At 43.8% G+C, this 72,089-nt stretch overlaps 1 protein-coding gene across 4 annotated transcripts; it reads left to right on the top strand.

Annotated features, from left to right (window-relative positions):
* Positions 1–30,572: 30,572 nt before the first annotated feature.
* MPP2 (MAGUK p55 scaffold protein 2) lies at positions 30,573–66,427 on the top strand. Of its 4 annotated transcripts, XR_013263583.1 has the most exons (13): positions 37,692–37,995; positions 39,392–39,483; positions 47,003–47,158; positions 50,192–50,341; positions 50,440–50,667; positions 50,893–51,024; positions 54,078–54,183; positions 55,630–55,698; positions 56,170–56,331; positions 56,808–57,010; positions 58,443–58,571; positions 60,138–63,897; positions 64,359–66,427. XR_013263583.1 is itself a non-coding variant. In XM_077460012.1 (12 exons), the coding sequence occupies exons 1-12, from the start codon at positions 30,644–30,646 to the stop codon at positions 60,312–60,314; spliced, it is 1,641 nt and encodes a 546-aa protein (XP_077316138.1). In that variant the 5' UTR covers positions 30,573–30,643; the 3' UTR covers positions 60,315–66,427. The 4 variants fall into 4 exon arrangements, 3 of the variants coding, with proteins under 3 accessions (XP_077316138.1, XP_077316135.1, XP_077316136.1); XM_077460012.1 differs by lacking the exon at positions 37,692–37,995 and adding an exon at positions 30,573–30,680 and having other exon boundaries at positions 60,138–66,427; XM_077460009.1 differs by having other exon boundaries at positions 60,138–66,427.
* Positions 66,428–72,089: the final 5,662 nt, after the last annotated feature.

Here is a 72,089-nt window from a genome sequence, read left to right as displayed (position 1 = left end):
GCCCAAAACCTTCTATTACATTTTGGGTGGAGTACCCCTGATGAGCACTCCTGGGTCAAAGTGGGGACTCAGATGGGCACTCCTGGACATAAGAGGAGAAGCTGATGGGCTCTCCTGGATATACAGTAAAAGGAAGACTCTTTATACAACTGATTTTTTGTTTTTAGCCCTCGAACATTTACACAATCCACAATGTGGTCCTGGTACTAAAGAGTTTGGAGATCCTGATTTATAACATTTGTGCAGTTAACCTTAAGGCTGGTTCACACTTTTAAAAAAAGGCGTTCTGTGCAAGTTTAGTGCGGCTTTGGTGCAAATTTTATCTCCAGCTAGGCCAAATCCCCTCTGAAATCGCAATAATTCACATTAGAATCACACCTGTAGCAACAGAAATTGCACTGTGAATTTGCATCAGATTCTCACAGCATGAGTGCGAATCTAGCCTGAGAGCTCAAAACAAGCAACTGTGACAGTTGGCATTTATGGTTTGCCTTCAATTTAACTGTTTTGAAATACAGTGAAGTCGGTGGGTTTAGTACCACTTTCAGACCAGCCACTTATACTAAAGACTGAGGGGTCTATTGAGGTTGTCCTTGAAAAGCGGACACAGTTGGCAAGTTGGTGACTGATTATGGAATCAGCCAGTCTGACCTTTCAGCCGTGTTTGTTTATCAGAGCGTGGGGGGTGCTCTGGATGAAAGGCCACAGCTGTGTCTGCAAAGTAGATTTGGGTATGATAATATTGTAAAAGTTGGAGTGGCGCTTTCTCAGTAGACCCGTATTATATGGAGTAGTCCCTGTATTATATGGAATGGATTTTAAGATAACACAGATGTATTTGTTCACAGAGGCCTTTTGAGTTCTCCACCTGAACCAAGGTTAGGAGCAATTTAAAAATCTTAAAGTATATTATACTTTGTAATTCCCATGGGAATATACCTACAGACATGGTGTAATTACCATCAGAGTGCCTTGGTGGATGAAGAATCATCACCAACCCACAATCCCAGCACACGGAGGCCCATCACCAACCCACAATCCCAACACAAGGGACCATCACCAACCCACAATCCCAGCACACGGAGGCCCATCACCAACCCACAATACCAACACAAGGGACCATCACCAACCCACAATCCCAACCCCAATCACAATCCCAACACAAGGAGGGCTATCACCAACTCACAATCCCAACACAAGAAGGACCATCACCAACCCACAATCTCAACACAAGGGGGGGCCATCACCAACCCACAATCTCAACACAAGGGGGACCATAACCAACCCACAATCTCAACACAAGGGGGACCATCACCAACCCACAATCTCAACACAAGGGGGACCATAACCAACCCACAATCTCAACACAAGGGGGGCCATCACCAACCCACAATCTCAACACAAGGGGGACCATAACCAACCCACAATCTCAACACAAGGGGGACCATCACCAACCCACAATCACAACACAAGGGGGACCATCACTAACCCACACTCTCTATACAAAGACCATCACCAACCCACAATCTCAACACAAGGGGGGGCATCACCAACCCACAATCTCAACACAAAGGGAACCATCACCAACCCACAATCTCAACACAAGGGGGACCATCCCTAACCCACAATCCCAACACAAGTAAGACCATCACCAACCCACAACCCCAACACAAGTAAGACCATCACCAACCCACAATCCCAACACAAGGAAGACCATCACCAACATACAATCCCAATGCAAATAGGACCATCACCAACTCACAATTTCAACACAAGGAGGACTATCACCAACCCACAATTTCAACACAAGGAGGATCACCACCAACCCACAATGCCAACACACTAGATAGAAGACTTGATAGAAAAAAATTTTCACTTTAACTGCTTGCCGGCCAGCCGCCACAGTTTTACTGCGGTAGAATGGCACGGCTTGGCAAAACTACGTTACCCTATGTCGTTTCGCCTTTTGACCACTAGGGGCACGCGCCGACCCCTATCCTATACAAGTGCCCGGCAGGCGCGATGACCATGACTCCTGCGATCGCTCGTGACAGAGCGAGAACCAGTTCTTTCAGGGGAGAGGAGACAGATCGTGTGTTCATACTGTGTATGAACACCGATCTCTCTCTCTCTCCTCCTAGACAGTCCAATCCCACCTACAGTTATAAACACACATAGGGAACACAGTTATCCCCTTGATCGCCCCCTAGTGTTAACCCCTTCACTACCAGAGACATTTACACAGTAATCAGTGCATTTTTATAGCACTGATCGATGTATAATTGTCAATAGTTTGAAAAATGTGTCAAAAGTGTCCGATGTGTCTGCCATAATGTTACAGTCCTGATAAAAATCTCAGATTGCTGCCATTACTAGTACATTTTTCCATACATGTCCCCCTCAGATTTACAACGACTGCACTTTCAGTGCAATTTCAAGTGCACTTTGCACTTGTAGTTTGCACTTGTAGTGCAAAGTGCATTTTCCTTTTCATAAATAACCCCCATTGTGTTTTTTTCAAAATTGTCGCTCTTCTTTTGTTTATAGTGCAAAAAATAAAAAATGCAAAGGCAATCAAATACCACCAAAAGAAAGCTCTATTTGTGCGGAAAAAAGGACGTCTATTTTGTTTGGGTACAGTGTCACGCAAACCACGCAATTTTCAGTAAAACGACGAAGTGCCGTATCGCAAAAAATGGCCTGGTCATTGAGAAGCCAAATCTTCCGGGGCTGAATTGGTTAAAGTTGTTACAAAAGACAAAGGGGCCCTCTTGCATCTAGAGAAAAGAGGTTTGCCCTGCACATGCGGGAAGGCTTCTTTACAGTAAGAGCTGTAAATGTGTAAAATGAAATTTCCCTGGAGCCGATTCTGGCCAACTCAGTGGATTCCTTCAAAAAAAGCTGGATGTGTTCCTAAAGGTGCAAGGTATTGCTGGCCAGTAATATGTATACTAACACACAGAGAAACATTGTAGATCAAACATGGTTAGTTGTAATGGGGTTTAACAAAGTGCTTTCTTTAGGTGGCATTTAATCACTAGTGTTTTTTTTTTTGTGCTATAAATAAAAAAATCTTAAATTTTGTGAAAAAAATTGAAAATTTATATCAAATACTTACCGTAATTTTCCTTTCCTGACGGGCTCCATGGCAGCATACGTGTGGGGTTAGCCCCGCCTCCATAATTACCCAATAGGACCTCTACTCCCATAAATCTTTGCTCCAAGCTGCTATCCGTGTTCCGTAACTAGCCTACTCCAACATTTGGGAGGGAACTCCTGCTGCCATGGAGCCCATCAGGAAAGGAAAATTACGGTAAGTATTTGATATAAATTTTCCATTTTCCTGACAGGCTCCATGGCAGCATATGTGTGGGAAATAACTCGCCAAACACACCCGGGTGGGCTAAAAATGTTGAGCAAAGAAACTAGAATTTTATTTTTCATTGTCCACTGACAATACTTGTAAACCAAAATTAACAGAAGAAAGCGCAGCTGGCTCTACACAATAATGGGAAACAAAGGTATTAATTGAAGACCAGGAAGCTGCTCTACAGATAACTTGCGACATGTCGAACTGCTGCCCAAGAGGTCGAGATGCCCCGAGTTGAATGAGCCGTCACTGCCTCAGGAGGAACCATGCCCTTTGCCTTGTATGCCCTTTGAATCGTTTGGACCACCCAAGATGAGATTGATCTTACTGATGCTCGCATCCCTTTATTTTTGCCATGAAGAAGGACAAAAAGAAAGTCTGTTCGTCTGAACGAGGCTGTAGCGTCCAGATATTGTTTCAAGGTGCGACCAACATCCAGGGGATGAATCTCTTGGTTGTCTGACATTCTAAATGTAGGTAGCACGATCTCCTGATTTTCGTGAAATACTGATGTGACTTTTGGATTTGACCCAAGCATAGGGATCAGGACCACTCTGTCCGGAAAGAAAGTTAGAAGTGGTTCAACTGACCCAAGATTCCTAATTTCCGACACTCTTTTGGCTGAAGTTATTGTCACCAGAAACACCGTCTTGATAGTGAGATCTCCTAAAGACAGGGGAGCATCCAAACCTTTCCCAAGATCAGAAAGAAAGTCCAATACTAACGGAAGGTCCCATTTGGGAAACCTGGGCCTCTTTTGAGGCCTAAGCCTGATGGCTCCTTTAAAGAATTGTTGAATTAAGGTGTGATTCGCCCACGAAACTCCTGTAAAGGCTGAAATGGCTGAAACTTGTACTCTAAGAGAACTAACTGCCAGAGACAAGTCTAACCCTGACTGAAGGAAAGACAAGATATCTTGAACTGCCGGAGAATTATATGAATTTGACCTAGAAGACATGTGGCCCATAAACCTGGCCCATATACGTTCGTACACTTTATTGGTACTCTTCCGTCTGGCACTAAGAAGGGTTGGAATCGCTTCTTCTGGGCAACCTAGAGCTTCTAGCCTTCCCCTCTCAAGAACCATGCCCTGAGGTGTAGACAGGATGGGCACGGGTGTAACAGTGTGCCTTGAGACAGTAGATCTGGCCTGAGAGGCAGGGGAACTGGGTCCTGATAGCAGAGGAGCAACAGCAGAGGAAACCAAGGCCTGTTGGGCCAGAATGGTATTATCGCAATGATTTCCACCTTCTCCCCTCTGAGCCTCCGAAGGAACTGTAGGATTACAGGAACTGGAGGGAAGGCGTAGGCTCTCTGGAACTTCCAACAATCCGTGAGAGCATCTATCCCGAACGCCTGAGGATCCCCGAACCTCGAGTAGTATCTGTGCATCTTGCGATTGTACGGCGAAGCGAACAGATCGACCTCTGGAGATACTCCCAGAGTCAGAAGCCACTCGAAGACATCCCTGTGAAGGCACCACTCGTTGTTGTCTATTTTGACCCTTGACAGAAAATCTGCTTGAACATTCTGGACCCCTGGGATGTATACAGCAGAAATGTTGACCACATTCTTCTGAGCCCAGTTCATTATCGGTTCTACTTCTCGTAATAGAGACCAACTGCGAGTCCCTCCTTGTTTCTTTATATAGGCCACCGCAGTTGTGTTGTCCAGTCTTAACATTACTGACGACCCTGCCACCAGATGGCGAAATGCTATGAGTGCTTGAAAGGCTGCTCTCAACTCCAGGATGTTGGAGACCACACACAGTGACGGGAACGACCACCTTCCTTGAGCTACTTCCGTAAGGCAATGAGCGCCCCAACCTTTGTTGCTGGCATCTGAGGTTACTATTACCCAGGAAATGGGGACTATCGAATGATGGTTGCGTAGATTCTTCCCTTGAAGCCACCAGAGGAGAGACATCCTCATCGCTGGTGTAAGGAGTATGCGCTGTGTTTGATTGGACGAGTCCCACTGTTGCAGAAACCCTTTCTGGAAGGGACGAGTGTGCCACTGGGCCCACTTCACGATAGGGATGGTGGCCGTCATTGTGCCGATCACTTTCAAGCATTGTAGAGCCGAAAGATGAGATGATTCCCAAGCCTTGTGAATCCTGTCCCGGATCACACTGATTTTTTCCTCCGGCAGAGAGAGTGTGCCTTTTAATGTGTCGAACTGAGCCCCTAGAAACACGATCACTTGAGTTGGAACCAGGTGGCTCTTCTCTAGGTTCAGGAGCCAACCAAACGTCTGTAGAGTGGAGATGACTAAACTCTTGTGTTCCAGAATTTGATCTCTGTCCTGAGATAATAGGAGCAAATCGTCCAGATAATGATGGAGACGAACTCCTTTGACTCGTAAAAGAGCTACTATCGCTAGAAGTACCTTGGAGAAGACCCGAGGAGGTGTTGTCAACCCGAATGGGAGACAGGTAAACTGGAGGTGTTGATCGCCAACTGCGAAACTGAGAAATTGCTGGAAATCCCTTGCTACTGGCACGTGAAAGTATGCGTCCTTCAAATCGATTGAGATTAACCAATCCCCTAGCTGCACCGACTGTTGGATTGTAAGAAGAGACTCCATTTTGAACTTTTCCTTGCGAATGAAGGAATTGAGGAAGGTCAAATCTATCACCGGCCTCCATGCTTCATTTCTTTTCTGAACCATAAACAGAGGAGAATACATGCCTTCGCCACGTTCGTCTTCTGGCACGGGCACGGCTGCGCCTTGATCCAGCAAACAACTTACGTAGGTCAATAGGACCTGTTTCTTTTCCTCTGAGCCTGGAATTGTTGTGGGAATGAACCTTAATCTCGGAGTGTTGATGAAAGTCCACTTGTGACCCGAGGAAACCGTCTTGACGGTCCAATAATCTTGAATTGAGGCCGCCCAAACATGTCGGTAGTGAAGAAGGCGAGCCCCCACCTGACATGTTTGAGCGGGCCCAATTTCAAAAAGATTTGGTAGAATCTTGATTACCTGCGGAAGCCCCCTTTGAGGTTTTCTTAAGGGAGGATTGTCTGGACCTCCAAGATCTAGAGAACTCCCTGCCGGGTCTATAACTGCGCGCTTCTCTAGCACGATCCGAGGTCTGCCTTCTTGGAAAAATACGTTTTTGGTTTTGAAGGCGTCTGTCTTGAGGGAGGAACCCAGACCTCCCACCTGTGGCCCGGGATATGGCGCTATCTAGTTTATTACCAAACAAGGAGGTTCCCTCAAATGGTATACGACACCATGCCCTCTTAGATGTTGGATCCGCCAACCAGGGATGGAGCCACAAAGCACGGCATGCCGAGACTGCTGCCAACATAGCCCGAGACAGAAGGCGGGTAATGTCAATAGATGCCTCCCCCAAAAAGGCTGATGCCATTCTGATCTCCTGAATGGGAGAGTCTTTAGCCGTATTCACTGAGATACCTCTCAAGAACTCTTCAACATTGTCGATCCATGTTTCAATAGCCTTTGAGACTGCGGCTAAAGCCAAAGTTGGTTTACAAGCCATCCCTGAAGTTAGATAAATTCTTTTCAGATCTGAGTCAATTCTTCTCTCTAACGGATCTTTGAAAGATACTGTGTCTTCCAAAGGGAGAGTCACGTATTTGACTAAACGCATAAGTGCTGCGTCTACCAGAGGAGCTGATTCAAGGTGCTTCACATCATCCTCCTTAAAGGGGTACAATTTAGACACCTTTGATTGCATGGAGCTCTTCCTATCAATCTTGCTCCACTCTTCAGTAATGATTTCTCCCAATTCAGATAGGAAAGGAAAATGTTGCCGTTCCTTTTTGAGTTGTTTGAAAAACTTTCTTTGTTTGGGGAGGGGAGAAGTAGTGGGTTCTTCCCATTTTAAAGCTTCTTTCACTGCCTTGACAAGAGCAGGTACTAAAGCATAATCAAATCCTACTCCTGGATCCTCTGGATCCGATTCGCTGTCAGACAAGAGCACAGAGTGGTGGCTTGGTTGAGAAGATTCCCCAGTCTCTTGTAAGAGCCCTTCACCTCCTGAAGGACATAATGGGTCTGAGGGGGATTCCATAGCGTGATGAGCTTCCCTCTGCTGCAGGGATTCCTTTACCACTCTTCTCACCATAGATTCCAAGCGTTGATCCGCACCATCTCTTTCATCTGCGACTTTAGAGAAGCAATGATCACAGAGCGATTTGTCTGATGGAATGGGCATCTTACAGCCCCAACATGAATTATCTGGTCCTCTGCTTGAGTGCAAGTGACCACTGCGTTGTTCAGATCTGGAAGACCTGCGGTAACCAGACTTTGACGATGATTTGCGGTGGTACGATTTTGACGATCCACTGCGACTATGCGCACTGTAATGCGGTTCAGACCTAGAAGGGCTATAAGGAAATATACAAGAAAGAGAGAGAGATACAGACCAGGCTGGTATCAAATGCTAAGGAATACTCCACAAATACACAGCAATCCAGCCATGCACATACCTGTTACAAGCGGGCAGGTCACTAGTAGGCAGTGAGGCATCCATGACTAAGAACGCTGACTGTAACAACAATAGACCCTCATAAGCAGCCATACAAAACACAGGAGCAACAATACATCAGAGCAGACCATAACCTACCTTACACCAACCAGAGAATGGCCCCGGGAAGTCGCTGAATTTCCTGCAATCATTCCCAAATTCTGACATCTCTCACTGTGTTTTAAATATGGCGCCCATGACGTCATCAGCGGCGTCAGACGCGAGATGCCCGCGCGCATGCGCGGGAACCAAGCCTCGCTTTGGATTTGGGTCCGCGCATGCGCAGAACGCAGCGCTGGACCCGGAAACAGGGGGAGAAAGGCTGCTGGAACGCGGAAGCGTCAGCGCCTATACACAAGAACCAGCTGGCATATGAAAAGACACAGGTAGAAAAAAGAAAACACATGAACACTGCTGCCATGAAAAACTGAATTTTTACAGCTCACCACTCCACCAACGATCATCTGGCCGAACAGGTTCAAGCACACACCACCGATCCACCGGGCAGATAATGGCCACCTTACATAGCAGGTAATAAGCCGTGCGCACTTATCTTCGGACAAACCAAGCCTTCAGCGCTACTCTGCCATACACTCCATACCCATGCTTAACAGACAGGGCCTATCGGAGGAACAAAAGCTTGATAGTCGGCCGACTTGATCGTAGTGAAGATCTCTTCAGGTAGGAAACACCTGTCCTATGGAGGAGGACAAAAAAGGAACACGGATAGCAGCTTGGAGCAAAGATTTATGGGAGTAGAGGTCCTATTGGGTAATTATGGAGGCGGGGCTAACCCCACACGTATGCTGCCATGGAGCCTGTCAGGAAAATGCCTTTTTCTTTGTTTCTGTCATAAAATTTTGCTAATTAGTAATTTTTCTTCATAAATTTTGCCCAAAATTTATACTGCTACATCTTTTGTAAAAATAACCCAAATTAGTTTATATTATTTGGTCTTTGTGAAAGTTATAGAGTCTACAAACTGTGGTGCCAATCACTGAAAATTGATCACATCTGATCAGGCCTTCAGTACATCAGGTGTATCTCATTTCTTGAGACACTAACAAGTGAGGAAAGTACAAATACCCCCCAAATGGCCCATTTTTAGAAAGTAGAAATTCCAAGGTATTCTTTGCAAAATGAAGATTTGTTTTGTTTTTGTTTTTTACAAAATTGTCATATTATCGGGTTATTTCTCAAACACAGCATATGCATACAACAAATTACAGCCCAAAATACATTCTGCTACTCTTCCTGAGTATGGCGATACCACATGTGTGAGACTTTTACACAGCCTGGCCACATACAGAGGCCCAACATTGAAGTAGTACCTTCAGGTGTTCTAAAGCCCCGTACACACGAGCGGACTTTTCAACATCCAAAGTCCGTCAGACCGAGTCCGTCAGACTATCCGATCGTGTGTGGGCTGCAACGGACTTTAGCTTCGCAAAAGTCTGACGGACTTTAGAAATGAAGCATGCTTCAAATTTTCCCGACGGAACTCCGCCGGACCCGGTCCCCTTCAAAAAATCCGCTCGTGTGTATGCTACTCCGACGGACTAAAACCGACGCTAGGGCAGCTATTGGCTACTGGCTATGAACTTCCTTATTCGAGTCGGGTCGTACGTCATCACGTTCGAATCCGTCGGAGTTTAGTGTGATCGTGTGTGGCCAAGTCCGTTCGGCCGAAAAGTCTGTCAGAACTCCGGCGGAATTCCGGCGGAACTCCTTTGGAAGTCTGTCGGACATAAGTCCTCTCGTGTGTACGGGGCTTAAGAGCATAAATTACACATCTCATTTCATTCCTACCTATCACACTTTTGAAGGCCCTGGAGCACCAGGACAGTGGAATTACCCACAAAATGACCCCATTTTGGAAATAAAACACCCCAACCTATATTCTATGAGGCATGGGCTGCAAATAGGTACTCGGGTACACTGATGGGCTGGTGACAGGTACTCAGGTACTCTGATGGCCTGGTGACAGGTAGTTACTCGGGTACTCTGAGGGCCTGGTGACAGGTACTCAGGTACTCTGATGGCCTGGTGACAGGTACTCCGATGGCCTGGTGACAGGTACTCAGGTACACTTAGGGTTGCCACCTTTTCTTCAAGCCAAACCCGAACACTTTAGCAGTACACGGCAATTTTTTTTAAGGGTGAATGCTGTGGCCTCTGGTGCAAGAGTGTTTCTGCTCACCAAAGCACTTACTTTAGAGTTCCCAGCATTAACCCTTAAGCAGTGTTCCCAAAGCCCCCCTTATATCAGAGTCCACAGAGTACCCCTTACATCTGAGTCCCCCTTACCTTATTGTAGTTACTCACTCAGAGGCAGGAGAGAGAAGAGAAGGGGGGGGGGGGAGATTTCAGTCACAGACATTGTTTGTTGAGCTCAATCGCCTGTATGTATCTGCCGGCTACTGACCTTCAAATTTCTAGCTCACCCATCCCTTTCCTGAGGCACAGAACATCGGGGATTGGAGTGTGGGTGGGCAGACAGAGCGGTAAGGGTGGGAGGAGGAGGAGCAGATTGAGCCATCTTTCCTCTCCCGTCCATTTATGGGGGTGGGGCTCATGCACACACCTATGTACTTGGTTGTGGTACTCAGTTACCATTCTGTATAATGTGTTCAGGTTTCAGGAGGTCTGAAACCTGGACACACAATTCAAAACCTAAACTGTCCGGGTCAATCCCGGACAGGTGCCAATCCTAGGTACACTGATGGCCTGGTGACAGGTACTCAGGTAGTCTGATGGCCTAGTGACAGATACTCAGGTACTCAGATGGACTGTGACAGGTACTCAGGTACTCTGGTACTCTGATGGACTGTGACAGGTACTCAAGTACCCGGGTACTCATATGGACTGTGACAGGTACTCAGGTATTCAGATTGACTGTGACAGGTACTTGAGTACTCTGATGGACTGTTATAGGTACTCGGGTACTCAGATGAACTGTGACAGGTACTTTGATGGGTGGTGACAGGTCCTCTTTAATGGGGGGGGGGGGCAATCAGTGTGATTGGTGTACACTGTAAGCGGTAACCAGATGTTACCGCAATCTCCTTCTCACGCACGATTGGTGTGTGAGGAGGAGAACCCTATAACATCTCGATACTGCTGTTTGTTGACATTTAGTGATCGGCTGTGAAAGGATCACAGCCGATCATGGGGTAAATGGCTGTTTACCAGCGTCGGTGATGATCAGTGTTCCCGTGAACACGCCGCCACCAACGTGCACGCGCAGCGCGCTCCTGAGCGCGGACCATGCACATTGGGGTGGAACCATCTGTGATTGCCCGTGACTTCATCACGGCCGATCATGTGGTAAACAGCCATGCCCAATGGCTGTTCACCCCCCTCGGTGGCGAGCGGTGTCTCCGTTACACACCGCCACCGAAGGAACAGGGATGCGCACGCATTCCCTGTTTAAATGGGAGGACGCCATATGACAGCCGACAGTCGGCAAGCAGTTAATGGATTCCTTAAAAAAAAGCCAGATAGGTGTCAAAAGGCCCACAATATAGTTGGCTACTAATATTTATACAATACACAGAGAAACATTGTAGAGCAAGGAATGGGACTCAGTAATGGGGTTTAACCCACACATACAGAAAGGCTTCTTTACATTAAAAGCTGCAAATGTATGAAGTATTCTTTGCCAGGAGCTGGTTCTAGCCAATTTAGTGGATTCCTTAAAAAAAGGCAGGATAGGTTCCTAAAGGCACACAATATACAATAGTTGGCTTTTATATTAATACACATATAAACAGTGCAGAGGAAAGCATGGGCATCAATAATGGGGTTTAACTCACACACACAGAAAGGCTTCTTTACAGTGAAAGCTGCAAATGTGTGAAATGGTCTTTCCCAGGAGCTGGTTCCTTAAAAAAGGCTGACTAAGTTCCTGATAGCACAAAACATAGCTGGCTATTCATTTGTATACTAATGCAGAGAGACACAGAGCAGAAGAAGGTGCAGTAAGTCAATAATGGAGAAAAAAACAGCTGTAGTAGCAGCACAGGCAATACTGGTTACTGGTCATTTACCCGCTGTTTTTTAGCACAGTTCATCTTTTATTCCTAAAAACAACACACAAATATCAACAAATCTGAGCTTAAAGGGGGTGTATTTATAACAAATTTGCATAGCTGTTTGTCCATTGAAACTGCATGTAAATTTGTTCTGTACAAATGGGGGAAAATCGAATGTTCATAGTCTATATTTTCTGCAGATCAAATGTTATTCATTGAAAAAAAAAAAACACTGTGAATGGGAAAAATTTCAAATTAGGGCCACTAGATGGCTCTGAGCATCATAGCAAATAAGTATGCTCTTTAGCTCCATCTAGTGGCCAATGTTTGCAGAGACTAAAGCCCAAAAACATTTGTTTTCGCATATTATTATACAGGTTTTATATAGCGCCATCAGTTTGCACAGCGCTTTACAACATGAGGGCAGACATTACAGTTACATTACAATTTGGTACAAGAGGAATCAGAGGGCCCTGCTCGTTAGAGCTTACAATCTAAAAAGGAGGGGGCAATTGATACAAAAGGTAATAGAATGATATTACTGTACATGCAGTTTTGATGGATGAAAAACTATGCAAAGAGTATATAAATGCTCCTAAAAAAGCAACACCAGGCAATAGTAACGCATGCATTGTCCTAAAAATAAAAATAAATGACTGCAAAAAAAAAGTATTTTTTTTTGTATTTTCAACACAGCCTTCTGGACTAAAACTTTGAAGAACTTTATTACTAAATTTAGTAGATCAAAATGTATGTTGGGAACCAAGGACACTCATTCTGCTACTCCTTGTGGCATGCTGCTTTTCCAATTGGAGGTGGCTCAGGAAGCTGCATTGCCCCATGGCCATAAGTGTGCGCAGCCCATTGCATCAGAGTGTGCACCCCGAAGCTCAAAGCACACACATTTAATGAGATTTTTATATCTAAAAAAAATTAAATAAAAATAAAATTATATATACATATATGTGTATATACATTATATATATATACAGTGGTGTGAAAAAGTGTTTGCCCCCTTCCTCATTTCCTGTTCCTTTGCATGTTTGTCACACTTAAGTGTTTCGGAACATCAAACCAATTTAAACAATAGTCAAGGACAACACAAGTAAACACAAAATGCAATTTGTAAATGAAGGTGTTTATTATTAAAGGTGAAAAAAAATCCAAACCATCATGGCCCTGTGTGAAAAAGTGATTGCCCCCCTTGTTAAAACATACTATAACTGTGGTTGTCCACACCTGAGTTCAATTTCTCTAGCCACACCCAGGCCTGATTATTGCCACACCTGTTCACAATCAAGGCATCACTTAACCACTTCAATACAGGGCACTTAAACACCTTCCTGCCCAGACCAATTTTGAGCTTTCAGCGCTGTCGCATTTTGAATGACAATTGTGCGGTCATGCTACACTGTACCCAAATGAAATTTTTATCATTTTTTTCTCACAAATAGAGCTTTCTTTTGGTGGTATTTGATCACCTCTACGGTTTTTAGTTTTTGCGCTACAAATAAAAAAATACCGAAAATTTTGAAAAAAAAAATTTTTTTTTGTTTCAGTTTCAAAACTTTGTAAATAAGTACGTTTTCTCCTTCACTGATGGGCACTGATGGGGCTACACTGATGGGCACTGATAAGGTGGCACTGATGGGCACCAATGTGGCACCAATGAAGTGGCACTGATAGGCGGCACTGATGGGCGACACGGATGGGCGACACGGATGGGCGACACGGACGGACACTGATAGGTGGCACAAATTGGCACTGATAGCTGGCACGGATGGGCGGCACGGATGGGCGGCACGGATGGGCATGGATAGGCGGCACATGTGGGCATGGATAGGTGGCACAGGTGGGCATGGATAGGCGGCACAGGTGGGCATAGATAGGCGGCACAGGTGGGCATAGATAGGCGGCACAGGTGGGCATGGATAGGCGGCACAGGTGGGCACTCAGGCGGCACAGGTGGGCACTCAGGCGGCACAGGTGGGCACTCATAGGCGGCATCGGTGTTATAGTAATGGATGCCAATCAGTGCCAAACAATAATGCATGCCAATCAGTGATGCCCATTGTGGCCACTGATTGGCATCCATTATGGGCACTGATTGGCACCCATTGTGCTGACTGGCACCCTGGTGGTCTAGGGAGGAATATGGATTTTTATTACCTTTTCCCTGGTGGTCTAGTGGTGTCCCTGGTGGTCCAGTGTGGGCATCCTCGGGGGGGCTGTGCTGATAATCGATCAGCACAGACCCCCCCTGTCAGAGGAGCAGCCGATCGGCTCTCCTCTACTCGCATCTGACAGACGCGAGTGAGGGAAAGCCGATCACCGGCTCTTCCCATTTACACTGTGATCAGCCGTGATTGGACACGGCTGATCACATGGTAAAGAGTCTCCGTCGGAGACTCTTTACCGAGATTGTAGTTGCCGGGTGTCAGACTGACACCCCGCAACAACGATCGTCGCGATGCGCGCCCCCGGGGGCGCGCAGCGGCTCATAATCCTAATCACGTCATATGACGTCCGGTTAGGATTATGAAACCACTTTGCCGCCGTCAATTTGTAATAGGGCGGGCGGCAAGTGGTTAAATAGGAGCTGCTTGACACAGTAAGGTCCACCAGAAGATCCTTAAAAGCTACACATCATGTCGAGACCCAAAGAAATTCAGGAACAATTGAGAAAGAAAGTAATTGAGATCTATCAGTCTGGAAAGGGTTATAAAGCCATTTCCAAAGCTTTGGGAATCCAGCGAACCACAGTGAGAGCCATTATCCACAAATGACGAAGACATGGAACAGTGGTGAACCTTCCCAGGAGTGGCCGGCCGCCCAAAATTACCCCAAGAGCGCAGCGACGACTCATCCAAGAGGTCACAAAAGACCTCACAACAACGTCCAAGGAACTGCAGGCCTCACTTGCCTCAGTTAAGGTCAGCGTTCATGCCTCCACCATCAGGAAAAGACTGGGCAAAAATGGCCTGCATGGCAGAGTTCCAAGGAGAAAACCACTGCTGAGCAAAAAGAACATCAAAGCTCGTCTCAATTTCTCCACAACACATCTTGATGATCCCCAAGACTTTTGGGACAACATTCTGTGGACCGATGAGACAAAAGTGGAACTCTTTGGAAGGTGTGTGTCCAAGTATATCTGGCGTAGAAGGAACACTGCATTTCATAAAAAGAACATTATACCAACAGTAAAATATGGTGGTGGTAGTGTGATGGTCTGGGGCTGTTTTGCTGCTTCAGGACCTGGAAGACTTGCCGTGATAAAAGGAACTATGAATTCTGCTGTCTACCAAGAGATCCTGAAGGAGAATGTCCGACCATCTGTTCGTGTACTCAAGCTGAAACCAACTTGGGTTCTGCAGCAGGACAATGATCCTAAACACACCAGCAAGTCCACCACCGAATGGCTGAAGAAAAACAAAATGAAGACTTTGGAGTGGCCTAGCCAAAGTCCTGACCTGAATCCTATTGAGATGTTGTGGTATGACCTTAAAAAGGCCGTTCATGCTCGAAAACCCTCTAATGTAACTGAATTAGGACAATTCTGCAAAGACGAGTGGGCCAAAATTCCTCCAGGACGCTGTAAAAGCCTCATTGCACGTTATCGCAAACGCTTGGTTGCAGTTGTTGCTGCTAAGGGTGGCCCAACCAGTTATTAGGTTTAGGGGGCAATCACTTTTTCACACAGGACCATGATGGTTTGGATTTTTTTTCACTTTTAATAATAAACACCTTCATTTACAAATTGCATTTTGTGTTTACTTGTGTTGTCCTTGACTATTGTTTAAATTGGTTTGATGTTCCGAAACACTTACGTGTGACAAACATGCAAAGGAACAGGAAATGAGGAAGGGGCAAACACTTTTTCACACCACTGTATATATAGTCTGCGCACACACCCCCTCTGACTTCTTCTGCTCAGCGCACAGATGACACACCACCAGAAGAAGTTGGGCCCAGTACGATCTCTGAGGCTGGCACATCCTCATCCCGCCTACTAAAACTTAATTGCAATACTAGAAGAAAGCTAGGTGGAGGCCTTGGTCCTGCAGTCCTCCTGAGAGCTGGAAGCACCTGAAACTGCTGGGGGAGGAGGCAAGGGGGATTAGATTCATCCCAGTAATGTGCATGTATCCAGGACAGTTGGCAACTGTGAGTGTTTAGGGTGTGCCCAGGCACACCTGGCACACCCTGTGCGCAAGCCTATGTCCATGGCTCTATAAGATCTTGTAGACACCAGACCTGACACAACAGCGGGAGCCAGTGTCGGATGAGGGCTGGGTCAGTGGAGGAAGAAGAACAGCAAGGAAAAGCAGACAAAGAAGAATGGTCCGGGGGGGGGGGGGGGGGGGTGTGATCACTTGTCCCCCCCTCCCCTTTCCTGCCGGGCTTCATGCTCGGATAAGGGTCTGGTATGGATTTGGGTTTTAAATTGAGGCTTAGGATTTCCCCCTCAAGATCCATACCAGACTCAAAGGGCCTGGTATTAATCTGGGGGGACCCCACACCATTTAAAAAAAAGAATTTGGTGTGGAGTTCCTTCTCAAGATCGTCAGAGCACAAGTCCCATACCATAAGTCGTATCAGTTAAGATGATGATGATCCCGACTTCCATTCATATCAATGGGCTGAAATCGGGCCCAAGTTGGACCAAAGTAGTGCAGGGGGAATTTTTAAAGTTGGACTGACACAAGTCGGACCAGTTAAAACGGCTCTCATAGGGAACCATTGATTTTGATATGTCATGCAACCTGTGCTCCTGAAGTCGGACCAGTGTGAAACAGCTCTCCTGCTCTCCTTCTCTACCGAGCAGATACTCCCATTGGGGGTTATTTACGAAAGGCAAATCCACTTTGCACTACAAATGCACTGAAAATACACTTGGAAGTGCAGTCGGTGTAAATCTGAGGGGAAGATCTGAAATAAGTGGAAGCTCTGCTGATTTTATCATCCAATCATGTGCAAGCTAAAATGCAGTCTTTTATTTTCCTTGCATGTCCCCCTCGGATCTACAGCAACTGCACTTCCAAGTGCACTTTCAGTGCAAAGTGGATTTACCTTTCGTAAATAACCCCCATAGTCAGCCTAATGTGAAATTTCAACCGGTTGTCAGTGTTTTTTTATTTTTTTATTTGAAACAAGAGAATATAAAAACTACACACAGTTAACAAAACTGGACTGTATGTACACAGACCAAGCTTGATTCTACGAATTTACCCTTTTTTTTTTTCTTAACATATGGTATTTCCCACTGAGGGGCAGTGTTGGTCATCTTACTTTAAAAAAGTAATTAGTTAAGTTACAAATTTCTTTTCCCAAAAAGTAATTGTGTTAGTAACTCAATTACTACATTGGAAAAGTAATCAGTTACTCAGCAAAGTAACTGTGACTTTTTTAAAATATTCTATAATGCAATTACGTTCTATAACATCTTTAATATCAGATGTTCATATTAACTGATTGAAGAATAAAAACACTATATACAGTATTTTAGAACATTTGGTATTTATTTAAACCCAAATGTTGAGGGGGGTGGCAGCAGTGGTACTTGAGGGGTGGCAGCAGTGGTACTTGAGGGGTGGCAATGGTAGTACTTGAGGGGGTGGCAGTGGTGGTACTTGGGGGGGTGGCAGTGGTGGTGGTGTACTTGGGGGGGTGGCAGCAGTGGTACTTTGGGGGGTGGCAGTGGTGGTACTTGAGGGGGTGGCAGCGGTGGTACTTGGGGGGGGTGGCAGTGGTGGTGGTGTACTTGGGGGGTGACAGCAGTGGTACTTTGGGGGGTGGCAGCGGTGGTGTACTGAGGGGGGTGACAGGCAGCGTGGTACTTGGGGGGGTGGCAGCGGTGGTGGTGCCATCCTCTCCCACCACCACCACCTCTGCCTCTTACTGATCCCATCCCCCACCACCACTGATCTCATCCCTACCGTATCCCCCCATCACCTCGGTTGTAGAAATGATGGTGGGTTGGTAGGGATGGGATCAGTAAGAAGCAGAGGTGGTAGAGGACTTGGGATGGATTGATTGTACTGCAATTCGAATCATTAGTCACTTACTTGAATGCCTCCAGGGATGCCTTTCATCATGGGGAGAGAAACCCCCCCTTCACTCAATTGGTGTCAGCTGGTCAGCTGACTTCATTCTTCAGTGTCCGCCCCGCCTCCCTACATTCTCTCGCTGGATAGGCGGGGTGGGATGGGGGGGTCCAGATAGTCTCTGAGTCTCAGCCTCTTCTCAGCTCACCGGGCGAAAGCCCCCCCCGCCCCGTGGCGGAACGAATGGCCAGGCAGCGCATCCATGGCGGGCCTCCCGGGTCGTAAATGTAATTGCGGTAACTCTTACCAAGTTATGGTAACTGAGTTAGCATGAGGGGAAGAGTAATCAGTTAGATTACTCGTTACCCTCTAAAGTAACTGCGTTAAGTAACTCAGTTTATCTTAACTCAGTTACTTACATCACTGCTGAGGAGTCAGCTTAGTTATTTGACCACAGCGTCAGCCACTTGCCCCTTGATGATGCCCAGCCATTACTGGATTCAGATGTTGGTTTTGAGGTTAAGGATGAGAGGAACATGAGCCTAGAGAGAGGGAGGAACACTGGTAGACAAATTGGCATTCATGTTCCCCAAGCTTCAGCGTATTGCCAAGTTGAAAAGTTGTCTTCAGTGGTAATGATGAAGATGGAGGAGATGGAGATGATGATGATGATGGTGAGGCCACTGATGTGACTTGGGTGCCAGATAGAGCAGAGGAGGAAACTGAAGGTGAGGCGGTACAACCCCAAGGAGGCCGAAAGAAAGAGTAGAGAACAGCCACCCTACTCCATCACATTCTGCAGCTGTTATCTCCCGGCCCACTCCGCAAAGCTCAGCTGTCTGGGCCTTTTTCAGCACATCTGCAGCAGATCACACTGTTGCTATCTGCAAACTGTGCCTCAGGCACATCAAATGTGGCAAAAACACCAACCATTTGGGTACCACATGCTTAACAAGGTATTTAACGTCCGACTCCAACCACTCAGCCCTTTGGCAAGAGCACCTAAAAGCCACAGAGAGGGGGCACAAATCTTTCCCTCCTCCTTCGTACCCACTTCAGTCTGCCCCTGTGATACTGAGTCATTATGTCTCAGCAGCCTCCACTGACAGGGATGGTGGTATAGCACAGGGTGTCCCAGGTCCTAGCAGCACATCTGCCAGCAGCACACCACCAGCTGTAGACTATAGCCAGAAAATTTCTCTGCCCCAACTGCTGCAGCAGAAAAAAAATACAGTCCTTGCCACCCACAGCATCTGAATGCAAGCTTGTCAAAGCTGTTGGCTCTCCAACTTCTGCCTTTCACCCTGGTGGATTCTGCCCCCTTCCGTGAATTCGCACAATCTGCTGTACCACAATGGCAGGTTCCCAGTCGCTACTACTTTTCACATAAGGCCATTCCATCTCTCTACCATCACGTGGAAGGGAATGTTCTGGCATCGTTGGGCAAGGCAGTCAGATGTAAAATCCACCTTACTGCTGACACGTGGTCCAGGAAGCATGGGCAGGGACGATATAGTTAGTTCACAGCACACTGGGTAACGCTGCTTGCAACTCGAAAGGATGCAGGACAGGGCTCGGTGCTGCAGCTTGTGGTGCCCCCATGTCTCCATACAGCTAATGGTGATGATGCCAGACTTGTGAGCTGAGCTGTACCCTCTCCTCCTCCTCCTCAACCTCCATGCCCTCCTCTGCAGAATTGTCCTATGAACATCAGGTACCCCCTAAGCATTCAAAGGGCTTTTCCCAGAGTCAGGCTAAAAAGTGCCATGCAGTGTTTCAGCTGGTGTGTTTAGGGGACAGGAACCACACCGGAGCAAAGATTCTTGCAGCTCTGCAGGGACAGGCCCAGAGGTGGTTCACACCATGCCAGCTGGAGCCAGGAATAGTGATGTCCAATAATGGCTAAAACCTCCTGTCTGCCCTTAGACAGGGAAAGTTGACACATGTGCCATTCCTGGCACATGTCCTCAGTTTGGTGGTGCAGTGTTTCCCAAGTATTTACCCAGGGTTGCAAGATGTACTAAAGCAGGCCAGAAGAGTCTGTAGCCATTTTAGGCGGCCATACACAGCGAGTGCTCGATTGGCTGAAATTCAGCGGGAATTCCACCTGCCTGTAAACCACCTGGTTTGCAACATGCCTACCAGGTGGAATTCAACTTTGGGAATGTTGCAGTGGCTATACATGCAGCAGAGGGTCGTCAACGAGTACCTGTGCCAGTACGGCACGACGACAGGCTCAGGCCGCCTCAGCTTTTTTTCCCCACACCAATGGCTGATCATTAAGGATGCATGCACTGTATTGTCACCATTTGAGGAGGCCACAAGGATGGTGAGCAGTGACAGTGCATTCATCAGGACACAATCCCTGTTGTGTTCCTGCTGGAGCAGACTCTGCGTGGCATTATGGACAGGGCACTGGAGGCAGAGCAGCAGGTGGAAGGAGAGGACTTCCTTTTCTCTCAAGGCCCACTTTATCCAGACACCATCATTCCTATGTCACAGAACACACAGGAGGAGAGAGGGGAGGAGGATGAGGAGGAGGATTCTGGCACTTTCATAGGTTATGAAGAAGAGGAAGACATGCGTCAATCTGTAAGCGATGGCTTTCACCCAAAGACCAATTTTTCTTTACCTGTTTGACAGGTGCATATCATTGCAATTTTTCTTTACAGCAAGGCCAATTCTTGCTTTCATCAAGAGTACCTGTATAGGGTTACGGTGGGAAGACGCCACCGACACCCAAAGACCAATTTTTACGCACCCGTTACTTCTATCCAAAGTCAAAGTGACACCAGAATATATCCCAAAAATCTCTAATCTTATTCCCAGTACACTACACCCCAGCTGTTGTTGAGCAAAATAAAGGCAGCTTACAGGGAAAATTTCTTTTTTTTGGCTTTATAAATGCAATTATTGCTGCAGCTGATTCTAGACATGGTACAGATCTGCCACTTTACTGGTAGACTAAGGGGACCCCCCAGGCACTATATTGGAAGGATTTTTTCATTTTTATGCTTTCACTTTAAAAATCAAAAAAGCACTGCTCATTTAAAATTTTGATTTTCACAAACTTTTTTTTATCGATACACGTCCCCCAGGGCAGGACCCGGACCCCTACAACCATTGTATGCCCAATTACTTGCATATAAGCCTTCAAAATGGGCATTTTTGAATTTTGACGTTCGGATCTCATTGACTTTAATGGGGTTCGTTATTCGGGTCCAAACCTTTGCGGTGTTTGAAAGTTCTGTTGCAAACTGAACAGGGGTCCGTTAGGCCCATCCCTACTTATGCTTCGGTCTGGATGATAACTGTCTTTAAATTAAAGTATGGCAGAAGTGTTATTATTATAATTTTTATTTTTTATAATAATATTTTTTTTTATTATTATGATTATTATTATTAGTAGTAGTATTTATATTAGTGTATTATTATTATTATTATTATTACTCTTAGTAATTTTCAATAATATAAGTATTGTTTTGATATGATTATTATATATTATAATTATGGTATTATTATTCCATTCATTGGACAATCAACTGATTAAAGAGGAACTGCAGTCTGCTCACATAATTTGTAATAAAAACATCTTTGCTGTTCTGAAGCTTCCCTCCAACCCCTTTGCATATTATTTTATATATACTATGATTCTGTACTTGCCAAATATGCTGCAGAAATCTCCCTCCACTAAGTCTGGCTGCAACCATTTTACCTGTGGGCAGCTGAATCTGCTGCATGTTCACTTCCTGGATTTACACAGACACACACCCCCAGCTCTGCAGCTCTCATTGGTCCTCTTATGACTCATCCCCCCTCCCTTCCTGGCAAACTCTGAGGAGAGTGAGAGAGAGCTGTGCACGATGTCATATGCCTAGGCTAGTGATGGTGAACCTTGGCATCCCAGTTGTTTTGGAACTACATTTCCCATGATGCTCATGCACTCTGCAGTGTAGGTGATCATCATGGGAAAGGTAGTTCCAAAACATCTGGGGTGCCAAGGTTCGCCATCACTTAGGCTAATGACCAGACAAGAAACAGGAAGTGGGCTGTAGAAGGTATTTACTATAAGAAAAAAAAAGATTTAATAGATGGAAAGATGAAAAAAATGACTATAGGTCTGCTTTAAATAGGACATACATCGCTCTGGGAGATGACAAAATCCAAACACGACATCCGGCTCGGCTTGGGTTAATAATTTGGAGAATATTCCCTGCCTGTGATGACATGAAGTGGTCGGGGTGGGATGTCACAGTACCCCTCTAATTCCCCCCTGGTGGGCCCGCTCGCCATCGTTACCCTTTTAAGAACCAGTGGCGTCTAAGCTGAGCCACAGCTGGTGATACGCGATATATCACAACATAGACATCCAAATCCCGCATATCCTGATATCATCAGAGAGCCCAGGTGAGTAGAGAGAGCAGAGATCAGTGTCAGATGTGGATGGGTCAGGTGAGATGTGACTGAGGGGTGTGCGCTATGGCATATGTGTGAGCCATATGTGTCACTGCCTTTCACTTTTTATGTCTCTGACAGTGTTTGGCAAATGCAAAATACAATAACCTATAGTGACCAATCAGAAAAATTCTTTCAGTGATCTGACTGCTGTAGAAGGAATCGGATTGGTCACTGGAATTTGGAGATCACCATTTCTGTCCGTGGCCGAGCAGAATAAGACGGATGAGATTCCATACCAGCTACAAGGAATGTGTTGTTTGCCATAAACATCGCTATTTATAGGGATTGGGATTGTTGCTGAAAACATCATTATTATGGCAAAGCGAACAGAGCCTATTATCTATCTGTGTATATATATATATATATATATAATAGCTGTATATACTGTATATTATATCTGTGTATTTATTATTATCTGACATATCTGTGTATATTATTAGTACTCTCTGGTTATCTCACACCCACTAATTCACACTCACTATCACATACTGATGATCATCATACTCATCATACACATCGTTACTCATTCACTTACTCATTTACACAAACTCACTCATTCACTCACACACATTCCCCCACTCACTCATTCACTAACACACTCACTCTCTCCCTCAGTGGCGGCTGGTGCTCCAAATTTTTTTTTGGGGGGGGGGGGGGGGGGGCGCAAAAATACTGAAAAAAAACCCATCAATTGCAGCCTCACTGTGCCATCAAACATAGCCATGGTGCCCATCAAATGCTGCCACTGTGCCCATCAAACGCTCCCACTGTGCCCATCAAAGGCTGCCACTGTGCCATCAAGTGCTGCCACTGTAGCCATCAAATGCTGCCACTGTGCCCATTAAATGCAGCCAATGTGTCCATCAAACGCTGCCACTGTGCCCATCAAATGCTGCCATTGTGCCCATCAAATGCTGCCATTGTGCCCATCAAACGCTGCCACTGTACCCATCAAATGCTGCCACTGTGCCCATCAAATTCAGCTAATGTGTTCATCAAATTCTGCCACTGCGCCCTTTAAACGCTGTCAACTGTGCCCATCAAACGCAGCCACTGTGCTCATCGAATGCTGCCACTGTGCCCATCAAATGTTGCCTCTCTGCCCATCAAATGCAGCCATTGGGCCATCAAATGCTGCCACTGTCCCATCCAATGCTGCCACTGTGACCCCCCTGCCCACTTACTGTCTGCCCGGCACTTACCTGGGACAGCGGATGACGGCGGTGAGCGTTGTCCTCTGAGCGGTGTCCTCCATTAGTCTCCTCTAGTCCTCTCCCGTCAGGCTTCCAATCACAGTGCCAGTCGTTTCAGCACCTGATTGGCGGAGAGTTCAGTGATAGGACAGCGACTACTCATTCGCTGTTCTAACACACCTGGGTGAACTGTGAGCGCCAAGCATGGCGCTCATAGTACCCTTTTTTGATGCCTATTAGAGCCTATGGCTCTAATCAGGTGCTTCAAAAGCACCCCCCGCCGTTGTAATTCAGGTGCCAGAAAAAGGGCTTGGGGCACCTAATTAAGGGGTGGCAGCGGGGGCCATAGATTCATGCAATGCATGAATCTATCCATTGGTCATAGAGGGGGTGGCAGGAGAGAGGGGGCGGCACCCGTGCGCCCTTATGGACGCAACGTTACTGCAACGTTACTGCACTCCCTCATTCACTCACACACACTCATGCACTCACTAATATACTTATTTACGTTACGGTTACCCTGTCAGATCCTCCCGCTGCCCCTAAATGTGAACATTACACATCCAGCACTGAGATTTTCCAGCTGGTAGGACAACAATCTAAGTGTTAGCAGACTGAGTGTGATCATCACTGGGGCAAGGGAACGGAGCCGTTTTACACACAAACCATAGCGGCCACCATGTGTGTAATCAGAAGAACGCTCCATTCACTGCATCTGTTGCAATTCAGTATTTTAAGAGATGTCTCCATAGCTGTTCATAGACTTTACAATCTGATTGTACAATCTCTAATCAGTCCCTTTTAAGCTGGATACACGCTATACAATTTTCTGTAGATTTTTTTCCTTCATATTTACCAAAACCATATAATATGAGGTCACCCCTTATGCCTCGTACTCACGACCGGACTTTCCGGCGGACCAGAATCCGTCAGACAATTCGATCGTATGTGGGCTCCAACTGACTTTTTGTCCCCAAAGTACGACGGACCTAGAAATAAAACATGTTTCAAATCTATCCGACGGACTCAAGTCCAACGGACTAAAAATCGAGAAAACCGTTCGTCTGTGTGCTGGTCTGACGGACCAAATATGACGCAAGGGAAGCTATTGGCTACTGGCTATTGAACTTCCTTGTTTAGTCCCGTCGTACGTCATCACGTTCAAAGCTAACGGACTTTTGTTCAGAAAGTCCGTCGAACATCTGCCGAAAGTCTATCGTGAAGACCGTCGGCCCTAGTCTTTTGAAAAGTCCGGTCATGTGTACGCGGCATTAAGAGTCTCACTTTGTATGCAATCAGGCCCTCGCACTACATGGTTTTGGTAAATCTAAAGGAAATCAGACAACAAAAGTTGTATAATGTGTATGGGGTCTTAAGTTTCAATAGCAAATGAGAGCCTAGAGTTGCAAATGCAGCCATCTTTTCTTGTTCCTGCAGGGGGCGCTACAGAATTAACACACCCAATCAAAGGGTCCGAGGGGTGTGATATAGGTGTGTTGAGGTCATTTAATGTACTCCAGTTGGCACACCCTTAATACCAACTATATCCTAATGACATCTACACTCACCGGCCACCTTATTAGGTACACCTGTCCAATTGCTTTGTAACACAAATTTCTAATCAGCCAATCACATGGCAGTAACTCAATGCATTTAGGCAACTAGACTTGGCAAATAAGACTTGCTGAAGTTCAAACCGATCATCAGAATGGGGAAGAAAGGGGATTTAAGTGACTTTAAACATGGCATGGTTGTTGGTATTTCAAAAAAACTGTTGATCTACTGGGATTTTCGTCTATTTTTATTAGGGCTGTTACTGATTAAAATTTTCGTGTTCGATTAATCAATTATTTTTTTTAATCAACTAATTTTGATTAATTATAACGCACATACAGATCCAACTACTTTTAGCTGATCTCCTTGCATTGCAACTCGGCATTAGTCAGTGGTAAATGTGGTATACACTATATACAATCACCCGACACTAGTTAGTTTCCACAATCCATGACTTAACTTCACAGTTCACACAAATATGTTTTAAATTCAAACTGTAGCACTGATGTAAGTAATTTTTTTTCCCACGATAGAGCGACAATCCCTCCACCTCTAACTAATCGCTCTCACCTTATGGCATGGACCCCTGTGCAAACAGGTGGTCATGCAAGCAGGTATGAAAAGGGTTAACACGGACCATAAATGTCTCTCACGTCTCCTCATGGGTAGAAAGAAAAGATCTAAGTGCTCACCACTTAAGTATAAGATTTAATTGTTGTGTTCAAACCCAAACACAAACTACTCACATAAAGATGATAAAAACACAGCATGTAAAGCCAACAATCGTGTTAGTTCCGTAGGGCAGCAGCGGGTGACGTCATGCGTAGCTCCTCCCCCGTACGCGTTACGTTCAATCAGAACTTTGACATCACGGAACTCCTTCCTCCTTCCCTTTGTTAGCAGCCGGAGGCACTTGGGGAAGGGGGAGGAGTCCAGTGACGTCGATGTCCGTGACGTCATCGGATCTCTGACGGAACTCCCTGAAGACCCGGAAGCCAGCGGAGAGCTGAGTACCGATCAAAAGAATTTTGATCAATCCAAAAAATGTATTGATTAATCGAGGAATTAATCTTTAATTTACACAGCCCTAGTTTTTATCTGACAAGATGTTACCCATCAGACCACCAGCAATTGATTTAGCAGAATGAAATTACAATTTGTTAAACACCAAATATGATATAGATATCTGTGTATCTAATCAGTTTTATTAGACTTCTGGATCTTGTAATTTAGATGTGTTTGATGTCTGCCTGGCTGGTATTCTTACACAATAGTGTAACCACTTTTTAAGAAGGTAACATCATCATAGCAGGAATTATAGATTATGTGTAAAGTTTGTCTTCAAATTCAAACTTGGGTGGTGCCAGATCTCCTCCACAGAACAATGTACGGTAATCAGAATTTTAATAACTCTCGTGACATGGACCTTGCAGAGAACCTCCATGCAGATACATTTGCACGCAATATCCATATAAGTAAACATTTTTGAGTGCCAGCCTATGCATTTTTCTGTTCAGCCAGTTCTGTCATTCACACAGCTCTGCTACACAGTACAGCCTGCAAGGTGACACTACTATTTTTTTTGTAGCTGCTTTTTAGCTCCCTGTGCCACCAGCCTGCTTATTATACTACAAATGAGCATCATTACACCGCGAAAAGTAGAACATGCTGCATTTTTCCTGCACTGGACTGCAGTAAAACGCATCAAAACTACACTGGAATGCACTGGGGCGCATCAAAAATGCACTAGACCCCAGTGCAATGGGAAAAAAAACAGGAGAAAAGAAGAAAGAAAACATCTGGAAATGCATCAAAAAATGCACCAAAACATGTCAAAAACGCATTTAAAACACACAGGCAGAAATGCATCCAGAACAGATCTGGAGTGCGATTTTGTGGTTTGAACCAGCCCTCCCTAGTTCCTAAATAAAAGAATAACATGCTGGTGGTCTTTACTGATCTTCCCTTGTAAATAAACTATTTCTCTTAGGCCCCTTTCAAACTTATACATTTTTCCTGCGTTTTTTTTCTTGCAAGAAAAATGTTTCCCTTTAAATCCTATGGGACTTTGTACACCACTGCGTCACAGGTACAGTGCATTTTGAAAAGTCCTGCATGACGCAACCTCCCATTGAAATGAATGGAAATTGTGTCAAAATCGCTGTAAAAAAAGTGGTAAAAACGCACAGCGTTTTTGCGTTTTTTGGTGCGTCTATCAGTCATATGTCCATTATTCACAGGTACAGGCAACCCAAAGACGTACCAGAAACAAACTCAGCAAACTCATGTAAAACACAGCAAAATCACATATGCGTTTTTAATCACGATTTTTCTACAGAGCAGTGTGAAAGGGGCCCTAAAGCCGAAAATATTTTATAATCTTCTTCTATTTTTTGGTTCCTCCTTTCCATCCTCGTTAACATGCCAATAAAATGTCAAAAGTTGTTTTGTTTACATTTCCTTATTTTCTCACTGTGCTTCTCTATGCAATGCAGGCAGATCATGGCTGGTGGGAGGGGACAGAAGGGTGCTGTACATATCTTACTAAATACTAAATACACACATTGTTTAATTTACATTGTTCCTTCTATTTCTGTATAAGGATGATGGCACTGTAATTATTTTTTATTTAAAAAAATCAAAGTACCTTTTTCCTAATCCAATATACAGCTGTCACATAACCCAGCTCTCTCCCAACCTGTCTGCAGGGAAACATAAACAGGAGGAGCTGCTGCTGGTCACATGTTCAAAATAAATAAAATAAAAAACTGCCTTTTAAATACAGAGTAAAAATAAATAAATACTATTAACAAACTATTTTAAATGGTCGCACATATATATATTTGAAATAAAATCTTTATTATTTTTGGCAATGACATGGTGTGGTCGTATTTCTGCCAGTCACAGGCTGTGTCACACCCCTCCAGCCTGTGTCTTGGAATAAGAGGGAGATGAAGCCTCCATTAATCTACATGTAATATCCCACCCCCATTGTGTTTAGCTGGTTGGTGGACATTAATGGAGGAGGGAAGGAGTGGGCTGTCATTTACCACTACTTAAAGTGGAGGGCCACCCTGAAAAAAGAAAATACAGTAAAAATTAGAAAAAATCATTTAAAAAAAAATTAAAAATTATTTTTTTTTTTACTTACCAGAAATGCCTGTTGCTAGGCACATCATCCTAAACTGCCTCTTCCTCCTCCGCGGAGATCTTCTTTCTTCTCTCCTCCGTGCGGCGTCTTCTGGGTAATGGGTTGTGCTGTGTTCTGGGAAATGTCTGTGAACACAGCGTGTCTCATTCACAAAGCGCTGCGCGACTCGCGCATGCGCGACTCGCGCATGCGCAGTAGGAAACGGGCAGTGAAGCCGCAAGGCTCCACTGCCTGTTTCCCTTACCCAAAATGGCGGAGCCGGGACCCGAGACCGAGGGACGGGTCAGCCTCGGGTGGCCGACATCGCGGGCGCCCTGGACAGGTAAGTCTACTTATTAAAAGTCAGCAGCTACAGTGTTTGCAGCTGCTGACTTTTAAAAAAAAAAATTCAAAACCGGCTCTCCTCTTTAATATATTAATAATGTTAATTATTATTATTATCATAATTATAGAACTACTTAATATATTTAACTACTTTCCGCCTGGCCTATAGCAGAATGACGGCCGGGCAGTCGTTCAGTTAACCTGATTGGGCGTCATAAGATGTCTTGCAGGATAACAGCCACGTGTTCCCGTGGGAGCGCCCATCGCAGCGATCGGTGGTGCGATCGGTGGTGCGGCATCTCAGTCTGACACAGCAATACACAGATCTTGGTAAAGAGCCTCCAACGAGCCTCCGTTGGAGGTAAAGAGCTCTTTACCACGTGATCAGCCATGTCCAATCACGGCTGATCACAATGTAAACAGGAAGAGCCGTTGATCGGCTTTTCCTCAATTGCATCTTACAGACACCAGTAGAGGACAGCCGATCAGCTGCTCTCTTGACAGGTTGGGTTTGTGCTGATTATTTATCAGCACAGCCCCCCCCTCGGATCCCGCCCAGGACCACCATCATGCCACCCAGGACCACCAGGATAGCCATCCACACTGGACCACCAGGTATACCCCCCAGACAACCAGGGACATGCCAATCAGTGCCAAGGCAGCTGCCAATCAATGCCCAGGCCGCTACCAATCAGTGCCCACTCATAATGCCTACCACTGCCAGTGCCACCAGGGATGCGTATCAGTGACACATATCAATGCTGCATATCAGTACCCATCAGTACCACGTATCAATGCCCATCAGTGCCCAGCAGTGCCGCCTATCAGTGCCCAGCAGTGTCGCCTATCAGTGCCACCTATAAGTACCCATCTTTGCAGCCTTTCAGTGCCCAGGGCCCACGAGTGCCACCCATGAGTGCCCATCAGTGCCGCCTATCAATGACCATCAGTGCTGCATATCAGTGCCACCCATCAGTGCTGCCTACCAGTACTCATCAGTGCCACATATCAGTGCCCATTGTCTGTGCCTGTCAGTTCCCACTCATTGGTGCCACCTAATCGGTGCAAAACCTACTTATTTACAAAATTTTATAACAGAAACAAAAGCAAAACTTTTATTTTTTTTTCAAATTTTCAGTCTTTTTTTATTTGTATAGCAAAAAATAAAAACTGCAGAGGTGATCAAATACCACCAAAAGAAAACTCTATTTGTGGGAACAAAATGATAAAAATTCTGTGTGGGTACAGAGTAGCATGACCACGCAATTGTCATTTAAACAGCGACAGTGCAGAAAGCTGAAAATTGGCCTGGGCAGGAAGGTGTATAAGTGCCTGGTATTGAAGTGGTTAATATGCCTACATTTGTGACTGTATAGTCACACGGGTTGCTCATATGTGATAGGGAGGAGATGCTCAGCATAGAAAAACATATAAATCTGGGCATATGCAGAGCTGCCAACACTGCTCTACAAAATCCCTAGCTGCATTGGGGATATGGACAGAAGGGGGAGACAGAGAGCAGCAGGATCAACCAGAGTTTTGCAGAATACAGGAAATGAATCCCATAGTGACTGCACGAGTATGACCAGCATGTGATGCACCAGTTGAAGATAGTTTTTTTTTTAATCTCTCCTGACGCAAGCAGTGGGCTGGGTCATGGGAGGAGTTCCTCAAATACCAATATGCCTTGATAGGGGGATGTCCGTCTGGAGGAGTGGCCGTTTTCTAGCATGCAGGTATCGCCCACATGTGATACTGGTGCGCTAGGGACAGTCAGGCTTGAAGGAAAGTGCTTAATAAAGCTGGGCGACCTCCAACCAGGAAATAAGGCAGGTTCTACAGCATCTCATGCATACTGTAAGAAGTTCACAGTGTGCAGCACTTTCAGTCCAGGTAAGGCTGGTGGTCAGTTTTTAATGAAAAGAAATGTGTTTTCCTTCATTGCAGAACTGCAGTTATCCTTCCAGTCTTTTCTGCGCAGTTTCCAGAGACAACCGCTGAATATTTTGGAGAATCCTCGATGCCTGTGGCTGTGCCGTCCATCCACTCGGATTCTGGTAAGTTGGAGGTCTTTTTAAGCACTTAAGCCCCGGACTATTTTGCTGGCCAAAGACCAGAGCACTTTTTGCGATTCGGCACTGCGTCGCTTTAACTGACAATTGCGCGGTCGCGCGACATGGCTCTCAAACAAAATTGATGTCCTTTTTCCCCCAAATATAGAGCTGTCTTTTGGTGGTATTTGATCACCTCTGCGGTTTTTATTTTTTGCGCTATAAACAAAAAAAGAGCGACAATTTTGAAAAAAAGCATAATTTTTTTACATTTTGCTATAATAAATATTCCCCAAAAATATATAAAAAAAAATTTTTTTCCTCAGTTTAGGCTGATAGGTATTCTTCTACATATTTTTGGTAAAAAAAAACAAAAAAAACGCAATAAGCATTTATTGCTTAGTTTGCGCAAAAGTTATAGTGTTTACAAAAAAGTGAACAGTTTATAGCATTTTTATTAATATTTTTTTTTTTACTAGTAATGGCGGTAATCAGCGATTTTTATCATGACTGTGACATTATGGCGGACACATCGGACATTTTTGACACATTTTTGGGACTATTGTAATTTATACAGCAATCACTGCTATACAAATGCAGTGATTCCTGTGTAAATGACACTGGCAGTGAAGTTGTGAACCACTAGGGGGCAGGGTAAGGTTTAAGTGTGTCCTAGGGGCATGTTTCTAACTGTGGGGGGGCGTGGCTGTGTATGACACATCACGGATCTCTGCTCCTGATGACAGGGAACAGATATCATTGACACTGTCACTAGGCAGAACGAGGAGATGCGTGTTTACATTAGCATCCCCCCGTTCTTCCTCCCCGTGAGACGATCGTGGGTATCCATGCGGTGATCGAGTCCGGCGATGCGCACGCGATGGCAGGGCGGCAAATTTAAAGGGACGTACCTGTACGCCCATTTGCCTGTCCGTGCCATTCTGCCGACGTACATCGGTGTGCGCCGGTTGGCAAGTGGTTAAAGAAGGCTTCTGGCTGTAATATTCCCCATTCTCTATGGTCAGGACTCCTCAATCTGGCCATACACCAGAGGATTTCCTTCCAAGCTTTTTATTTTAAGAATGTTTATTTCAATTTTCTAATGGTTAGTGGGGTCAAATCGGCGTTCGTTTTTGACCACAGTGTTCAGAAAATTGGAAGGAGCGGGATGGAAAGCGTTCTCGAATGAACAAATCTTTAACAGCGAATGCGGGTTTCATTTGGGAAAAGTCCATTCATTCCAAAATCCAAATGTTAGAAACTCAACCGTTCCAAAAATGGAATCAAATGATGAGATCTTGACGAACATTCGTCGTGTTATGGAACATTCTAAGAATTAGTGTACGAATGTTCTTACAAACGTTTGTTTGTAAATCTACTAGTATATGGTATATAGTATCTAGTATATGGCTGGCTTTACTGATAGCTGTTGTTGTGTGGTTTAAAGAGGCGTTCTGCTGATAGAACAAAAAAGTGCCGACAATGGCATGCTGCGTCCTATAGACTTCAATGCAAAATCGCGACCTGTAGACTTCAATGCAAAACCGCCCCTGAGGGACTTTAATGCAAAACTGCTTCCCATAGACTTCAATGCAAAATCACATCCCATAGACTTCAATGCTAAAATGCCCCCCCCCCCCGTGACTTCAATGTAAAGTCACGTCCCATAGACTTCAGTACAAAGTCACGTCCCATATACACCAATTCAAAAATGCCTCCTAGTGACTTCAGTGCAAAATCACATTCCCATAGACTTCAATGCTAAAATGCCCCCCTAGTGACTTTTATGCAAAATTGCGTACCATAAACTTCAGTGAAAAATTGCATCCCATAGACTTTAATGCAAAATACCCCCCTAGTAACTTCAATACAAAGACGCATCCTATTAACTTAAATTTAAAATCGCAGCCCATTGACTTAATGCAAAACTGCATCCCATAGACTTCAACGCAAAAATGCACTCTAGTGATTTCAGTGCAAAATTGCATGCCATTAACTTCAGTGCAAAATCACGTCCCATTAACTTCTATGCAAAATTACTTCCCATAGACTTCAATGCAAAATCGCATCCCATAGACTTCAATGCTAAAACCATTTAACCCTCCCCCCTAGTAACTTCAATGCAAAAAATGCACCCCATTAACTTCAATGCAAAATTGCTTTCCATAGACTTCAATGCTAAAACGCCCCCATGTGACTTCAATGCAAAGTCACATCCCATAGACTTCAGTGCAAAATCAAGTCTCGTAAACTTCAATGCAAAAATGCCTCCTAGTGACTTTAATGCAAAATCATATCCCATAGACTTCAATGCAAAAACACCCCCTAGGGACTTTAATGCAAAATTTCTTCCCATAGACTTCAATGCAAATTCGCATCCCATATCCCATAGACTTCAATGCTAAAACTCCTACCATAAACTTCTATGCAAACTCGTGTCCCATGGACTTCAGTGCAATACAACCCCCTAGTGACTCCAATGTAAAAACACTTTCCATTAACTTCAGTGCAAAATCACTTCCCATTGACTTCAATTCTAAAACTCCCCCAAGTGACTTTTATGCAAAATTGCATACCATAAACTTCAATGGAAAATCGCACCCCATAGACTTCAATGCAAAATACCCCCCCTAGTAACTTCAATGCAAAGACACATCCCATTAACTTCAATTTAAAACCACAGCCCATTGACTTCCATTCAAAATTGCATTCCATAGACTTCAATGCAAAAATGCACTCTAGTGATTTCAGTGCAAAACTGCATGCCATTAACTTCAATGCAAAATCACGTCCCATAGACTTCAATGCAAAAACGCCACCTAGTCACTGCAAGGCAAAATTGTGTCCCATAGACTTCAATGCCCTTCAATAGATTTTTTCTTTTTAAACACAACAACCCTGGGGCATGCAGCCTGGTATGGTTCTGGGGTGGGGGGGGGGGGGGGGGCTGGTATGGATTTGGGGGGCCCCATAAAGTTTTTTTTTATCTGCCAATTCTTTTACTTTCAGCTGTCAGCGGTTGACTCAATGATTGTTAAGGATACAGCAGCCAGCTGACGGCCCGCTCCTTAGCAACAAGCTGTATACAGTGTTTTTAAGGAGAAAAAAAAAACAAAATGCATGAAAACTGCATGCAAAAAACGCACCAAAAACTTGGGTTTAAAAATGCAAAACGCACAAAATGCGTCTGAAAGCCACATCACCCGCAAACCTCATAGATGTGACCCTAGACTTAAAGCGGGAGTCCACCGGGACTCTGCGTTTTTTTTATTTTTTTAAAGCCAGCAGCTACAAATACTGCAGCTGCTGACATTTAAAATAGTGACACTTACCCATCCAGCGCGCCCGCGATGTTGGCACCCGAAGCCGATCTGTAGATCGTATGTCGGGTGCTGCCGCCGCCATCTTGGGTATGGGAATCAGGAAATGGAGCCTTTCGGCTTCATTTCCCGGTTCCCTACTGCGCATGCGCGAATCGCGCTGCGCAATAAGGACGGTCCCCGCTGCCTCTGGGATCTGTGTGTTTCCCAGCAGGCAGAGGGGCACTTGTGGAAAGGGGCGGGCACTTGCGGAAAGGGGCGTAATCTACGCCCCTTTCCGCAGAGAGCTATCCCGGAAGTGGGTGCAGAATACCTGTACTGTACAGGTATCTGCACCCCCCTCCCCCCTGAAAGGTGCCAATTGTGGCGCCGGAGGGGGGGAGGGTTCCGATGAGCAGAGGTCCACTTTAGGGTGGACCTCCGCTTTATCTTCAATTTAAAACCGCAGCCCATTGACTTCCATTTAAAATTGCATTCCATAGACTTCAATGCAAAAATGCACTCTGGTGATTTCAGTGCAAAACTGCATGCCATTAACTTCAATGCAAAATCACGTCCCATAGACTTCAATGCAAAAACGCCACCTAGTGACTGCAAGGAAAAATTGTGTCCCATAGACTTCAATGCCCTTCAATAGATTTTTTCTTTTTAAACACAACAACCCTGGGGCATGCAGCTTGGTATGGTTCTGGGGTGGGGGGGGGGGCTGGTATGGATTTGGGGGGCCCCATAAAGTTTTTTGCCAATCTGCCAATTCTTTTACTTTCAGCTGTCAGCGGTTGACTCAATGATTGTTAAGGATGCAGCAGCCAGCTGACGGCCCGCTCCTTAGCAACAAGCTGTATACAGTGTTTTTAAGGAGAAAAAAAAAACAAAATGCATGAAAACTGCATGCAAAAAACGCACCAAAAACTTGGGTTTAAAAATGCAAAACGCACAAAATGCGTCTGAAAGCCACATCACCCGCAAACCTCATAGATGTGACCCTAGACTTAAACAGAAAGAAAGCCCAAATCATCTCCCAGTACAATCTTCTTATACATTGACTATAATTGTTCCACGCTTCCATAAACCATCGATTTATTTTCTGACCGATCTCTTTTGATAATAATAATTGGTCTGTAGTCAACGACCCATTCCATATGACACACACGGGGAAGTGGATTTCAAATCGATCGCGAGGGTACGATCGCAACTTACAATCGTAAATCATCGATCAAATCTCCATTTCCCCAATGAAGCCTCGTAATCTGATCGATCGGAATACAATCGTATTCGTGAAACCAGGTATGAAGAATGATGGGTTATGTTTCACCCTGGCCGATTGACTCAAATTTGACCGAAATGGATCGGAAAACTAATGCGTTTTGCTTGGCGATTTGATTGGTTTGATTGAATAAGACATGGATCAGATGATAAAATGGCAGCGTGTATGGTCGCTATTGGCGATCGGTGATACTTGTAATTCAGATGTGTGTCTGATGTTAGACGCTCCATTCTTAAATATACCGCGCCGGATTCCCAGTGCCCAAACCGTACACGGCGTCCAATCACTGTCATGTATTTTGTAGATCTCGTAGTGTATACAGGAGGATAAATGTGAAGGGATCATACAATGTCTATTCTTAGTGTAGATATTTCCCCGTCTATGTCCGCCTTCTCTGTGCCTTCTTATTATCTCAGTGATATCCTCTACCTCTGTCACTGTACAACCTCCCTGGGTGACACCGACCCTCCCCTCCCCCCCTTCACTGGATGGTAGGTGGGGCTGCCAGCACATATTAATACATCTGCCCTAGTTACATCAGTACCAGGCATGTACATCGCCCTTGTCTTCCATAAAGTGTGTGCGCGTCCTAACCGTAAACGCAGCACCATAGGAGGCCATCGCCACAACCGGTGCTCTTCATTAACCCTGAACGCCATGCCACTAAAATAGAACGTTTTCTTTTATATCTCTAAAGTGACCTTTCATACCCTTCTACAGTCTACTTCATTCTTTATAATGTCTTAACCTAAAATAATCCAAGTATATACACATTAATATACACATTCTGCCATTCAATGCATTCAAACGATTGACTGAATAAATGAATCCATTTCATATTTACAATCGCCTGTCCCCCCAAATAGAACGGATTACGTCATCACTATCCAAATATAAAGATATGATGTAAAGGATATCTTACAGTTATTATTGTATGTTATATCATAGATAGAATTTAAGGGATAGATCACAATTATTACTGTATGCTATGTAATATACAGTATACATATATATTATATAATGTAGATATATAATATGTACATATAAATAAATAAATAAATATATATATATATATATATATATATATATATATATATATATATATATAAAGATAGATTATATTTTTTTACTGTATGATATGTGTTTATATATATATATGTATGTGTGTGTGTGTGTGTATATATATTAGATTATATCTTTTATTGTATATGTTTTATATATATATATATATATATATATATATATATATATATACAATAACAAATATAATGTAATATATATATATATATATATATATATATATATATATATATATATATATATATATATATATATAAAACACATAATATATAATAAAAAATATAATCTATCTTTATATATATATATATATATATATATATATATATATATATATATATACACACACACATATAGATCATTTAGATAGATAATTTAAAGGCTAGGTAAGGCTAGGTTACATTTATTATTGTATACTATTTAATAATATGTATACAGTATATGTATATAAAATAGAACATGCAATAAAAAATGTAATATATCCTTGTATACTATATAGATATAGATTGATAGATAGATAGATAGATAGATAGATAGATAGATAGAGCTATATCTATCTATCTATATATATATATATATATAGATCGATAGATAGATATACATATATAGTATACAGTGTATACAGCTATATCTATCTATCTATCTATCTATCTATATATATATATATATATATATATATATATATATATATATACATACATATGTATATATATATATATATATATATATAGAGAGAGAGAGATATACATATATAGTATACAGTGTATACAGCTATATCTATCTATCTATCTATCTACTGTATCTATCTATATATATACATATATATATATATACATACATATATATATATATATATATATATATATATATAGATATATATCTAGATAGATCTACATATATAGTATACAGTGTATATTTATTATAGAGATAAGACAGATTTATCATCTGTGACATTACGATGTTCTGTATGACAGCACTGCAGGAAAAGTAGGTCAGCAATATGGCAGCGTACAATATCTCCTGTAGCTCCTCGCTTTTCAGCGGTGCAGGGGTTAACCGAGCCAGCATCCTGGCTGGTACCCATCTTGGGTAATCCTCCAGTTACCATGGAAACTAGAGAGGGATGCTCAAAGCACCAAGCCTTAAAGGGGGCTTGGTGATAGGGGGACAAAGGATGGTGGGCTTTGCTTCCCGTAAAGCAGGAAACCCACCAGGTCCTCCCCGCCTTTCCATTCCGTAGTATGTACACTTTTTGGCCCTGACCAATCGAGAGGTAGCATGCCTCTTGCCCTGAGTTTCTACTGGTTGAATGTCTCTACTGTTGGCTTTTTTTTAACCCTGTGATGGGTTCACTGAAAGGCTGTGGGTTGTGTTCGATGGCTTTTTCTTACCACTGGCTAGCTTGTTGCTGTCACCGTGGCTTTCCATCTCTGTCCATGCCCCTTATCCAACATGTGAGGACGGGGATGGGCGTAGAAAGCGCAGAGAGAACCAGCAGAGGCAGAGTGGTAGTGGCAATGGAATAAAGTCAGAAAGAGTGCAACAGAGAGAAGATCAGTAAGAGGGAATAGCAGAAGAGGCATTATGAGCAGCCCTGAACTGTCCAAAGAGGAGGTATCTATGGATCCTACAGAGGAGTCCAATTCACACCAGGAAGGTAATTTTTTTTTTTTTCAAGAATAATTAATTCGATATTTCAAATGTTTGCCTACTTTGCAGGAATTGGCAAAACTATTAAAATGTTAGAAAAGCCAGCCAGGTTCCACCGTACATTCTTATGGCAACTACTTGAAGATGCAGCTCGCAGTTCCGTTTAACAGTTTGTTGTGCCAAGTGACCAAAGGTGGAAATGTAGGTGCAGCAAGGATAGGTAATGACTCTTGCCTATCCTCTGTGCAGTTACTTTAACATACATGAGGTAGTGGGAGTTAAGCTTCTTTGCTCTAAAGCTGCCAATTTTTTTAAAACATTGAAAAGAGCTCACTGGCTCAGGTTAGGCAGCTCTCGGGAGACAGGGCTACTCTCCAGTGGGTGCATAGCAGGCTACTAGAAAAAAAAAACATTAGAAGGAGCACAAAACCAAATGATAAAAGACTCCAAACTGATTTATTACTTTGCACTATAAAAGCAACCAACGTGTTTTGGGGTTAGAAAACTCTCCCTCCTTCATCAGGGCCTCAGATAAAGTAAGCCCCTGTACACACTGTCGGACATCCCGACAACAAAATCAGTCGGATTTTTTCCAACGGAATTTGGCCGAAACTGGTGTTGCATACACACGGTCAGAAAAAGTTGTTGGAAAATCCGATCGTTCGGAACGTGATGACGTTCGTTCGTTACGACGGGACTACGTTGTGGCTAGTAGCCAATAGCTTTGGTCTCATAAATTTGATCTCAGCATGAGTGGCACTTTGTCTGATCGGAATTCTCTACAAACGTTCGGACAAAGTCCGATTGGATCATGTTGTCGGAAAATTTTATATCCAGCTCTCAAACTTTGTTGGTCGGACATTCCGACGGAAAAAGTCAGATGGAGCCCACACACAGTCGGATTATCCGACAACATGGTCAGATCGGACATTTTCCGTCGGAATGTCCGACCGTGTGTACAAGGGCTAAGACACTTGGTTGAACTCGAAATAGGACTTTCCTGTGTAAATCTATGGAAGGAAGTTACCTGCAGGACCAGGAGAGTTACTAGCCCCAGCATCTGCATGAACAGCGGTAAAGATGTAGCCCTCATGAATGGTGGAGTGTTTTCTGACCCCTGGAATGCGTCAGATGTTTTTTCCTCACCAAATTCCTGAACTGTGAAAAAACAAAAAATGTTCTTTTGGCTAAATGTACACAAATTTACACAAACACTCCAAAAATCTGGTGCAAAGCCTTCCCAGAAGATTGGAGGCTCTTAAAACCCAGTTGGAGTCAACTTCATATTAATGCCCATGGTTTTGGAATTGAATGTCCAACAAGTTGATATGGTGTCCACAAATGTTTAGTCATTTAGTGTTCCTGCAGGCACTGAGATGCTGCTACTGCTTTCTGTCTTGCAGGGATGCAGCAAGTCCTGCAGCCGTTTTCTGATCTCCCTCCTTCTTCCGATCTGGATCTTATCTTCCTCAAAGGCATCATGGAGAGTCCTACGGTAAGTAAAAAGGATAGAGAATCAGAGATGTGTGCAGTAAAGCAGGGCTGAGATAAGGGGTGAGCAGGAGGGGAAGCTACCCTAGGCACAGTGAGGAACTGAGAGGTTGTGTTAGAAGGGGTCATTTGGGGGGGGGATTTGTACTAGAAGGGTGGATTTGTGTTAGGAAGGGGGATTTAGGGGGCGGGGATTATGCTAGGAGAGGGGATTTGAGGTGGGGGATTTATGCTCAGAGTTTAAATTTGAGGGGTAGAGGATCGGTGCTAGGAGGAGGGATTTAAGGAGAGAGAGGATTTGAGCCGGGAGGGGGGATTTTTTGTTTAGGGCAAATTTTGGTTTGCAAAGGGAATTTATGCTTAGGGGGTAAATGTGAAGATTAGAGCTCCCGACACTGCAGTAAAGGCAGATACTGTATAGGAGCCAAAAAGCTATGGTAGATCTAGTCTTAGCCCTTGTACACACGGTCGGAGAATCTGTCGGAATGAGTCTTATCGGACCGTGTCGTCAGATAATCCGACTGTGTGTGGTATGCATCGGACTGATTCCGTCCGAATCTCCGTCCGACCCAATTTTCCAACATGTTGGAAATATTTCCCGACCAACTGGGCCGGACGGACCTAATCCGATCATGTGTAGAGCATTTTCATCGGACCAAGTGCCACGCATGCTCAGATCAAATTCCTACATCAAAGCTATTGGCTACTAGCCTGAATGTAGTCCCATCTTAACGAAATTACGTCATCACGTTCTGAAAGATCAGATTTTTCGCCAACTTGGCCCGACCTTGTGTATGCAACAGTTTCGGACACAATCCGTCGGACTAAATCCGACGGGCAAAATCCGACGGATTTGGTTGGAAAAATCTCCGACCGTGTGTACGTGGGCTTAGGCTGGTAAATTTGGCATTGGCCAGAAGATCTAGTGTGCCTAATCTGTCAAAGGCTATGCAGCCCCATAGATGAATTACAGTCCATCCGGAAAGTATTCACAGCGCTTGACTTTTTCCACATTTTATGTTAAAGCCTTATTCCAAAATGGATTAAATTCATAATTTTCCTCAAAATTCTACAAACAATACCCCATAATGACAACGTAAAAGAAGTTTGTTTGAAATCTTTGCAAATTTATTAAAAATCTCATGTACAAAAGTATTCACAGCCTTTGCCATGACACTCAGAACTGACCTCGGGCGCATCCTGTTTCCACTGATCATCCTTGAGATGTTTCTCAACTTGGATTCCATCTGTGGTAAAATCAGTTGATTTGGAAAGGCACACACCTGTTTTTTATTGTCCCATAGTTAATGGGGCATGTCATAGTTACATAGTAGGTGAGGTCGAAAAAAAGACAAAAGTCCATCAAGTCCAACCTATGTGTGTGATTATATGTCAGTATTACATTGTATATCCCTGTATGTTGCGGCCGTTCAGGTGCTTATCTAATAGTTTCATGAAACTATCGATGCCCCCCGCTGAGACCACCGCCTGTGGAAGGGAATTCCACACCCTTGCCGCTCTTATAGTAAAGAACCCTCTATGTAGTTTAAGGTTAAACATCTTTTCTTCTCATTTTAATGAGTGGCCACGAGTCTTGTTAAACTCTCTTCCGCGAAAAAGTTTTATCCCTTGTGTGGGGACACCTGTACGGTATTTGTATATTGAAATCATATCCCCTCTCAAGCATCTCTTCTCCAGAGAGAATAAGTTCAGGGCTCGCAACCTTTCTTCATAACTAATATCCTCCAGACCCTTTATTAGCTTTGTTGCCCTTCTTTGTACTCGCTCCATTTCCAGTACATCCTTCCTGAGGACCGGTGCCCAGAACTGGACAGCTTACTCCAGGTGCGGCCGGACCAGAGTCTTGTAGAGTGGAAGAATTATCGTTTTATCTCTGGAATGAATCCCCTTTTTATTGCATACCAATATTCTGTTTGCTTTGTTAGCAGCAGCTTGGCATTGCATGCCATTGCTAAGCCTATCATCTACTAGGACCCCCAGGTCCTTTTCCATCCTAGATCCCATGTCAGAGCACAAACCAAGCCATTAAGTCCAAGGAATTGTCTGTAGACCTCTGAGATAAGATTGTTTGTGGGTACAGATCTGGGAAAGGGTACGGAAACATTGCTGCAGTCCCAATGAACACAGTAGTCTCCATCATCCATAAATGGAAGAAGTTTGGAACCACCAGGACTCTTCCTAGAGCATGCAGTCCGGCCAAACTGAGCAATCGGGGGAGAATGGCCTTAGTCAGGGAGGTGACCAAGAACCCAATAGTCACTCTGACAGAACTCCAGCATTTCTCTGCGGAGAGAGGAGAACCTTCCAGAAGAACAACCATCTCTGCAGCACTCCACCAATCAGGTCTGTATGGTAGAGTGGCTAGATGGAAGTAAAAGGCACATGACAGCCCACCTGGATATTTGCCAGAAGGCACTTGAAGGACTCTCAGACCATGAGAAACAAAATTCTCTGGTCTGATGAAACAAAGATTGAACTCTTTGGCCTGAGTGGCAAGCGTCATGTCTGGAGGAAACCAGGAACTGCTCATCACCTAGCCAATACCATCCCTACAGTGAAACATGGTGGTGGCATCATCATGCTGTGGCCATGTTTTTCAGAGGCAAGAACTGGAAGACTAGTCAGGATTGAAGGAAAGATGTATGCAGAAATGTACAAAGACATCCTTGATGAAAACCTGCTCCAGATCGCTCTGGACCTCAGACGAGGGTTCATCTTCCAACAGGACAATGACCCCAAGCACACAGCCAAGATAACGGGACAACTCTGTGAAGGTCCTTAAGTGGCAGAGCCCAGACTTGAACCCGATTGAACATCTCTGGAGAGATCTGAAAAATGGCTGTGCGCTGATGCTCCCCATTCAACCTGATGGAGCTTGAGAGGTCCTGCAAAAAAGAATGGGAAAAACTGCCCAAAAATAGGCATGCCAAGCTTGTAGCATCATACTCAAAAAAGACTTGAGGCTGTAATTGGTGCCAATGGTGCTTCAACAAAGTATTGAGAAAAGGCTGTGAATATTTATATACATGTGATTTTTTGATTTTTTTCATTAAATTTGCAAAGATTACAAGTAAACTTTTTTCACGTTGTCATTATGGGGTATTCATTGTGCCAAGTGAATCAGTCCTATAATTCAAAATGTCCTGAAAGATTGACCAAAAAATTAAAATAAAGATATATGGGGCTTAGAGGCCTTCCAAATAAAAGAGTTGATCTTTTGCTGGATGATACATAGGATGTATGCAGAGAAAGGAAAGGCTTCTGCCTCAGGCATTGTGCTGATGGTGGGGGCGCAGCTGGGGCCCTTATTAGGTTAAAGCTAATTAGTTTCTATTAACCCTTTTTATCTCTCAGCTATTATGATTTTTTGCTTTTCATTGTACATTTACATGTGTTAGTTTTGTAAAAAAATACTTTGTACCAAAAATATCATTTTAGTGAATTATATGCTACTTTAGTTACAAGATTGAAGAACAACTTTTCTTACCATAATGTTATATAGGGAGCAGAGGCAGTTCCCCCAAAGTAGTCTCTATGAATAAGAGAATGGGCTATCTTGATACCAATAGGACACCATACAAATTTGAATAAAAAAATATAATTTTATTAATACACAAGGATAAAAAACAGGATATCCAAACATAGATAAGAACATTGTGTTCAATGTTCAAAACAGAACAAAGTAAAAATACAAGATGTCTATACAAACATGCTGCTGATACTTAATGTGCTCCAAGTGTGGAGACAGAAGATATAGATGGTCTTCACGGGACATATGGTCCTCTACACGTTTCGCAGAATGCTACCGCTTCATCAGGAGAATAATGTCTAGAATTAAATTATACATAAAGATCAAAGATACTAAAAACATACTTTATACAGGATACATTTAATAACTGTGGAAAGAAGGACGGGTGCACTGCCTGCTTAACCATAAACCCCAAAAATGGGATTATGGGTAAGTGGCAGTGCACCAGTTGTTTGGATATCCTGTTTTTTTTTTATCCTTATATATTAATAAAATTATAATTTTTAATTCAAATTTGTATGTTGTCCTATTGTCATCGAGATAGTCCATTCTCTTATCCCTGGAGACTTGTTTAGGGAACTGTCTCTGCCCCTATTTTCGATTAAATTTGGATGATCATGGTACTTATTAAATTCTTTAATTTAAGCTCTGAGGCTTTCTTGTTTTTTTTTAGCATGCTGAATATGACTAAACCACAATGGCTTTACCATGTCCCAACACCACCACCTTTCCCTTCCCAGTCTGCTGTCCTAGGACCAGGTGGTAATAAGGCTAGGGCCAGAAGACAGTTGCCTTACTACACCCTGCATCTACTCGGTACCGGGACAAGGTCATTTAGCACCCAGGGCGAAGATGCCAAACTGCGCCCCCCCCCCCCTCAAATTGTATTTATGTGTCAGTATAAATCCTCTTCCGCCTCAAAAACATTTGAGCACTCATTTTCACACTGACCTCCTAAGCAAAAATTCCCTTTGCAAGCCAAAATTCTCCCCCAAGGTAATCCCCTCTCTTCCAGTACACATCTCCCCTCCTAAATCAAAGCCTTTCCCTCCCCAACTCCCCCCTTCTAGTACATATCCCCCCATAAATCCGGTCTCCTAGCACTTATTCTCTCCCCCCTCCCCCCCCCGTGAGTGAAGCGGTGACAGCGGGGTGGGCTCAGGCAGCGCAACGACGCTGTGACAGGGGAGGGAGAGCCCGGATAGGCGAGCTGTGACAGGGTGCAGAGGGAGCCAGTAGGGTTACCACCTCATCCCTTTAAAACTGAACACATATTAATTATATAGGTTCTGTGGCTGATTAAGGTGGTAATTAAACTCACTTGGTGCCTTACCTGCATTAAATAAGCCTCAGAACCTGCGTAATTCATATGTGTTCGGGTTTAAAGGGATGAGGTGGCAACCCTAGTGCCTGGGCTGGGTGCTGACTGTACCACTACCCGGGTGACACCCAGGGCCAGTGGCCAGATTGACAGAGCAGAGGAGGAGAAAGAAAACACTCTCTCTCTCCTCCTGTACAGCAGGGGAGAGAGGGACAGTGAGCAGCGCTGAATAGAGGAACTGCTGGAGGTAACTTTCTAAGTTAACCAGTAGGTGATTGGTTGCTACATGGTCCTAGCAACCAATCATTAGCTTGTTAATATGAAAAATTAACGCCAGCAGTTCTCGCCCTCTGTTCAGTGCTGCTGTGTCTCCCCCAATGCATTTGTAAGGTGGGAAAGGCCAGAGCTGTGTGGAGGGGAGGTAGAGGCTGTGTAACATGCAGGGGTCCAGAGCTGTGGGGGGTTTGTGTAAAATGCAGGGGTCCAGAGCTGTAGGGGGAGGGGTGGTGGGTGTGTAACATGCAGGGGTACAGAGCTGTGGGGGGTCTGTGTAACATGCATGGGGGTCCAGAGCTGTGGGGGCTGTGTAACATGCAGGTGGTCCAGAGCTTTGGGGGGGCTGTGTAACTTTCAGGGGTTCAGAGCTGCGGGGGGCTTGTGATGTGAAGGGGTCCAGAGGTGCGGGGCTGTTTAATGTAAAGGGGTCCACAGTTGTGGATGCTGTGTAATGTAAAGGGGTCCACAGTTGCAGGGGGCTTTGTGATTTAAAGGAGTCCAGAGGTGCAGGGGGTTGTGTAATGTAAATGAGTCCAGAGGTGCAGGGGGCTGTGTAATGTAATGGGGTCCAGAGGTGCAGATGGCTGCCTAATGTAAAGGAGTGCAGAGGTGCGGAGCTGTGTAATATAAAGGGGTCCATATGTGCAAGGGGTTGCTTAATGTAAAGGGTTCCAGAGGTACAGGGGACTGTGTAATGTAAAGGGGTTGAGAGGTGCAGGGAGTTGTGTAATGTAAAGGAGTCCAAAGGTGCAGGGGGCTGGGTAATGTAAATGAGTCCAGAGGTACAGGGTGGTGTGTAATGTAAATGAGTCCAGAGGTGAAGAGGGATGTGTAATGTAAAGAGGTCCAGAGGTGCAGGGGGATGTGTAATGTAAAGGGGTTGAGAGGTGCAGGGGATTGTGTAATGTAAAGGAGTCCAGACGTGCAGGGGGATGTGTAATGTAAAGGGGTCCAGAGGTGCAGGGGGTTGTTTAATGTAAAGGTGTCCACAGGTGCAGGGGGCTGTGTAATGTAAAGGGGTCCAGAGGGGCAGGGGGTTGTGTAATGTAAAGGGGTCCAGAGGTGCAGGGTGCTGTGTAATGTAAAGGGGTTCAGAGGTGCAGGGTGCTGTGTAATGTAAAGGGGTCCAGAGGTGCAAGGTGCTGTGCAATGTAAAGAGGTCCAGAGGGGTGCAGGGTGCTGTGTAATGTAAAGGGGCCCAGAGGTGCAGGGGACTGTGTAATGTAAAGAGGTCCAGAGGTGCAAGGGGGTGTTTAAGGTGCAGTGGTCCAGAGCTGTGAGGGGTGGCCTGTGTAATGTGCAGGGGTCCAAAGCTGCAGGGGGATGTGTAATGTAAAGTGGTCCAGAGCTACAAGGGGGCTGTGTAATGTAAGAGGGTCCAGAGGTTCAATTGTGGAGAGGGGTACACAGTAGTGACAATTATTGGGGGAGATATTGGGGGATGCAGGGGGCACAGTGGGGTGTTTTTACATTTTAAGGTTGGGAGTGCCAGATATAGGATGCTTTAGGTATGCCCCTGCTGCTCCCCCTCAAATTTCCTCTCTGAGCATAAATTCTGCACCCTCCCCCCTCAAATTCCCTCTCCTGACACTTATCCTCCCAATCATTCTACTGGTACAAATCCTCTCTCCCCAAACCCCCCTTCCTAACAGAAATCCACTCCCCCTCAAATTTACCCTCGGGGCATAAATCCCCCCCCCAATCCCTCTCTTCCAGCACAACCCCTCCTCCTCCCCCAAATCCCCTCTACTAGCAATAATCCTCAACCCCAAATTTCCTCTCCTAGCACAAATTGCCCCTCTCAAATCCCCTTCCTAACAGTAATCCATTCCCCTACTACAAATCCCCCCTCATAATCACCCAGCTGCCCCTCCTCCCTACCCCACCACTGGATGTGGGTAGATGCTCTCTGATATCTTAGCATTGGGTGCCGGAGGACCTTGTCCTGGCACTGGGTGTATGAAGACATTGGGAAAGGCAGGGATCTAAAATAAGATTTAGGAGAATAAACATGTCCAAACCATGGTGATTTATGACATCTAAAATGGACATGAAGGAGCCAAGGAAGCTGCCATCTTTGCCTCTGTATAATCTACAGCTGCCATTATGCTGCACATGTGATCAGTTATGACACCAGCCATTGGATAATTTGACAGATTGGTTGAGAGCACAACCAATGGGAGCGTTATATTTCTGGCATGTGACGCAAATGAAACTGTTTTATGGATGGGTTTACTTCCGCTTTAAGGGAAGTTAGTGCAGGAATCATGGACACCATGGTTTCTCAGTAAGAGTATTTTTTTTCTCCGACTGCTATGTTCTTTTATTATGCCTTTGTCCTTATTTAACCAAAACTGCCCTTTACTTCTGCCAAAGCCCCATGAGCAGATTGAGGAAACCCGGCTGGAAGCTGTGAGGGAAAATAATCTGCAGCTGGTCCAGGAGATCCTCCAAGATCTGCAGCCTGCAGTCAGAGAACCCAATGGGGCAGCAGCTGAGCTACGGAAGATCCTGCAGGAGCCACATTTCCAGGTAGCACAAACACCTCTTTTCATTTTACGTATTTATCACACTTTAACCTTATACAGTCAAACATTAAGTTTAATATCTATGTTCTGGCTGTGACCAGTCAGACAGCTTTGTGGTGCATATAGAAATGTAACTTCTTAAAGGGGAAAAGGGGAAGCAAGCAAATGTGTCGGTCACAGACAGGTCAGTGTGCAAGGAAGTAGGTTTTTTGTTGTCTATTGTCTATCACCTACTATTGCCTGACCAGCAGTGGCGGCCCATGCATTGTGGGCACACGGGTGCCACCCCCCCCTAACAACGTCACTGGCCTCCCTATCTTTGTGCCCAGCCCCTTTCAGGACGCCGGACACATGAATTACAATTGCAGGGATAGCCAGGGGGGTTGTATTTTGAAGCACCTGATTATAACCAGATGCTCTAATAGGCTTCAAAATAGGGGGCGCTGGGGGCGCAGAGATTGCGCCCTGATCCCACCCAGTTGTGTGACATTAGCGAATGAATATTTGCTATTCTGCCACATTCTCCTCCCGGCCAATCAGGAAGCACCTATTTGCCAGGGACTACCTGGCCAATTGTATCTCAGGACACACTTCTGGGTTCCAATCAGCTGGAAAGGAGAATGCCTGTGTCCTCGCTAGGGAGTGGCCTGGTTACTCCTTCTCTCTGCCTCCATGTCTCCTCCATGCCTCCACTAGCAGGTAAGATGATCGCTGCTGGCTGTGTCTCCCGCCGGGGGGGGGGGGTGCTGCGGGGTGATCGCTTCTGCCTGCTGTATGTGTCAATGTCTGGGGGGGACTGTGGGTGGTTCGCCGCTGACCGTGTCCGTGTCTCCTGCATGCCAGGGGGGCTGGTGCTCCGGGTGATCACAGCTTGCCATGTCCCCCACATGCGCGGGGGGGGGGGGTGCTGCTGGGTGATGGCCGCAACTAGGGTATTTGTGTTGGTTGTGCCGCCCCCCCCAAAAAAATAGTAGGCACCATCCGCCACTGCTGACCGGTAGTAATTGCAAGGGATTTTCAAAAAAAATGAATGAAGTCAGCCAGGCTTCTTATTTGTCTTGGATACTCCAATAGCAAGATCTTTCTCCCATTATTCCAGATCCTGGTCCTGTCCACCTGAAAGTGTTGGGTATTTATGCCTACCTTTGTGTATTGCAGGTTCTACTGTTACTTTACATATAATATAAAATAAATAAAAATTCAGCAAGGAACCAATTATAATGGTCACAGTAGGTGTGCCGACTCAGGAACTCAGAACGAGGGTCTCACCAATAGTTTCCGAGAGATGGAACAAACTGTCCCACATATAATAAAAACTGTAATGTCATTTTGTAGGGAGTAATTATTAAAGTCGAATTCCTTTTTTTGGATTACAATCCCCTGTCAGAGCTGTAAAATACGTGGAGGAAACCCTTCCATGATGCTGTTTTCAACTTGTAGAGATGTTCCAGTTTTCCAGGGGACCCCCCTGAAAGAAAAATTCCAGTTTTACCTATGTGAAGCTTCTCCTTCCCATCTCTTGACCTGGGTACAGACACTTGTAAGCAGATGGAAATAGATTGGTGCTGACTCAACTGGGAGGGTAGAAGTTAAAGCCTTTCCCGGTTCTTTGGTCTTTTTGATTGGTTCTTCTCTGGGTCTGGCCCACTGATCCTGTGGTCTATAATTATGGGACAGTGTTCCAGAAAGAGATGACCCTGGAGTGGAGAGGTTAGCCCCTGAGAGAAAGGATCTCCGGAGGGATAGTTGGGGAGAGTTTGGGGATTTTTCTCTGTGGTAAACCCAGGAGAAAGAGACAAAGCAGTAGTCAAGACCCGCAAGTGAGAGAGATGGAGAATGATATCCGTGAGGAGCAGAAGCAGGCCAGGCCATCGATCGTCACTGGGAAGTCACCTGGGGTTTAACCTGAAGACAGCAGCACTGTAGAATGCCTCTGAAGGACTTACATCTGCATGAGAGTGCCTCTGCAGGATTGTATTCACTGAACTACACCTTTGCAGGTATGCTGGGGCAACACAAGCGTGTAGTTAGGAGAAGGAATGTAGAAATAACCTTGCAATTTTATGTTGGACTTTGGAATGTTAATTCTTTGCACTTTTTCCAAGTAAAGTACTGAAATGTTGACATTGCCTGGTCTTACTTGCAATACACCCAAAGAGCTGTATTGCAAATAACCGGCACCCACAAAGTTTAACACATTAGGGAATGAAGATACTTGTGTGGAGTGAAGTTATGCGAAAATGTAGTGGTTACCAAGAGTAATGGAAGTGTTACAAGTAGCCTGTCAATAACGTATACCTGCTATACAGCCAGGGAGATGTTGTTGGCACTCCTTCCGCCAGCGGCCTGTCTCCCAGGGCAGCGTGAGAGGTTCCCATCCTATAGAGATTTATGGAGGTTTGAGAGTTAAGTTAAGTTGCATATGTGGTGCCTGCACAGAGTGCACAGCAGGCCCACTCCATTACTCAGGAGTAGTAGTGGAAAATGCTGGACAGGTGGATGTGGACATTGGCTCAGTGTGTCCCTCCTAAATGCAGATTACAGGGAAGGTGTACATTGTCACAGGGAGCCGAGAGTTAACTGGAGAACAGTTGCAGTGTAAGTGTACATGGTGTAAATTCTAGAAGTAGAGGTCTGCCTTAAGGTTGAGTATTCCCCTCAGCCTTGTCCCAGGGCATTGATGAAGATGGAACAAAGCAGGGGTACCTTTGTGTAGTAAAGTGACCCTGTCCAAGGTGCCTAGCATAGCCCAGAAAAACCCACCCCAGGGTAGGCCTCTCATGTGACCCTTACTTGGTGCCCAACAAGGAGGGAAACATGAAGGAACGTGACAAAAAAACGGCACCCTACCCTTGCACACTATCAGTGGTTCCCCAATGCCAATCTTATGGACTCTCCATACAGTTACATTTAATTTCCAATGTGTATTATTTCATCTGAAATTAAAGCAGTGGGGGCATAAACTCAGTTTTCAAAACTATTTATTGGCTGGAATGAATTGTACAGTTTTACTTGTTTTGATCTACTTCCTCTATAGTCTCTTTTACAAACTCATGACTCAGTGGCTTCCAAGAACTATGAGACTCCTCCACCAAGCCCACTTCTGGATCCCACCCTGAGCAACCAGCCCGTTCCACCTGATGCTGTGCGTATGGTGGGTGTCAGAAAGAATGCAGGGGAGCATTTGGTAAGCTGGAAAGTGGTCCCTGTTCTCTGCCAATTTCCACTGCTGTTAATACTTCATTTTTGTTGTTAAGAGTGCCTTTCTTCCATCTCTTCCTCCAGGGCGTGACTTTCCGGGTGGAGGGTGGTGAGCTGGTGATTGCACGTATCCTGCATGGTGGTGTTATAGATCAGCAAGGCCTTCTTCATGTGGGAGATGTCATAAGGGAGGTGAATGGACGGGAAGTAGGAAGTGACCCTCAAGCTCTACAGGAGATGCTGCGGGAGGCAAGCGGGAGTGTGGTGCTGAAAATACTCCCAAGTTATCAGGAGCAGCATCCTCTGAGACAGGTACACAACAGAAGAACAGAAGTACATACAGCGAGGATTTGGTACACGTATAATAAATAATAAAATAATAGGGGAACTTTTGATGTTTCTTACACTTTCATTGTGCATGAAGAACCTGATATCTCCAGCCCACCTTCTGCAAGTCCATGCTTACTCACTTTCATATGTTAAAGAAATTCAGCTTCATTATAACATACATAATAAAGCATGCCTTTTACTTTACAGGTGTTCGTAAAATGTCATTTCAGCTATGACCCCTCTAATGACAGTCTGATCCCATGTAAGGAGGCAGGGTTGGCTTTCCGGGCAGGTGACCTCCTGCAGATTGTCAACCAGGAAGACCCTAACTGGTGGCAGGTCAGTAACAACAATACTTCATCTATGGATGTTTCCGTCCTCTCTGTTCATATTAAACTACCCACAGACATCAGATGGCTTTTAGGATGTAATGAGTTAACTGAGTTAGCAGACACAAGTATGGCCAGAAAAGGGTTAATTTTTTGCAATAAATGTTTAAGATTCAACAAACATGTGCAATAATTGGACCATTTATGACCTCTCTTGAAGGCCATAATGAGCAGCTCAGCCACCAGATGTTATCACACACAGTGATTTTGCATTGTCTGTTGTAAAATTGCCTTTCCAAAAGCTCTGATCTTTTTCTCTTCAGTTTCAAAGAGCCAAAAAGAATATAATTATTGCCACACATTGGCCGAGAATGGTGATGGGCCTAAGCTCTCCACGGCAGGCAAATATTCTTCTTCCTGACACTGTATGTATCAGATATTCCAAAATTCAAATGTTGGATGCAATCTTATGCCGCGTACACACGTAGCCGACTATCCGGACGGGCTACTTGCCCACACACGGCACTTTTTCAGCGGACTAAAAAGTCCAGCTGGGACTGTGACACCATAATGGGCGGGAACATCATCCGGTGATGTCCCTATATAAGTCGCCGCACGTCGCGTCGGTGCCATTGTGAGCGGAGGATGCGACGAGGCCACATCTGAAGAGAAGAACAGAAGACGCGAAAGCGGCGACAGAAGACCGCCTGTAAAAGAGCTAAAAGAAGGCGTGGTGGCCCGGCAAGAAGAACCGAAGGGGGAGACAAGACCCCCAAAGTCGGAAGAAGAGGGCGGCGGCGAGGAAGAAAGCCAGGCTCCTCCGCTAGCAAAAGAGCTAGAAGAAGATAGCGGAGGAGTCCGGCGAGAAGACCCCCAAAGACGGAAGACCCCCGGAGCTGTGCAATAAACTATTTTAACCCTTGTGTGTTGTGTTTTTTTTTACTTTATTTTACAGGTGAATGGGTAGGGGTACATTGTACCCCATACTCATTCACATAGGGTGGGGGGCCGGTATCTGGGGGCCCCCTTATTAAAGGGGGCTCCCGGATTCCGATAAGCCCCCCGCCCGCAGACCCCGACAACCAACTGCCAGGGTTGTCGGGAAGAGGCCCTTGTCCTCATCAACATGGGGACATGGTGCTTTGGGGTGGCACCCCCCATGTTGAGGGCACGCGGCCTGGTACGGCTCAGGGTAGCGTGCTCGGACAAGGGTCTGATGTGGACCTGGGGGGGGCCCGCCGATTTTTTCTGCGTTGGGGTTCCCCTTTAAGTCCATACCAGGTGGCGGGGCCAGCGACGCATCCTTCGTGGGCCACGCCTACCTGGAGACGTGCTCAAAATGAGCGGACTTTTCTCTGGGCGGGAAAAGTCAGTTAATTTCAAAAGTACGGCGGACTGGCATACACACGGCCGGATTGTCCGCCGAAATGCAAGTCCGGCGGGAAGATTGGAGTGCAAAACTACTTTCTAAGTCCGCCGTACTTTCAGGTAAAAAAAGTCCGCCGGAGGCTACACACGGGGGGATTGTCCGGCGGACTTGAGTTTGCCGGACTTTTCCACCCGATTGTTTGATCGCGTGTACGCGGCATTACAATGTTGCAAAAGACAAAGGGACACTCCTCGTGCCTGGAGTAAATGAGGTTTAATCTCCACAATAGAAACTGACTCTTTCATACATAAAAACACACCTTTCCAACACGACAAAAGCACATGAAAATGATTCCCCTTTAAATCTTTGTAACTATTCACATTACTGCTCTGTGTTTGCACTGCATTTTGAAAAGTTATGCATGCTGTATCTTTGGTCCACTTTGACCAGTTTTCACAGGTCAAACAAAGATTTGAGGGTCACACCCTAAAAAATGCATAAAAGATGGTGCAGCCATAAGACCATACAGACAGAAAAAAAGATTACAGCACACACATACAAAAATTACATTTAACTCCTGCAAGGCTATTTAACACCACCTGAGCATATTCAGAAAATACGGGGGTTTGGTCACACTATATGGTCATATAGTGCTAAGCCCACTTACTGTGACAAAGTACCCTGAATTAGTGAGTCCTACGCTATCCATAGAATAGAAGATCCTGCTTCTCTGAACCATGGGAGCATACACTCCTCTAAATGGGAGAATTAAAAGGACTCCTCTTATAACACAGGTGGACAGTAATAAGAGGCAATGATGGGGTGGTGGGGTGATCCAGCCCAAAGGGATTTGGTCAGTTTTTCACAGGCGGCTGCTGGGAGTCAGGAATCCAGAAAACACACCATGTACGCATTTAAATCGCATCAAAAACACAATATCCACTTTTGCAAAGCGTATACCGAGTTTTTACGCGTACCAGTGTAAGAGGTCCCTAAGAGCAATGGATATTATAGAAAAGCCCTCCACAGGAGATGGATCTAGTCAACTCAGCAAGATTGCTTCAAAAAGGAGTAATGCAAAATAACTGGCTATTTAACATTTTAAAAAGTAAGATTGTAGAGTGTTGATCCAGTAAGTATCCTTGTTGATCCAGGGAGTATGCTTTTTAGATCAGGAATGAAAGTTTTCCATGTTACAGCAAATTTGAACAGGTTTTATAAGGGTCTTTTGGTTTAACTGTTGACTAGGGGTTCTAGGGATGCAAGTTTTTTTAATTTTATTTATTTATGGTTGAACTCAATGGACATGGATTCTTTTCAACCTATGTGGTCATACACTATTAGATTTTTTCATTCAGCCTGCAGGATCTAAAAGATTCCTCCATCCACGCTAAACAGGATGGATGGACAAATCTCCCCTGCTGACATCACCGGCTGTTAGATTATCTGAACAATGACTGCATCTGATTGGATGCAGCTGCTGTTCAGTCAACAATTCTCTGGGCTCCTTTGATTTTCAATTGAAAGATACCAGACAGGAGGGGGCAGACAGCATGATCCACTAAGCAAATTTTACCCAGTTTGTTGAACCATATGAAATTCAAAGAGCTGTATTGTGCTAAAATACAACTGTTTTGCAGAGGGCCCCTTCAGGGCTTACTGAACTTTCCCTTCTCACTATCTCTCATGTCCAGGCCTGTCTTGTGAAAGGTGGCTCTGCAGGTCTCATTCCCAGCCAGCTACTGGAGGAAAAGAGAAAAGCATTCGTTAAAAGAGATGGTGAGCTGACCCCAAACTCTAGTGAGTAACCTCCCACTTCTGCCTTGCGGTTTGAGCACCATGGGCCTTTTTAGTAAAAGCTGCCCAATCAGCAGTGATCTGCTGTATAAATAGAAATAAATTGATTCCTGTGCCTTAGGATGGCAATCAAACACCCCAATTGGACAGGTGCCACATCCTACTAAATTGCAAAAATTGAATGATAGGAAGAATGGACTTTAATGGCACGTATAGAAAAATATAACAAATGTTATAAATTGCTGTATAAATAACCACTCAGTTTTCAACTTTCATCATTTTAAAGGTTACTCATTGGTTCTTGCAGGGTAGTGCATTTTACTTTTTCCTTTAAACCCTTTTAAAGTTGAACTCCAGGCAGATATAAAATTATTGGTGGCAGTTATGTGTGGTATTAAAAAAATATATTTCTTAACACAACTCATTTAAATATCAACATTTGTATAGATATCAGCCTCCTGTAATACCACGTACAGCAGCACTTGAAAGGCTGGAAAGGAGAGGGGCAGCCATCTTAGCCAATCAGGTTTTGCTGTGCACGTGTGCTGACATCTATAGTCTTCTCCTGCTCCTTCATTGCCCATTCAGGAGGCTGGGGTTTGGTTATTGCTGCTGTGAAGTTTGGGAAACAGTGGCTTCTAGATAAGACCAGCAACACAAATCCTTTGGAAGGTAAAATATGTTTTTCAACTGTGAGTTTAGTTGATGGAATTCAACTTGAGTTGCCACGTGTCCCCTTAAAACCTATGACTAAAGCCTCGTACACACTTAGATTTTCAGACAACCGAACGTCCATATTTTGTGGCATGCTAGTCTCATGTTGAAAGTATTTTTTTCGTTTCTGAGCATGTGTAGTCTTTCTCTTATGATTTTTTTCATACAAAAACAAAACGAATGAAACGAAAATAGGACTTTGAGTTCACATCCGACAAAAATGTTATAGTCTGCACAATCCAGCTTTTGTCTGACAAAAAAGAGTAATCGACTGTCGAAAGCACCTTACTAACGATCCGAAAATCGCCAGACAGCTCGTCGTACGAATTTTTACATCTAATTTTCGTATCGTGTGTACGAGCCTTTAGATTCAGTTACCTGCTGTTAAGTAGTCATAGAACCTTTGTAGTTTTTGGTGTCCAGTTTTGAGGTGTCAACCCTAAATCATTTTTTTCATAAGTACATCTGCCTTTCTCCCTTCTTATGCATGTTAAGTCTGCTGTAAAGAGTTTGTACACTTAAAGGAGGAACATTCAATTTTTAACACATGCACTGTACTTGGATTTTGGCAAATTTAATAAGAAAAGTGCCCATCACTCTCAGCAAAAAGTCTTTATGTGCATCCGAAGGTAGTTCAAAAGCAGTAATAGTGTGCTATTACTGCTAGTGTATTATACTAATTATATGTATATAATTATGGATCTGATTTTTCTAACAAATTGTTTATGTTAATAGGTGCTCTTTGCGGAAGTATGGGAGGGAAAAAAAAGAAGAGGATAATGTATGTAACCACCAAAAATGCAGGTAAAGGTTTCATGCTTAGGGTCATTGTTTTCATATATATATATACGTATGTATGTGTGTATGGGGGATCAAAATAAGGGGGAAAAATCTTTCAGCTCTAAGAATAAATCCTGTCTCATCTTATGAATTTCTTAAATGCATCAGTTCACCCAAAACTAGCCCATTAGATCAATTTATGTCAGTCCTCCCCTGAAAGGACTTTCCTTCTTACATCCTTTTACAGTCATACAGACATACACTAGAGTTAGTTTTTCATAAGAGAAGACTTACCTTCCTAAAAATTAGGTTTGTAAAAGGAAATATGAGAGCCCACACAAACCCATAGGAAGAAAAAAAATCAAATTATATTCAAAACGTGTCCTTGATGGCCTTAGAATGTCATTAAATGAGCATTGGCTTCACCAAAATAATGGCCATCAATTGTTGTAAACATTCAGCGTTAAAAATATGACCCTAATTCTTGTTTTGTAGAGTTCGACCGCCATGAACTTCTCATTTATGAAGAAGTAGCAAAGATGCCCCCATTCCGACGAAAGACTCTCATTCTCATTGGTGCCCAGGGAGTTGGAAGGAGGAGCCTGAAGAACAAACTGCTGACTTCTGACACATTGAGATACGGCACCACAACACCATGTGAGTTTCTGTAGGCCCATATCTGCCTGCACATTGTAATGCAGCATCTTTACAGTATAACCTCAAGAGAATAAACTAAGTTCACTTTTGTTGAATATTTGTTGAAGAAAGAATCTCTCACCATACCGCTAGTGAAATCTTTATTGGAACATATGTGGATTTTTCACAGGAACATACAGGGAACCCACTTTGTCCAGCAACCTTGCAATTTCATCTTATTAGCCAACCATAGCCTGTAGCTGTGCTGTGGTGGGAGTAGGGCTAAATACTCCCAGCGGGGAATCAAACTATTCAACTTTTCACCCATGTTGAATCATCTGAGTTGATTTTTCTATTCTCATTGAACTGATAGACTAAACCTTGGATCAACCGTTAAACCTTCAAAATGGCTCTAGCTCCTTTGTAGAACCAGCTGGTGTACTGTGAAGGAAAGGATAACTATATATACTCAGCCGGTCTTTCTGCTCTCATTATAGATACCTCACGGAAGAGAAAAGAAGGAGAATGGGATGGTCAGTCCTACATTTTTGTGTCACGCGCAGAGATGGAACAAGACATAAAAGCCGCCCGCTATTTGGAGCATGGTGAATATGAGGGCAATCTGTATGGCACAAAGATTAGTTCCATACAGGAAGTGGTGACATCAGGAAAGATGTGTGTGCTGGATGTCAATCCGCAGGTGAGAAAGACAAAAACCCTAAATACAAAATAATCCTAGCCTGGCTGTCACACACTACACATAGAAGTTCCTCTTTGTCAAGGAATTGATCCTTGTGTCTTTAAGCATTTATTACTTACAAGTAGAGATGAGCCGAACACCCCCCGGTTCGTTTCGCACCAGAACCTTCAAACGGACCTAAAATTCGTACGAACTTTAGAACCCTATTAAAGTCTATGGGACTCGAACGTTTGAAATCAAAAGTGCTAATTTTAAAGGCTAAAATGCAAGATATGCAACAGACAACACCAGTAATACGGGGTATCTTCAGGTGTATACTGTGCTGGAGGCACACAACACCCACTGTAACTCCTGCAGATGCCTGTATTAGAGAACACCAGCAATAAAGGGTAGATACAGGTGTATACTGTGCTGTGCTGGAGGCACACAACACCCACTAATTCCCGCAGATGCCTGTATTAGAGAACACCAGCAATAAAGGGTAGATACAGGTGTATATTGTGCTGGAGGCACACAACACCCACTAACTCTTGCTGATGCCTTTATTATAGAACACCAGCAATAAAGGGTAGATACAGGTGTATACTGTGCTGGAGGCACACAACACCCACTAACTCCTGCAGATGCCTTAATTAGAGAAAAACAGCAATAAAGGGTAAATACAGGTGTATACTGTGCTGGAGGCACACAACGTCACTTTAACTTTAAGATGCCTGAGAAAAGAACACACTGTCCCTGCCTATCTAGCTCTTTCCCTGCACGTTGGAACACACAACACAAGGCCGCCGCGCTGGCAGCCTTATATAGTGTGGGGCGTGTACTAAACCCCCTGAGCTATAATTGGCCACAGGCATCCTGCCTGTGGCCAATTATGGCTCTCCTCGCTGCCAGAGCTGTGATTGGCCAAGCATGCGGGGTCACAGTGCATGCTTGGCTAATCATGAGCCAGCAATGCACTGCAATGGCATAGTGCATTGTGGGCCGTTCGTGCCACACAAATTTGGTGCAAACGGTCCACAAAGTTCTGAATTCGCCAAACAGACGAACGGCCGATGTTCGAGTCGAACATGTGTTCGAGTCGAACACCGAGCTCATCCCTACTTACAAGGCTGCCAGCACACAGTGTCTCATTCATAAGGGATAAGCACAACTGTGATACGATGAGACCTAATTAGACCAACATATACACCCACAAATAAAAAGCATATAGAGGTTCTTTATCTTCCCTACTCTATCCTAAACTAAAACAAGGGATGGCTTTAACTTGGTTTTACCAATTCAGTTCACTGTCAGCATTATCGCATGTAGCACATACACGTTTTTCACCCTGAATTGCGTATTGTTGAGTAGCAGAAATAAACAGGAAAACACAAATATGTAGCTGTAAATGTGTGATGCTATCAGTCTTTCTGACTCCTGGATTTCTCAACAGGCAGTGAAAGTCCTCAGGACCGCAGAGTTTGTGCCATATGTTGTGTTCATTGGAGCTCCAGATTTCCAAACCCTAAAAACCAACAACCAGACAGCAGTTCATGCCGGTCTGACAGCAAAACAATTGTCTGTAAGTGTTAATCTGATTATTTGTTAATGGATTAGGGAATGTACATAGGATTTTAGGGCAATGGCTTCCATGTCTGCTTGGACCATTATAATAAGAGACTTAGGCCGGCGATACATGATTCAAACCGTTAATGGGCAGCCTGAATGTACAAAGTTGATCGATAAACTTGGGTCCAACCAGCCTGCCGAATTCTCTTGAGATTATCGCTAGTGGCTGCTATAGCCACTAGCGATAATCTCTGTCTTCTCCTAACGGGGACAGCTTCTCCTGCTGTCCCCTGCCCTCCCTGTCCCCCATCAGGAGAAGACAATGGACTGGCAGGAGGGATTCCCGCATCAACACCGTCTGTGCTGATGGGGGAATCAAGCTAATTTCTTTCCTGCAACCAGAAATTCGCTCCATGTATGGCTGGCCTTACAGGTCAAAAAAGGTAAACTTCATTGGGATGTAGAAGGGCTCATATACTCTCTATCATCCTTGGTACCCTTTAAAGCCAAGAGATGTAACTAGGATAGGACATACCTTGTTACAATAGGGGACAGTATTTATGTTAAAATGATATAAATGCCCCTGAGTGAGTAGCTTTTGTTTTCATGCCACTGGGAAATGCTACAAGATGCAGGAATTTTGGTCTCAAGGTTTGATTTCAAATCTGCTCCCATCTGTGGTCCCCCATTTGGTATTTTAAAATTACACAAAAATATCAAAAATGAACCAGCACAACTGCATTACCGCTGTATGACTGCTAAGTGTACTGCTACAACTACCTCTGTCCCTTAAAAAACGTAGCACTGCAAATAAATAGCATCGTTTTTTGTTTTTTTTTAAAACTAAAATGGTTGTATAAAGTCATAAAACAACCATTGTGGTAAGACTGTATAAACACCCCTCATCTATAATAACCCTACACATATGTATGACTTAAAAACTGTCAAGAACAAACCTGCTTTGGTTCCAGTTCAGATATGCCAAATAGTGTTCGGCTTAAAAAAGGAACTTACGCTGAGCTGTAAACTGTTATGGTCTGGGTCATAAAAGATGTACAGTCCCACCACTATGGTGGTTTTGCTATTTTATATAATATTTCTAGTTGACAATTGTGGTTGCGTAGAGTGCAATTCAGTCCTTTGTTCAATATTAATAATTGAGTGCCTAGTACACGCCTTAGAACTTTGTCAAGTTATTATTTTTTCTATCCCAGGAAGATAAAAGCTAGCAACTGGAAAACTTCAAATGGTCCTATCACAATAGATTTAACTGATTAACTGTTATTCACCCCTTACATATGAAGCCATAGGTTGTCCAAGTAAATTTAATAAATCATAGAGCCCCTGGATTAGATAGATTATCTATTACTGACCATAGAAAGCCTGATGGTCTTATTATCTACTGACTAAATCCATTGATCGATTTTGCCTAAAATATCTCCTCTGTGGCGCTGTTACACCCAAGAAAAGAGATGTTTTACAAATGTGCTCCTGGTAAACCCCTTATTGATACTTCTGGTGTGTTTAGTGTATGCCCGTCTTTATGTGATACTGTGTGATGCTTGCCCTTTTCCTACAGGACGGTGAGCTCCTACGCATTGTGGAGGAAAGTGAACGGCTCCAGCAAGCCTATGGCCATTATTTTGACCTTAGTCTGGTGAACTCAGATCTGGAGAAAAGTTTCCATGAGCTGCAGGTGGCTCTTGAGAAACTTCGCACTGAGCCCCAGTGGGTTCCCGTCAGTTGGGTTTACTAGATGACCGAATGTCCTCGTATTACCTCTTGGACCTCAGAGCCAGACAGCAGTGTATAAAACATGGACAGGCATCTGGGTACAACTCGGATGTTCCCTTTCCCCCATATTACCCATCTTGTAGTTCATTCTATACAACTCCTATCTGGTCAGCTGTTACCTTTTGCAAATTTTTGTACTATGTATTCCTTCCATTCTCTTGTTATTATTCTGCAGTTTCTCCAGTTTACCTGCCAATCAACTGAACATGTGTGCTTATGATAAGGTGATAAGCTGTATTAAAGGGTGCCAAAGGTTTCTTTTAAAAAGGCAAATTCACCTTTATGATCTTTTTTACTTGCAACATAATTGTGTATTATCACAGTTCTGGTTTATTACTTTTTTTTTATCTCCTTTACATACCAAGCAATTTTGTTCTGTCCTTCGCATACTGGCTTTAAATTCTGCTGGTTGCAGTAGGGGGGGTCAGTACATAAATGGAGCCCCTATATGTGCAGAAAAAAGGCCTTTGGAATCACCCTGACCTGACTGTAATACAAGCTCAGGAGGGAATAGTACATGCAGGAAAACCTGATGATTTTTTGTAACACTAAAGTTGGTCAGACCTTTCCCTAAATAATTTTATACATTTCTTTTAAGGAAGGTTCTCAATTTATATGGCTGTAATAGTAAATCTCAAAGAGATTACACAATAATATTCAATAATTTGTGACCGGTTTAAGGCCTACCCACAACTAATTAAAGTGAAAAGTAGAACAGACCCAAGCATATGTCATTTTAAAATATGGAAGAGCAAGTTCTATTGGAATTTTGGCTTGTAAAAGTAGACCTACGATATACTAAAATACCACATGTAAAAAAGTGTGGGCACTAGGTCATGTGATCTCTTCTAAAGTGGAACATCATTTAACCAGAACTCTGACTTTGTCTATCAGCAAAGGTCACATGACCCAGTGCCTAGGCCCTAATATATGCGGCATCACTAAACAGAACCTAAAACAGCCTTTTCTCCAAGAAATGTCAGAATTTGGGGCTTCTATTACGCTTTATATGTCCATCCTGGCAAGGCTGATAGCAAAGCGTTAACTGAAAAAAAGGGTGAACTTCCACTTTAAAAGAAATACAGTTAATTCATCATTTTAAATATCTTTTGCATACTAACTATTCCCTCCTACACGTGGTTTGCGTCTTCCAGTTCTTAGTTCTAGAAAAGTAAAAAAAAAGGTTGTGTGTTGAAAATGAAAAACCATAGAAAAACCAACACATATATATGAAGTTCTTTTATGAAAAATTGTACAATGTAGCAGTTCAATGTAACCTTTCAGAGTCATTTGTTTACTATAAGCCCAAGAACAAGCAGAGCATGTTGGGAATCTTATTTTCTAATCGGTTTTTGTAAGAATTTTTGACCTTTTATTTTGTCTGAGGCAGGACTCGTCTTTCAAAATTGGTAAAAAGCCCATTATAAGTACCATAAACTTTTATTTTAGAATTGTGTTGTAGTCTTTGAAGTGTGTAGACATTTGCTGAAAATATTGTCCAACTGGATTTTCAGGGCAATGGTGGGATTCAAAGAAGATATAGAGCAGGGGTGCCCAACCAGTGGCTCGGGGGGCCACATGTGGCCCGCGAAGCCCTCTGATGTGGCCCGCGACCTCCTGTTCTGGGATGGCGGGTTGACAAACCCAGATCACGCCAACCCACCATCCCAGAGCATCAGGGATGTGAATTAAGCCGGGCCGTAGAGGAAGCACGACTGTGGAGAGAGCAGAGTCCCATAAGCCGATGCTTCCTGTATAGCACCGGCTCCTCTCACAGGCGAAGTGATACCAAATGCACTCTGACTGGGACAGCAACAGCCGGCGATACCTAAATGGAAGACTGTTATTGAAGGTACATTACTAAAATCACATTGTATATATGGGAATATCTGTTCTGCAATGGTTACTGGACTGCTTTTCAAACTGAACTGACTGTGGGTTTGGTGCACTTTCAGAAAGTGCATCACACCTGCAGGATATAATAGAAGTCTATGGCAAAGTGCAGCTTATCTGCAGGAAAGCCAGGTGCACTGCGCTGGTCCTGCATTAATCTTGAGTTGGCCAGGAGCTGGGCAGCCAGAACCTTGTATTCAAGTTGGTTCCCCAGAGACACAGGTATTGATTAGAAGACTGTCACAAGTACTTGCAAGCAAAACAAGAGCCATGCACTACAACGCTCTTGTTCATTTTGAAACATTTTAGGCCCGGTTTGAGTTACTTACTTGGGAAGGAAACCATTTTGTTGGATGGACCTAGGGTTGCTATCTTTTGGTCTATGGAAAGCATATCAAGGTGACAAGTGGGTCATTACTGATCCGTCCCGTGTGAAAGGGGCCTAACAAACAAGATTGTAACATTGGCCTCCCTAATGAAGCCTGCAAAAATTTGCAGACTTCATTCACACAGAATCTACTGCCATTGTTCCTGATATAGAGCATAGCAGATTGGGCATGATGGCAAGGAGTTGGCCCAGTTTCCTAAGTGTCCAGAATAAACACCCTCCATAGGAACTTGAAAACCAGACAGTGGTTTTAAAAACTGGACTGACTGTCAGGTGGCAGCTCTGGGTGGATCTAAAGGTAACCAATAACTCAGACTAGCCTATAGCAAACAGGTACAAATGTTTGAGCAATGTCTTTGTATAGGGGGTATAAATGCTATGGTCAGTGAATGTTGGGAAGTAAATTATTTTGTATATATACAGAAACAAATATTTATAGAGAGTCTATACATATATTTATTCATATGTTGTACATTAATTAGCTGGGAATTGTTGTGTTGGTTATAATATATTAATTATAGAGCAAACTGTGACATAGACCAGGCTTGTCTTTCCAAACAATATGGTGTTGCATTCCTCAGAATACATTAACAGAAACAAAGTTGCATGGGACAGACACATATCTGCACACAGAGTGCTACAGGCCCAGTTTGTCTATGTCTACTATATGCAAAACCTGTGCAGGCTGTATTCCTTTACACGTAATACCCAACAAATTTCTTTACAGGAATATAATGGGTGGGTTTTTTTGGCGTAACTAATCTGAACTGTACTGTTTTTAATGCTGATAATAAATATAAGAGCACCGTATTAATAGTATTGTGACAGATGTTTCAAGAGACAGGCTATTTAAAACATATATTTAAGTTTCTGGTAGATGCTGGTGAATTGAACCTCCTAAAGGTCTCATAACTCTTAGGTCTACCAGTGGTGAGCTTTACAGGTCTCAAACCAGCATATATTTAAAGACCTTCATGAGGAATTGCTTTGATCCTGTTATATAATTTATTCTACATAATGAATATAACAAAGGATGTATTATACATATTCCAAACTGGTCAGGAGCACCCTACGATGGGTACGAAGAAAACCAAGGATGATGGCAAATCAAGCTCACCACTGGAGTACCCAGTACCCAAGAGGTAAAAAAAAACAGTAGGGTGAAGTCAGCACACTATCTAGAACTGCTTTTTTACTTTTGGATGGACCAGCTCTTCAGTGTAAAGCTGAGAAATTTTACATTGTACTGATAAAAAACACTTAGGCCGCGTACACACGGGCGGATTGTCTGCCCAACTAAGTTCGGCAGACAATCCGACAGACAGTCCGTTCAAAATTTGCATGAACGGACTTGACCACACACGATGAGCAGACAGTCCGCTGAAAGCGTGCGTGATGACGTGTACAGCACATACGACGGGACTAGAAAAACGACGTCCTATACACTGCAATGCAACCTTCGGCCGTGTAAACCCTTTCTGAGCATGCGCCATACTTAGTCCGTCCAACTTGCCTACACACGAGCGGACTGTCCGCTGAAACCAAGTTTGGACGGACAAAACCAAGTTTGAACGGACTGTCTTACGGAAATTCCGTAAGACTTTGTTCGTCAGACTGTCCGCTGAAAAAGTCCGCTGAAGCCCACACACGAGCGGATTGTCCGCTGAAACACTGTTCAGCGGACTAAGTTGGACAGACAATCCGCCCGTGTGTACGCGGCCTTAGGATTAATCATGAAGACTATTTTGTTTAATTACACTTCTGAACAAGTATTAATGCAACATTTTCATGCTTGAGTCTTTTTAAAACAGTTGGTTTGGTTTGCAAAGTATGGTCACATTTGGGCAGGCTTCAGTCATAGTTGGCAAGTCCCAGTTTCAGATTTTATAAGAGCTAAGGCTTAGCTTTCAGGCATTTTTTTTAAGGTTTTGGTTACTTAGGACTGTCATTCATGAGCATCTAATAATGCAAGGGTTGCCTCTAGCTATATCTACATTTACCAGCTGGACTTATGTACCAGACTTACATTATATTACCAAAAGTATTGTGACACCTGCCTCTACATGCACATGAACTTTAATGGCACCCCAGTCTAAAGCTTTGTACACACGGTACGATTGTTAGACAACCGAGCATCTGATTTTTGTCAAAAGGGCGTGTGCCAGGATCTTGTCTTGCATACTAACGTTACACAAATTGTCGTGCCACAAACAGGAACGTAGTAACGCACTACGAGGAATTTCAGCTCTTGAGCGCCACTCTTTGGGCCCCTTCTGCTAATTTCGTGTTTGGTGAGCACTGAGTCCGAGCATGTGTGTTTGTACTTTCGACTTTTGTGTGACCGATTTGTATACTGACCATCCGAAAATCTGACGTGGAGCTGTCGTTTGACAAAGATTTACTAGCCTGTCATCCAACATTTGTTGGCTGAAAATTGGAAAACAATTGTTGAAAGGAACGTACTAACGGTAAGAACTTCGGACAACAGCCTGTCAAACGACAATCCCCTTCTGATTTTCATACTGTGTGTCTACAAGCTTTAGTCTGTAGGGTTCAATATTGAGTTGGCCCACCCTTTGTAGCTATAACAGCTTCAACTCTTCTGGGAAGGCTGTGAATGAATGAAATACTTGTATAGCGCACAATGCGAACTGAATCGCCTCTAGGCGCTGTGCTCAAGGTTTAGGAGCAAGGTCCATAAAGACATGGATGAGTGATTTTGGGGTGGAGAAACTTGACTGGCCTGCAGAGAGTCCTGACCTCAACCCGACAGAACACCTTTGGGATGAATTAGAGCGGAAACTGCGAGCCAGTCCTTCTCGTCCAAATCAGTGCCTGACCTCACAAATAAGCTTCTGGAAGAATAGTCAAACATTCCCATAGACATATTTCTAAACCTTGTGGACAGTCTTCCCAAAAGAGTTTGAGGTGTTATAGCTGAAAAGGGTGGGCCAACTCAATATTGAACCCTACGGACTAAGACTGGAATTCCATTAAAGTTCATGTGTGTGTAAAGCAGATGTCCCAATACTTTTGTAACATAGTGTATCTGAAAATATACCTGTCTGTGCTGTACATGAAAGCTATCCAATCAAATCCCTTCTTTCAGCTGATATATAATAGATAGGCCAACATTGGCATTTTGCTTTTGGCCACTGTTGACATAAAGCTCTCTACTTGTTTCCTGTGGCAGATTCTTTAGGGTATTGAGGTCAAACCCATGTAGCATTTGGGTGTCAGTAATGCAAATCTGAACCTGTTTCTTAACACCTCATGTCAGAAAGTGTCTGAAACAGGGACCCACTTGGCATCCAATCAGATTCTCCTGTTTTGTCTGTAGCGCAGGTTACAAACTGAAAGGAACATTTTAATTGGTAGCTACAGGCTTAATAGTCAACAAGTTTGTCATAAGCCAAAATTGAAGAAGCAGTGACCAACAGCTGCCAAGCTCAAAATAGCTATCATTGATCTAGATGGATTAGCTTGGACAAATTAAAACCTGATTGGTTGCTTTCTGTTTCCCTACACACCATTATTTTTTTGTACTGTTTCAGTAAATAAGCCCGCACATATTTCAACGATAGGAAATATACTGAAGACCTCTGGGGCCTTTGTAGCTAATACTGTTTTGTCTATTGACCTGTGATCTCTACAGCATAACACTGCCAAAAAGAAATACTGTCTTTAAATAAGTAAATATATCACACCCGAGTGTAATTAGTGCGTCCTCTTTGTGATATCCTTGTGTTTGTTCTCTTCTTGTCTGATTTTAAATAAAAATGATATATGGAGAATTTGTTTTCTTATGGTAATTTGTATTAAGGTGAAAAAAACATAACTGCAATCTAATATACACAAGAAGAAAAGAGTTGGTTCACTGAAAGGTTACTTTTTGATTTGGTTGAGTTTGTGGGTATTCCTGTCCTGTCTGAGTTTCATTCTGTTTAATACAACAGGGGTGTGCAGAAAAAATACCAGCCTTGATGGTGTCTTTCCTACTAAAAATACAGGAAACAAATCACAGGAAAATACAGGCCAGACGGCAACTTCAGTTCCCATTTCCACTCCTCTTCTTTCTAACAACCTTTCTCGACTAGAGCATTCTCCTTTCTGACCAGCAATGCAATCAAGCCCTTCCCCACCAATCAATCACCAATTCAAGGGGACCCTTCTCAACTGACAAACAATGTAATGGAGCAGCTCACTTACCACCAATGTAAGGGGCATTCTTCCCAATGACCACCAATAGAAGGAGCATTCTTCCCTCTGATCACTAGGGATGAGCCGAACACCCCCCAGTTCGGCTCGCATCCAGAACATGTGTACGGACCGAAAGTTTGCGCGAATATTTGAAAATCGTTAAAGTCTATGGGACTCGAACGTGAGAAATCAAAAGTGTGAATTTTAAAGACTGATATGCAAGTTATTGTCGTCAAAAGGGTTTGGGGCCCAGGGGACATCAATGCAAAAGAAAGTTTTAAAAACGACAGTGATTTTAATGATGCTTAAAGTGAAAAAAATAAAAGTGAAATATTCCTTTAAATATCGTGCCTGGGGGGTGTCTATAGTATGCCTGTGAAGTGGCACGTTTCCCATGTTTAGAACACTCCCTGCACAAAATTAAATTTCTAAAGGAATAAAAGTAATTTAAAAATGCTTGCGGCTGTAATGTAATGTCTGGTCCTGGCAATATGGATGAAAATTATTGAGAAAAATGTCATGGGTACCCCCCCCCCCCCCAGCCCATTACCAGGCCCATTACCAGGCCCATTACCAGGCCCTTTGGGTCTTGTATGGATATTAAGGGGAACAGGTGTGGGGCTCCCAGGCCCTATATACTCTGAACAGCAGTATACAAGCAAGTTAGGGACTGTAGGTTTGTTCTTAAAGGGGTGTTCCAGCGGGGAATTTTTTTTTTTTAATTCAGCAGCTAAAAAAAAAGTAGCTGCTGACTTTTAATAAGGACACCTACCTTTCCAGGGCACCCGTGATGTCGGCGGACCCGTCCCTCGGCTCTCGGGTCCCTGCGCCACCATCCTCACTAAGGGAAACAGGCAGTGAAGCCTTGCGGCTTCACTGCCCTTTTCCTACTGCGCATGCGTGAGTCACGCAGCGCTTTGTGAATGGGACTAGCTGTGTTAGGAAACACACAGTTCTCCCCATTACCCAGGAGACAACACGAGCAGGAGAGAAAGACCGAAGATCATTGCGGAGTAGGAAGAGGCAGAATTTTTTTTTACATTTTTTTAAGAATATTAATGCTGTTTGTTTTTTTAGGGTGACCCTCCACTTTAAGTTGAATCTGTTTGTAATTTGGAACAGGTACATTTCACAAATCTGGATATATATTTATATATATTTATATATTTTATGCACTGCAGGTCACTGAATAACCTGCCTGGCCTGCCTGCCTGGAAGTGTATTTGAATATGTACACCAGGAATAGTCTGCAATGAGATTTAGCTAAACTGGATACAGTGTATGTATGTATGTATATATATATATATATATATATATATATATATATATATATATATATATACAAAGCTGGGGTATATATATATATATATATATATATATATATATATATATATATACTAAATACACTGCAGCTAATTGAATAAACTGCCTGCCTGAAGTATATTAGAAACAGTACACCAGGAACAGTCTGCAAAGAGATCTAGCTAAACTGGATACAGTGAATATATATAAATATAACTATATATATATATATATATATATATATATATATATATATATATATATATATATAAATATATATATATATAAAATAAACTGAAGCTAACTGAATCAACTGCCTGTCTGAAGTATATTAGAAACAGTACAGCAGGAACTGTCTGCAGTGAGATCTAGCTAACTGAATAAACTGCCTGCTCAAAGTCAATTAAATGACACTCTCTCTCCCCGCTAGCAACACACTACACAAGGCCGACGTGTAGGCGCCCTTATATAGTGTGGGGCATGGACTTAACCCCCTGAGCCATAATTGGCCAAAGGCATCCCAGCTTTGGCCAATTATGGCTCTCTATGCTGATGGTGCTGTGATTGGCCAAAGCATGCGGGTCATAGTGCATGCTTGGCCAAACATTAGCCAGCAATGCACTGCGATTACACAGTGCATTATGGGGCATGATGTGCCGCTCAAATTTGTCGTGAAGGCCCCATAATGTTCGATCTTTGTTGAACGATCGAACAGCTGATGTTCGAGTCGAACACGAAGCCCATCCTTACTGATCACCAATGTAACGGGCATTCTTCCCAATGACCACTAACAGAAGCAGCATTGCTCCCAATGGCTAGCAGTGTAATGAAGCCCTTCCTCACCAATCAATCAACATATCAAGGGGGCCCTTCTCCACTGACCAACAATGTAATAGAGCAGCTCACTAACAGCGAATGTCAGGGGCACAACACTGACAGTCAGTGTATATGGGGGCATCAATGACCACCACTGTAAGGGAATACATTTCCATAGACCACAAGTTTAGGGAAACACTATAATTTTAATGGTCCGAGTTTGTTTTCTGACTATTATTATTATTTCATTTTATTAATATTACTAACATAAATTTAGATGTATAAAGTTGCCCTGGGTGTTAAAGACGTTAATTATGTCACATTGTTTATTCCAATCGCTTTTCTTATATCCACAAACGTTGTTCCCTGGGACATGGATGTTAATGTAAAGGCTCTTCCATGTTAGCTAATGGGAGGAGGACCCCTTGACCCCCGGTCATTTGGTACTTACCGGGAGACCTGGACTCGAAAGGTCCCTTTAGTCATGCTTCCATCTAAATTGGTACATATTTATGTGCCAGTCATGTAACAGAGGTTAGGGTTAGGATGAATGGAGAATTTGGATTTCTAAAGTGTGAATGTTTATTATGGTCATCGGTTCCTGGTATTGTCCACAAGGCCTTAATGTAACCCCCTTATGTAGCATAAGTACTGTAAGGGTATCTGTGTACCATAATTTATTTCCTCTTGTATTACTCTTCTTTTTGAAAATTCAATAAAATATCTTTGAAAAAAGTACTTCAATGTGAAAAAGGTTGAGAAAGGCACCTCTATAGTATATAATAAATTAAGAATTCAGTTGGATAGGTTGGGGTTGATTATACCTCATAGTTGCCCCGGTTAGTGTGTAAACCTGAAATTACCCACTACTAGAGTAAATGATAGATATGACAAACCACTAGGAGAAGTAGGCTAAAAGAAAAAAAATATTGTTAGCCATAGCAGTGTGAATGCTTTCATCCATAGTGGCTTCATTCATTACTATGGGGAGCTGTACCTATGGCAGCCTCCAGTGCAGAGCAGATTACGGCTCTACTCATAGGAATAGATAGAGCATACGCAGGATCGATAAAGGGGAGAAGCTTTATGAAGCAAGGCTCAGCAGTGCCACACAGTGAAGATTACTGAATCAAGAACAAACAAAGGTGGATGTTTTTCCAGGCGAGTTGCACTCAGTGTGGTGGGGCCATACCATAAAGACCAACCTCTACCAAAGGTGCAGTTGTCCTTATGTAGTGCTACCCTCATAGGAGCCACTTGAGTATGTTTGGTAGCATACTTTGCCTCTCAACCCCAAGAACAGTCTCAGCCCCTCTGGCACACCTGGCAATAGTGTGGGTGCAAGGACCAATAAGAAACACACAAGTTATGATGAAACACAGAAATAGTAACAGACAATAGCAGTATATTTTACATGAATTAACTGAAGAGCAGTAAATGAGATCAAGAGCACTATAGCTCAAAATACTATCAGGCTGCTTTCAGAGCTTTATATATTTTTGGGGGATATTTATTATAGCAAAAAGTAACAAATAATGCGTTTCTTTCAAAATTGTTTCTATTTTTTTGGTTATAGCGCCAAAAATAAAAACTGCAGAGGTGATCAAATACCACCAAAAGAAAGCTCTATTTGTAGGGAAAAAAGGGAGTCAATTTTGTTTGGGAGCCACGTCGCACGACCGCGCAATTGTCAGTTAAAGTGACGCAGTGCCGAATCGCAAAAAGTGCTCTGGTCTTTGGCCAGCCAAATGGTCCGGGGCTTAAGTGGTTAAATGGCACATAAATCACAATATGACACTCTATATCAGATTGACCACCACTACTTAAATTTGTCTCTATAAGTCCAGGCAGGAGAACAGAAGACTGAGCCTCTTTTTTGTCAGCCCTCTCTCTTCTGTCCCCTGACACCACAGGCCCAACTTCAAACACTGTAATCAGTTCTACATTAAGTAGCTTAACTCCCAAGTCACACATACACTACAAATTAGGGATGAGCCGAACACCCCCCGGTTCGGTACGCACCAGAACTTTCGAACGGACCCCACGTTCGTTACGAACGTTAGAACCCCATTGAAGTCTATGGGACTCGAACGTTCGAAATGGAAAGTGCTAATTTTAACGGCTAATATGCAAGATACTGTCCTAAAAAGGGTTTAGAGACCTGGCTCCTGCCCCAGGGGACATGGGTCAATGCAAAAAAAAGTTTTAAAAACGGCCGTTTTGGCGGGAGCACTGATTTTAATGACGATTAAAGTGAAAAAAAAAAGTGAAATATTCCTTTAAATATGGTGCCTGTGGGGTGTCTGTAGTATGCCTGTGAAGTGCCACGTGTTTCCCGTGTTTAGAACAGTCCCTGCACAAAATGACATTTAACGGAAATAACACCATTTAAAACTGCTTGCGGTTTTAATGTTATATCTGGTTCCTGCAATATGGTTGAAAATCATTCAGAAAAATGGCATGGGTAGCCCTCCCTGCCCATTACCAGCCTATTTGGGTCTTGTACGCATATTAAGGGGAACCCTGTACCCATATTAAAAAAAGGAAATGCGTGTGGCCCCCAGGCCCTATATACTCAGAACAGCAGTATACAGGCGGTGCAAACAAGACAGGGACTGTGTAGGTTTGTTGTGTTAAGTTGAATCTGTTTGTAATTTTCAACTGGTACATTTTTAAAGTGTAGCTCCAGTCAAAAAAACTATTTTTAAGCTTTTTGGAAAACATAGGGAAGGGTTATCACCCCTGTATAATTTGTTTTGTCGTCCATCTTTTTTCATCTCACTTGCTGCTGTCTCCTTGCGTTTGCAAGTAGGAGATGTTTGTAAGTTGGATGTTTGAAAGTAGGGGCCTGCCCTATATGCTCTGCAGAAATGGCGGAACAAGGTGTTGGTTTTGCCACAACATTGTAAGCCCTCAAAGTGACTCTTGTTGGGCGCTTGAGCGCCCTGCTGTGAACGATTATATCAAGAATTGTAATTACATGCCATTGTTGAACAGTGGTAGAAAAATTGACCTTTGGTGGTTGTGGTGCTGGTGCCACAACACTATAAGTCCTCACCGTTACTCTGGGTGGGCACAGGAAGGGGCCCTCCTGTGAAATATTATATCAAGAATTGTAATTACATGTTAAACAGGGGC

The sequence above is a fragment of the Lithobates pipiens genome, unplaced genomic scaffold (genome assembly GCF_037356315.1).
Source record: "Lithobates pipiens isolate NorthernLeopardFrog02 unplaced genomic scaffold, aLitPip1_a1.2 Scaffold_28, whole genome shotgun sequence".
NCBI classification, from domain to species: Eukaryota; Metazoa; Chordata; class Amphibia; order Anura; family Ranidae; genus Lithobates; species Lithobates pipiens.
Note: the sequence above shows the minus strand (reverse complement) of the source record. Positions and strands in the feature narration are given on the sequence as shown.

Excerpts from the sequence above, each read along its gene's own strand:
- MPP2 (XM_077460009.1), top strand. The coding sequence starts at position 37,923 with ATGAGCAGCCCTGAACTGTCCAAAGAGGAGGTATCTATGGATCCTACA. Across the intron at positions 56,332-56,807 it reads ATACGGCACCACAACACCAT|ATACCTCACGGAAGAGAAAA; the intron begins GTGAGTTTCTGT and ends CTCTCATTATAG. Across the intron at positions 58,572-60,137 it reads TGACAGCAAAACAATTGTCT|GACGGTGAGCTCCTACGCAT; the intron begins GTAAGTGTTAAT and ends CTTTTCCTACAG.